Source organism: Peromyscus leucopus, chromosome 2 (genome assembly GCF_004664715.2).
Source record: "Peromyscus leucopus breed LL Stock chromosome 2, UCI_PerLeu_2.1, whole genome shotgun sequence".
NCBI lineage: Eukaryota > Metazoa > Chordata > Mammalia > Rodentia > Cricetidae > Peromyscus > Peromyscus leucopus.
This window is the reverse complement of record NC_051064.1, coordinates 134,618,095-134,688,135: the sequence shown is the minus strand read 5'-3', so window position 1 is coordinate 134,688,135 and position 70,041 is coordinate 134,618,095. Positions and strand designations below refer to the sequence as shown.

At 51.7% G+C, this 70,041-nt stretch overlaps 1 protein-coding gene across 3 annotated transcripts; it reads left to right on the top strand.

The window, feature by feature from the left end:
* Positions 1–14,200: 14,200 nt before the first annotated feature.
* Rps6ka1 (ribosomal protein S6 kinase A1) lies at positions 14,201–54,068 on the top strand. 3 transcript variants are annotated; one of them, XM_028888175.2, is made up of 22 exons: positions 14,201–14,423; positions 20,765–20,809; positions 29,853–29,969; positions 30,319–30,400; positions 32,642–32,722; positions 32,874–32,953; positions 34,588–34,694; positions 35,977–36,014; positions 36,521–36,663; positions 37,034–37,104; positions 37,351–37,439; positions 38,590–38,654; positions 38,972–39,074; positions 41,591–41,721; positions 43,361–43,486; positions 43,685–43,774; positions 44,034–44,192; positions 50,216–50,377; positions 50,578–50,654; positions 50,769–50,886; positions 52,675–52,812; positions 53,138–54,068. In XM_028888175.2, exons 1-22 carry the CDS (start codon positions 14,361–14,363, stop codon positions 53,258–53,260), a joined length of 2,208 nt encoding a protein of 735 aa, XP_028744008.1. In that variant the 5' UTR covers positions 14,201–14,360; the 3' UTR covers positions 53,261–54,068. The 3 variants fall into 3 exon arrangements, with proteins under 3 accessions (XP_028744008.1, XP_028744009.1, XP_028744007.1); XM_028888176.2 differs by lacking the exons at positions 14,201–14,423; positions 20,765–20,809 and adding an exon at positions 27,184–27,381; XM_028888174.2 differs by lacking the exons at positions 14,201–14,423; positions 20,765–20,809 and adding an exon at positions 28,816–29,048.
* Positions 54,069–70,041: the final 15,973 nt, after the last annotated feature.

The following is a 70,041-nucleotide window of genomic DNA, read 5'->3' as shown; positions in this document are numbered from 1 at the left end:
AGCCTACCCAGTGTCATCAAAATGTCTTAAAATTCTTTTTTTTTTCCTTTTTTTTTTTTTTTTTTTTGGTTTTTCGAGACAGGGTTTTTCTGTGTAGCTTTGCGCCTTTCCTGGAACTCACTTGGTAGCCCAGGCTAGCCTCGAACTCACAAAGATCCACCTGCCTCTGCCTCCCGAGTGCTGGGATTAAAGGCGTGCGCCGCCCGGCCCTTAAAATTCTTGTAGATAATACACGTCTTGGTTCTTGAACACAGCTGACTGACTAGTCTTAGCGGATTAGTTTCTGCCCGAGGCCATCAGTTCCTAAACTCTGGCTAGGGTGAGCCCAAAAGGGCACCTCCCACAGCTAACTTTCCAGTTCTGACACCGTAGGGATGGAGGCTCGTCAGCGCTGATTTATTTTCCCTAGAGACAAATCTATAATCCATACCTACCCTATCAGGCAGATAACTGGACACTGCCCAGAAGACAGGTAGGCAGACGGCGGGCCTTAAAGGTACCACAGAGGCGACAGGCTGGATGTGGTGGCTCATCCTTGCAGTCCTATCATCTGAAAGGCTGAGGCAACAGGGCTGTTGTTTGGAACCATCCGGGACTACATAGTTCTAGACTGACATGGGTTAGACAGCGAGACCCGGTCTCAAAAACAACAACAACCCCTCCCCCCAGGAAAAGGTGATGGGTACCTCCAAAGTCCCCCAAAAGTTGCTCCCGAATCCAAATTCTGGGAGGGGGGAGTTGAGAATCTGAGTGGATCCCATTGGCCCAGAGGATCAGGGTGGGGGGTGGGGGGGGTTGGTCACAATGACCTGGGATGCTGAGCTGTTGAGTGACAGCCTAGAGGGTGGAGCATTTCCCTTCCCTAGAGTGGGGGCTCCAGAGAAGCAGCCTGTGAGGAAATCCTGCAGCCCCTGACAGAGCTGACCTGTTCCTCTGACTGTCTGCTCCGCTAAGAATGTACGTTCCTAGAGCCCGCCATACACTGTTTCCCTAGAGTCTGCTCGTAAATATTTCAGACTTTGCAGGCCATATGGTCTCTGTTGCAACTACTTAACGCAGTGAGAAAGAAGCATAGAGGATCCACAAATGGAGCATGGCCGTGTTCCAATAAAACTTTATTTACGGGTGCCCAAATCTGAATTTTTGTTTTTTAAGACAGGGTTTCTCTGTGTCACAGCTCTGGCTGTCCTGGAACTCACTCTGTAGCCCAGGCTGGCCTCTAACTTAGAGACCCACCTGCCTCTGCCTTTTGAAGGCTGGGATTGAAGGCATGTGTCACCACTGCCCAGCCAAAAATGAATTTTATACAACTGTCACACATCATGAAATTTTTTTCACTTAAAATTATTTTAATATATAAAAACTCTCAGACTTGGTGGCCCATACTTATACTCTCAGCACTCAGGAAGCAGAGGCAGGTGGATCTCTGCAATGAGGCCACCCTGGTCTACATAGTCAGTGAGTTCCTAGTTAACAGATGCAAAAACTAAGGCTCAGGGTGGTTAGTTGAAGTACTCAAAGTCACATGGCTAAGAGATGAGCTGAGAACTCGGGTGTGCAGAGCTGTACTCACAAATATGATTTGTGGCCTACGTGTATCCTGTGTCTGCATGCACACAGCAGTAAACAAGAGGCAGGTCTGACTTTGGTCCAGGTTTGATTTTAATTATTATTTATTTATTTATTTTGAGATAAGAGTCTCAGTGTGGGCTGGAACTCACAATCCTGCCTCATCCTAAGAGCTAGGGTCGCAGGAGTGCATCCCGTCCCCTCCTGGAGCTTGCTGCTCATGGGGAAGACGGACAGGTGTGCGGACACCACAGCATTGGGTTACAGTTGTTAGGCGCTGTGTTAGTGTCAACAAAGTCCTCTCTGAAGTGGTGTCGTCACAGTGGAGACATGGATGGTGTGAAGGCGTGAGAACTGGAGAAAGAGTGTTCCAGACAGAGGGCGCATCCAGCAGGAGCAAGCCCAGGGAGAGCGGACGGGCATGTGCGGTGGGCCACAGGGATGATGTGGCAGGAAGGCAGAACAAAGGCACCAGGGGGGTGCAGAGGGGGCAGGCACCTGTCCTGGGGCTCTGCAGGTGTGGCAAAGGCTTGGGTTTCCTTTGAAGTGTTATGGAGGAAATGCAATCAAGTCTCAGAATGGGGAGCGACACCAACCACTGCTTCAGACCTACAGGAGTCTGAACCCCTCACCCGAGCTGGTCCCCACCCTCCTGCCCCAAAACTGGGCTGTGGGCGATTACTGATGCCGATGCCGGTCTTCAGGTCTGAGATACGTACGTGAGTCTCCAGTCCAGCTACAATACTTGCTGTCTGACTGTGGGCAATCCTGTCCCTCTCTGAGCCTCAGTTTTCTTACCTAGGAAATGGGAGCAGTGATTTCTGTCTTGTGGCCTTGTTGGGAAACATATGATGAGATCTTGGCCTGCAAAATTCTCAGTTCCAGGGCTGGAGAGATGGCTCAGAGGTTAAGAGCACTGACTGCTCTTCCAGAGGTCTTGAGTTCAATTCCCAGCACCCACATGGTGGCTCACAACCATCTGTAATGAGATCTGGCACCCTCTTCTATATAGATAATAAATAAATAAATAAATAAATAAATAAATAAATAAATAAATCTTAAAAAAAATTCTCAGTTCCAGGCAGGAAACATAGTTGTTTGTTGGGCCCTCGTGGGGCTGGAGATGTGTCTTAATGACAGGGCATTTGCCTCGTATGCTGGGGGTTGTGGGGAGGCTGGGTTCTGTTTCTAGTATAGGGAGGGAGGCGTGGAGGGAGGGAAGGAAGGAGAGAGGCAGGCAGGGAGGAAGGAAAGAAGGAAGAAAGGGAGGGAGGGAGGCAGGCAGGCCACAAGCGCTCCCGCTGTGGTGGTTATGATTTAAGTGCTCGGTCCAGTTCTGACACATTGTGATCGCTAGTCAGTCCCTGCCTCACGCTGGTCCACCTGCTGCCAGCAGACGTCTGTGCCAAGACCCTCCTCTACTGAGAGGCCAAGAGAGAATTCTAACAGAGTAGCCCCCTGGGGCAGGCCCCGTCTAGACAAGGAGCTCTTCCATGCCACAGGCAGCAGAGCTCAGGCTAGAGCAGAGATCCATCCCTAGGCCTCAGCCCCACTCCCGGCTAGAGTTAGCTCTGTGACAAGGCACAGAATGACGATCTCACTGTGCCCAGTGTGGCCTCACGCTCATGAGTCAGTCAGTTAGCAAACACCTCAACCACCCACCCAGAACAGTCTGTTCTAACTCGGTTTTATTACTATTATTAATACCCAACAGCACTGGCCGTGGAACATCTCAGAATATGGAGGCAGACATGGTGTTTGGATCACAAGAGAACCATGGCTATTTCGTAGCTGGGCCACATTGGGCATTGCACTTTGCCTCTTTTTTTTTTTTCTTCTTTTGAGGAGAAATTGCTGTGCTGATACAATGGTTTGAATGAGAAATGTCCTCCACAGTCTCTGGCATTTGAATGCTTGGCTCCCACTTGGTGGTCCTGTTTGGGAAGGCTTAGGAGGCGTGGCCTAGCTGGAGGATGTATGTCACTGAGGGGTGGGTTTTTTGAGTTTTCTCTTTGTTCCTGCTTTTGAGACTTAAGCTCTCTGTGACTTCAGTTACCTGCTGCCCTGCTGCCTTCCCATGGCGGTGATGGGCTCCGGAACCATAAACCCCAAATAAACTCTCTTTTCCAGTTCACCTTGGTTACAGTGTTTTATCACAGCAACCGAAAAATAACTAACGCGTAGACTAGGCTAGCCTTGAACTCACAAAGACTTGCCTCTGCCTCCCTAGTGCTCAGATTAAAAGCGTCTGAGAAGCGGAACCACGTTTACAGCTGCCCTGTAACACTGGCTCTGGAGAACTGCACCTTCCTGGCTATACCTCTCTCCTGAATGGCTGCTGTTCCCACGCCAGGAATAGGGGGCAAACTGACCCGCCCGAGTGCCCCATGGAGAGCCCATCTGTTCTCTGGGTTGCCATAGTGACACCTGGGTCTCCAACATCTCCAAGGAAAGGAAACATGGAAGGTGGAATGTATTCATCAAAGGTCAAAGCATCCTGCACTGGTAGGTAGCTCACGCCATAACTCCCAGCATGAAGGAGGCAGAGGCAGGTGGATCTCTGTGAGTTTGAGGAGGCCAGTCTGGTCTGCAGAGTGAGTTACAGGACAGCCAGGGCTCACAGAGAAGCCCTGTCTTGAAAAAAAAGTTCAGAGCAACCAGACGGTGGTAGTGTATGCCTTTAATCCCAGCACTCAGGAGGCAGAGGCAGGTAGATCTCTGAGTTCAAGGCCAGCCTGGTCTACAGAGTGAGTTCCAGGACAGCCAAGAATACACAAAGAAACTGTCTTTTTGTTTGTTTTTTGTTTTTCGAGACAGGGTTTCTCTGTGTAGCTTTGGAGACTGTCCTGGAACTTGCTCTGTAGACCAGTGCTGGGATTAAAGGCATGTGTCACCACTGCCCAACTGAGAAACCCTGTCTTAAAGAACACAAACAAACAAAAGTTCAAGGCTGGGGGCCTGGAGAGATGGTTTAGTTAAGAGCACCTGTTCCTTTGCAGGTGGTGACTCACAACCATCTGTAACTCCAGTTCCAGGGAATCTAATGCCCTCTCCTGGTCTTCAAGGGCACCAGGCATGCACATGGTATATACATCCATGCATATGGGCAAAGTTGTGTGGTAAAATTTCCTGGGGAAACAAAACACACTCAGCTACTCACCCTAGATAAGGAGCCCAGGACAGACCAACGTACGGATATCACTAAAGTTCAACTTAGTGAACCAGTAAGTTTTATTGGGTCACTTACAGGAGCAGAAATGGCTCTGTCACCAAGGTCACCAGCACAGGTGACAGCTCACATAGCTGGGAACATGGAGCCCAGTGCACAGCCTGCAGGCAGCTCCGCAGATTGGAGAGGGTCCTTTCCAGGTGCCTCAGTTGGTCTACACCTCTCAGGCAGCTTGGCGGGTTTCTGCTTCTCCCAGACAGCTAGTCTGGTCTATGTCTTCTTTGCCCCTTTTCCCCTCTGAGATTCTTCTTTTTTCTGAGAGGGAGCTCAGCTTTTATAGTTTACTCTGGCAAGGAGAGCTTCGTGAATCTGCTCAGTTTCCAGGTCCTTCTAGCTTCAAGAGCTCCTCTGCGGGATGGAATGTTTTGATCTCGGAGGAAACTGTTACACAGCACACCACCCCTGCTCTTACATTCTTTCGGCCCCCTCTTCCGCAATGATTCCTGAGTCTTGCGGTGGGGGGGGGGCGTCACTACAGATGCCCACTGGCGGCTAAGAACTGGACCACCACGTCACACACGGTAACAGTCACCTGTTCATAGGAGCTTCCCTGGTGGTTATGAGTTGAAGGTGACAACCATGATCTGTGGGCATAAACACGCATGTTTAAAGGCAGTTCGACATCTAGAGAAACCATAGATGTTGCTTCCCCATTGGGAACCCCTGACCTCCCCGGCTACAGGTGTTTGTCCTGGCTTACAGTGCCAGATGGGAGCTCCCTCCTGTGCAGTGGGCTTTAAATCCAGCTGGAAAGCTGTTGGTCTTCCCCATGACAGCCGAGTCACTGTTGCACAAGCAGGCACATCCTGCCTAGCGTGTTGGTATTTTAGCACTCAGGGTCCATAGCCAAGCAGTAACGTGGATGACCGTTTTCTGTTTTCTACAAGCAGCCTGCATGGCCACCTCTGGCGTCATGAAAGCCAGCCAGCGGGGTGGGAGTTTCCAGTTCGGTCACAGCTTAATTTCTCCATGGCCTACAACCAAAACATGCACATGCTGTGTCCGCAGCAGTAGGGGCTTACCATCTAGTTCTGGCGTACAACCAACAGCAGTACCTTTATGGTTACGGCCTCAGGCGCTTCCCCAGCCAACAAATCACAAGAGTGTAGCCCACCCCTGGCACTGGGGTGTTCATTCAACAACCTTATGGCCTCTGGGAGCGTCCTTTTGGATTTTTTCCCTTTCAGTTAATTAACCGAATCCGAGTAGGGTTGTAAGAAAGGTAAAAGTAACGTTGTACTCGGTTATGTCTCTAATGGCTTTCCAAATTTGCAAACACTTAGCATTATGTCATCTATATAACAAAACCCTTCCCAAAGAAGGGACAAGACAAAGTAACATCCGGAACCACCATTCCAGAATAAATACAAAGATAGCCTTGGTGAAGCACTCTGGAAGTCTCTTGTCACCTGCTCTCAAGAGTGACAGCTGCTCCTCGAAGCTCACAACTAAGAAGATCAAATGGACAGGGTCAAGGTCTAAACCAGCATGGACGGGTTCCATCCATTTGTATCAATTGCTTCCTCCACAGATTAAGGCTGGGTATAAAGCACGGAGAGGAGACACTAACTTAATTAGCTCCCTGCTGTCCTTAGTCATTCCCTCCAGCTGTTACGTTTCCATATCCTGGAGCTGGTCTATGGAGCCTCCCTACATTTCTTCACACTGAATAACCTCAGTGGCCTGCTGTGGAATAATCCTATCGTACGTTGTGAAGATGTGTTGCTCTCATTGTTAATGAAGAGCTGAAGGACCAATAGCTAGGCAGGAAGAGGTTAGGTGGGACTTGTGAACAGGGAGAGAGCTCTGTGAAGAAGGGGAGCAGAGTCACCAGCCAGACACAGAGAAAGCAAAAGATGAATGTGCCATGTTGGAAAAAAAAAAAAAGGTACCACCACGTGGTAGAGGGTAGACAAGAAATATGGGTTAAATAAAGATGTAAGAGCTAGTTTGTAACAAGCCTAAGCTATCAGCCAAGCATTTGTAATTAATAAGTCTCCATGTGGTTATTTGGGAGCCAGCTGGCGGGACAGAGTTGACTGGTGGTCCTGATGGAAAAACTCATCTTACAGTGAGCCTCACTTAACTTGCTCAGACCTACTCAGGGCTGAGGGGAAACAAGCCCTGCTCTGCCCAGATTACACCCACTGACTCCCTAGGTCAGAGTTGCCACGGGTTGGCACTATGGATATATCTGTAGCTGTTGCCTCTCCATCCACCAAAACTGGTAATGTTGGGGAAACTCCTAGCTAGGCAAACCATCCTTACCCCTAGTACAACCTTTTCCTGGGGAGAAATGTACCCTACTTAGTCTGGGGGATATTACCCACCCCTAGGAAGGATTTGGCCATCTTCACTTGTATTATTCCATCATAGGTGTCTTCTATGCACTGTTCCTCAGGCTTTAAAGCCTTCCAGAGCTCCTAGGCAGACAATTTGGCTTTCTACCAATTTTTTCCTCAGGAACTCCAGCTCAACAAAAGTCTTGCTATATTTGTCTTCGAGTAACCCAGACAAACCTCTTCTTCTGCTTTGCCTTTTTCTGATTTCCTTCAGGTGGCTTTCTTGAACCTCACAGGACTCTCTTTGCATGTTTAGTCACTGAGATCTGCCAAAGCCTTCCCTACTTTATAAAGATACGGACCCAGCAAAGACACTCAAGGTCCACACTGGCCCCGAGCTCTCTGCTGGGTCAACCTTGTCTTTAACTCCTCCGTGAATATGGTTCTATCTGGCCCAGGGAACTAGGGTTCAAATACAGCTTCTCTGTATTTTTTTTTGGGGGGGGGGGTTGTTCAAGACAAGGTTTCTCTATGTAGCCCTGGCTGCCCTGTAGACCAGGCTGGCCTCGAACTCAGAGATTCGCCTGCCTCTGCCTCCTGAGTGCTGGAATTAAAGGCATGCGCCATCACTGCCCAGCCTAAACACAGCTTCTCTTATTCCTAGTTCCTTCAGTAGCATCCACCTCCCCTCCTCTACAGACCTCCAACTCCTGATGTTTATGGGGACCTCAGATGGAGATAGCCAAGTGTTCCTAATGGCTTTGATAAACCAGTCTGTCAGGGACTGATTTCCCTCACACTGCCTCAGGTTACACAGTCTAGGCCTTAAGGAGAGAGGAGTAGTTTCATGACTTGGGTTTTCCTGCCTCCAACCTCAGTCAGACTGGTCCCGTTCACTCACGTGTCTCACAGCTTCACAGGCCATGCTGTGACAGGGACAGGCTCTTTCACAGCTTGGTTAAGTCTTCCTAACTCCAGCAGCTTAAATGCTGAATATTTCATGATCACACTAGTTCTTGCCTGGGACCACGGCTAATGTCCCCATCTGCATGCTGGATTACAGACGTCCTCCTTTTTTCTCTAAAGGTTGGACTTGAGGGGTAACTTTATTGCTTTTTCCACCTCTCTCTCATCCTCTCGTTTATCTAAATCAGTTGCCAAACCCGAGGCTAACAGGGAGGATGCGGCCCCATCTCCCTTTCTTGTTGCAATTGCTACTTTACACAAACAAGCTCCTGCTTGGCCAGCATCTCAGACTCAGACACATTTCTAACTACACACAGCACAGGCCAGCAACCTCCACTGCTATTCATTACCAATGATCTCAACCCTTGTGCTAATCTCAATGACAACAAAACTCCTTCTAAACCTCTAACAATTTTCAGGGCACCTCTGCATCCACGTGGCATGGTGGACTCATCAAGGAGGAGGCATGCCACCCCCCCCCACACAAAGACTGCCATCCTGGAACTCCTCCTATAGACACTCCTAATCCCGATGGCTCAGCCTTCATTTCTTGTCTCCTATAGCAAGAACCACCCAACCTGCTGTCATTGCACACAGGCACACTAACACATGCCATACAGGAAGGGAAACTATTGGGATTTCCTCTTCCATACTCCTCCTGCCCCATCAAGCTTTGAAGTGTGATCCTAATTAATCTTAACAATAAAAACCAGGAGTCAGATACTGGGGTGAAAGGTGAAAGATCAGAGAAGCAGAACAGCAGCCACTGGTGATTCCTTACCTCTCTGGATCCTCTAACTGAATAGGGGCCGAGATCTTGTCTCCACCTGCCTTATATTCCTGTCTCCACCTCCCAAGTGCTGGGATTAAAGGTATGAGCCATCGCCTGACCTCTATGGTTAACTAGTGGCTAGCTCTGCCCTCTGATCTCCAGGCTGCTGTGTGGATATGTTCTGTATGCTGTGAATGTGTTGCTCTGATTGATTGATAAATAAAATGCTGATTGGCCAGTAGCCAGGCAGGAAGTATAGGCAGGACGAACAGAGAAGAGAATTCTTAGAACGGGAAGGTTGAGTCAGGAGTCGCCAGTCAGACACAGAGGAAGCGAGATGTAAAAGTACCAGTAAGCCACAAGCCACGTGGCAACTTATAGAAATGGGTTAATTTAAGATATAAGAACAGATAGCAAGAAGAAGCCTGCCACGGCCATACAGTGTATAAGTAATATAAGTCTCTGTGTGTTTATGTGGGTCCAAGCGGCCGGCTGCAGGGCCACAGGAGCTGAACAGAACCAGGAAAACTTTAGCTACACCAGGCAAGCTTCATTTGTCAGAAAACAAACATAATATCATACAACAAGGCTTCTGGCCTCAGTTGCGAGCCTTGCTACCTACAGCCAGGACCATGCACTTGCTCCTCCCCAACTCATCTCTGGTTTGTCGGGTCCCTATTTGGGGCCCATCCTGTCCTGGGACAAAACTTTTCCTGGGGAAAGGAAACATACTGTCTACTCACCCCCAACAGGGAACCCACAATGGACCAAAGTATAGATACACCAGCAAAGCCCAAATCTGTGAACCCCGAGTTTTATTGGGGTTACTCACAGGAGCAGAAATGACTCAAAAACAGCTGCATCACCAAGGCCCACCCCAGCATGGAGGACAGTGGCACACGGCACAGCCTGCAGGCAGCTCAACAGGTTGGCGAGCATCCTTTCCAGGTGCCTCAGTTGGTCTAAATCTCTCCTGGCAGCTCCGCCTGTTTCTGCTTCTTTCTGGCGGCTGGTCTGGTCTCTTTTTTGCAGCTCAGCATTTTTTTTTTTTTTCCTCTCCGCTTTTGCTGTTTCCTCCGGCAGGGAGGGGCCTAGTGAATCTGGTCAGTTTCAGGGAATTCTCGAAACTCCTTTTCAGTCGTTCAACTCTTGCCTGAGGAGCTCCTCTGCAGGGTGGAAGGTTTTGATCTCACAGAAACCGGTCCATTATAAACAGGGGATGCTCGTGCACGTAACAGACCAGGAAATAAATCTTTATATGTTCAAAGTACGGGCTGATGCGATGATAACTCAAGGGGTATGGGGCTTGCTGCCCAGGCTGAGACCTGAGTCGATCCCCAGGATCCACATCAAAGAGAGAGAGAACTGACTCCCAAAATTACCCTTTAATCTCCGTGTGTGCTGTGGCATGTCCCCTTCCCCATAAAATAAGCAAATGTAATGATGTTGTTATTGTTGCTATTTTGGGGTGTTTTGTTTGTTTGTCTGTTTTTTTTTGTTTGTTTGTTTTGAGACAGGGCCTTACCATGTAGCTCTGACTGGCCTTGAACTTGCTATGTAGACCAGATAAATTTTAAACTGAAAAGGTAACCACTGACTCCATCTCCTTTACTGTGCTCCAGTTGCCCCCTCAACTCTTTGCCCAGTCCTCCACCAGCATGCTGGGGTCCTCAGTGTGTCTTCCCAAGTGTCCCTTAACCCTGTGTGACATTTGTCACCTGTGTGCAATCTCTTCTGAGCCCTGAGGAGGATTACAAGATTGAGCAAGTCAAAACCCAGGATCTCTACTTCAATTTGGGTATCAGATAAATGACAGGTAATGATTTAATCAAGTGTGCCCTAGTATTCGAATTCTGGCCCTGAGCAGCCAGGGCTGGAGCATCACAACCTGCTCCCAGGCAGGCGACTTGGACCATGCTGACACTGATGTTCATAATTGCTGCCATCTGGCACCCAGCTGTCCCCAGTGTCCTCATCCGCTACATTGGATAGAATAGCTGGTCTCGTCAGGTCGATGTGAGTTACCAGGGTCCAGAATACAGGAAGACTGCTTAGAAAGAGCGCTTCAGTGCTGGGGTAGCGTTAGCTGCGTGTGTTCAGTGTATATAGTGTCATGTGTGCAGGAACACGTTTGTGTTCCGGTGTGTGTGCCCACTTGACTGAGGTAGGGTCTCTCACTGAACCTGGAGCTCACCAGTTATGGCTGGTCTGGTTAGCCAGCTTGCCCTGGGAGACCTTTGTCTCTGCTTCTCCGGTACCGTGATTGCATGGGGCCACCAGGACTGCCCGGCTTTCCATGGCTTTTGGAGATCCAAACTCCCATCCTCATCCTGGTACTGCTGCTTTATCAACCGAGCCATATTTCCAAACTTATTTATTAGTTTATTTATTTATTGATTGATTGATTGAGACAGGGTCTCACTGTGTTGCCCTGGCAGTCCTGGAACTCACTATGTAGACCAGGCTGGCCTTGAACTCACTGTGATCTGTCTGCTTACTGACTTCAGAGTGCTGAGATTAAAGGGGGCGGGAATAGCATGCTGGGTTCCATTCCATTTTTCCTTTTCCTTTACATTTTATTCCCCCTGCCCCCTCCCATGTGCGTGTGTTTCCAAGTGCACAGGGTACATGTGGAAGTCAGAGGACAATTTTGGGAGTTAATTCTCCCCTTCTACTATGTGGATCTTGGAGACCGTACTCACATCATCAGGCTTGGTGGCAGGCGACTTTACCAGGTGCTTTGAGACAGGGTCTCCTGTAGTTCAGGCTAGCCTAGAATTCACTATGAAGCTGAGGATGAACTTGAACTCCAGATCCTCCTGCCTTGCATCTCCCAAGAGCTGAGATTACAGGCATACATCGTCACACCTGGATGCATTTACTTTTATTTTTTTATTTTGAAATAGTCTCACCATATAATCTGGGCTGATCTGCTTCAAATTCAAGATCCCCTTGCCTTAGCCTGCTGAACGCTAGAATGACAGACTTGTGCCACCGTGCTAGAGGGTCTGGTGTGTTATTCACACCTATAAAGTGTATACAGGCTTATGAGTTTAGTCCTAACACAGACCTGAAAGATTGGAGTTCTAATTCCCATTTTTCAGATAAAAAAGCTGAACTTGCTGGGCGGTGGTGGCGCATGCCTTTAATCCCAGCACTCAGGAGGCAGAGCCAGGCGGATCTCTGTGAATTCGAGGCCAGCCTGGGCTACCAAGTGAGTTCCAGGAAAGGTGCAAAGCTACACAGAGAAACCCTGTCTCGAAAAACCAAAAAACCAAAAAAAAAAAAAAAAAAAAAAAAGCTGAACTTAAAAGACAGAAGTTTCCCGATGCTGAAAGGGGTGGCAGATCTGGGATTCAAATAAATGTGTTTTTGGTTCCAATGTCCTTTCCACTCACAACACAGCTCAAGTCCACAGTGCTCCGACTAAGGAAGACATGGGATAAGGGGAGCATGCAGATTTGGGAGAAATCAGTGTCTATTTTTTTTTTTTTTGGTTTTTTCGAGACAGGGTTTCTCTGTGTAGCTTTGTGCCTTTCCTGGGACTCACTTGGTAGCCCAGGCTGGCCTCGAACTCACAGAGATCTTCCCGCCTCTGCCTCCTGAGTGCTGGGATTAAAGGCGTGCGCCGCCACCGCCCGGCCAGTGTCTACTTTGTATATGCATGTGTGTGCCCATCTATGTGCAGGCCACAGGTTGACAACCCATGTCTTTATCTTTTTGTTTGTTTGTTTATTGTGTGGGTCTCTCACTGACCCTGGACACTTATTTGGCTAAGCTGGCTGATCAGCGGGCTTCAGCGACCCTGTCTCAGCCACCTCAGCGGTGAGCTTACAAAAGCTTAGGGCATGAGCAGCATCTGTTTCTATTTCTTTTTCAATTTAACTTTTCTTTTTTAAGATAAGGTCATCATTATGCAGCCCAAGCTGGCCTCAGAGTCACAATCATCTGGTTCCAGTCTCTTGAACTAAATTTATTTCTATTTATTCATTTATTTACTCACTTTTTTTCTTTTTCTTTTCTTTCTTTCTTTTTTTTTTTTTTTTCTTCTTTTTTGAGACAGGGTATCACTATATAGCCCAGGCTGGCCTGGAACTCAGAGATCCTCCTGCCTCTGCCTCCCTAGTGCTAGGATTAAAGGTGTGCACCACTACCCCCCCACTTAGAAATGTTAAATGTTATTGCATTTACTTTTACTGGGGGAAGTTGTCGCTGTGCACAGCACGTCTGTGGAGTCAGGAGACAACTGTGGGTGCTGGTTCTCTTTCCACCGTCTGGGGCCTGGGACTCACACTCAGGGCATCCAGTCCTGCAGGCAAGCTCATTTACCTCACAAGCCCACCCCGCACTCTTTTAAACGCTGGTGTGCTCCCGATCTGCTGTGTGACTTTGGATAAGTCACTTCATCTTTCTGAGTGTCTAGTAGGAGGTGTTGAGTTCTCAAGAGAATCACAAGCCGCCTGGAGATATAGGTCTATGGTACCAAACGCAATTTAGCGTGTAAAGCCTGGGACCCTTACCCAGAACAAAGCAAGCAAACACACACACACACACACACACACACACACACACACACACACACCATGTATCCGCAGGAGGCTTTTAATAAACTAACCAGCTTGTCCTTGGGCTCTCTCACCTGAGAATAAGTCTCACCACACCTGGGCTCTACGACCTCTTTTAGGCCCAGGCCAAATCCTGCCTGAGGGAATCCTGATCCCACCAGGGCTAGACTTTGCCCTCTTCACAAGGCTTCAAGCTCAAACCAGACCACCATCCGGCCTGCCACGGAAGAGACGCGGGACCTGGCCTGAAACCAGCGCCCTCAAGTGATAGGGCACAACGCACACTGGGAGGGAAAAAAAAATGCGTATTAGGAAATCACCCTGGGGGCGCTGTGGGTCCTGGCTCTGGCCGGCTTGGGACACCGGAATCACATAAGAGAGCCCAGTGTGGGCTCCCGAGAGGGGGGTGATCCTAGAGCTCGGCGAGCTGAGAGCCTGAGGACACACGGCCCAGGATCCTTCCAAGCCTCTGTCTGGATCAGGCCCAGGACATCCCATGTAGGGTGGCAGTCCCTCCCCCTGGAGGGAGAAGGCACATCTGGGTTAAGATTCCAAATGCTGCTAGGACAGGACAACGGTGGCCCGGGCGGGGTCTGCACCGGGACGCACAGCCCGGGAAGAAGAAACCCGCAGAGTCTGCGGCGGGCAGGGCCGAGCGTGGGCCAGGGGCTCCTTTGGAGGCGGGGCCGACTCCCAGCGCGTCGGGGGCGGGGGTCCGCGCCGGGAATGCCGCGCCGTGGGGACTGGGCGGGGCGACCCAGGCCCCGCCCCCGCGCAGGTAGCCAATGGGCGCGGCGGCGCCGGGTGACGGAGGGAGCCGAAGTGCGAGTGCCGCGGCGGCGGCGGCGGACGGCCCAGCCAGAGCGCGAGGGCTCGGGGGCGCGCGGGGTCTCAGGGCAGCGGCAGGGACCCCGGGGCCCGGAGGCGGCGCAGCCCGGGGCCGCCGGGAGGAGCGCGGGCGGTTCGGCGGCGGCGCGATGCCGCTCGCCCAGCTCAAGGAGCCCTGGCCGCTCATGGAGCTGGTGCCGCTGGACCCGGAGGTGAGTGAGAGGGGCGGGGGACAGGCGCCGGCCGCCGGCCAGCCCGGATCCGCACAGGGGCGGGGCGGCCCGCGGCGTCTTTGCAGCCCCGCGAGGACGCTAGTGCCCTCTGGTCTCTAGCCCACTGTCCGGCTCCACCCCCCTGTGGTCCGGGTGTGCGTGTGCAGGGGACGGTTCGGCTGGGCGCTCAGTACCTCCCTGCGGTAGCCAGGAGAGGGAACCCCACGGGGTGTTGAGGTTTGACACCCTAAGCACCCCTAGGACCCGTCCCGCTTACCATCTTTTGGGAGCTGTGGGAGGTGCCCCAATCAGTGCAGAAGGGAAAGGCTTGGGTCAGATGTCTGGGGTTCTACTAGAGACAAGGATCATGGGAATCCGGTTTCTCCCCGTTCCTTCTCCCCGAGAGCTCTCTTGGTTCCTCCACCTCTGACCTTAGGAAGGTAGCCCTTGTGGACCCGTGGCAGTGATGGAATGTGGGATGATACCACCTCTGGAGTGGGGACCTCCTGGTTTCCTTTGCTAATGACCCCCGGGTCTCCTACTTCAGGTTATGCTGAAGAGTGAGGAAAAGCCCTTAGACCTTGTGAACCTTTGCCGTAGAAAAGGCTGGGCCCTTGGGCAGTGTGGCTTCCACCACCTATAGCTCACCCAGAAGCTGCTCCTCTTTCGAGGGCTTTGTGGTCCAACCCTGAGCATGCAGGAGGCCACTTTTGGTGGTGTCCTGTGACGCTGGGATCAAGGTCAAGTCTTGAACCAGCAAGTTTCAAACTTTGCCCTGCTCTCATGCTGGGAAGGCGGCGGGTGAAACTCTGCCTTACCTGGAGCTGTTAAGGGGTACAGAAGACGGGTGGAGACCTCACCTGACCCCAGAACCTAGATTGTTTTTCTCCTGGCTTGAACCCTTCCCTAGGTTTTGGACCTCAGGGCAGTCACCATATGCCCTACCTCTCAGGACCACATGTAGAAGGCTCTACAGTGAAGACACCAGGTCTTCAGGCACCCAGAGCATGCTGCCCCTTTAAAGGGGTGGCCTAAACTGGCTATGGGAGGGTGGGCGCGGCTGGATTAGGTAACCAACCTGAAGGCGCAATTTGGAGTAAATTGTTCTGGGATCCCTGCCATGGGGTTTTTACAGGCCCTACACAGCCCTCGGAGGTTCTCTCGCTGACTCACCCCGGTAGGTGAGGAGCACTGCCCTGTGCGGCCCCTGCTGACTCCCCCCTACCTCAGGACTGGGCACAAGGCCTGCGGGAAGGCTCAGAGGTGTATTCCTCTGCCTGGGCACGCCCCTGCCACCTGGGCCTCCGGAGGAAGGTAGAGCTGAGCTGGGCATGGCTGGGGAGGACTTAGCCTAGAGCTTCCCAGGGTTACACTAGCAAGGGGGGGGGGTAGGGAGCTAGGAGCTCTGGCCTCCTCCAGGGCAGCACTTCCTGCTTCCCTTTGGGAAATCCTGAGGCCAGGGCCAGCTTCATAAGGGGCCAGGTTAAACCGGAAACATCTTAGTTTGCATACTGTTGCACCTGAATGCAGGGAGAGGAGACTGTCGGATTTCCTGGGATGGGGAGAGGATTTCCCAATGAGCTTTACTTCAGAAACGCTGTGTGGCCCTTAGTCCACGTTCCAGCCGGGTGGGCTTCTCTTTCCAGTGCCACAGATGAGCTTCGCACTCTGCTTCCTGGGCCTGACAAGGTGCAAACGCCTGGGTGCTGCTGCCCGCATCCCCTCCCCCAGGCCATGGAGGTGCCAGTGAACTGGGCGTTATTGTTTGGGTAACAGGAGCCATGGGGCAGTGAGGGTGTGCATTCTTACTTGAGAACAGGGCCTTGCTGTTCTTTGTGCAGATGACATGTAAGCGATCCATGTGCCTGGCCTGCAGGTACTGGCGCCATTGTGGGCAGGCAGCTTCTAGCCAGGAAGGAGGCAGGTGAGGGGGCTGGCAGGGGCATTTGGCAAAATGAGGTCTGGGATCTGAATTACCCTGTCTTCCGACTGTTGTCACCAAAAATGGGCTGCTGGGCCCAGGTGGAATAACCCAATTGGAAATATGGGTGAGGGTGCTACCTGGGTTTTTTCTTGGTTTGGGCAAAACCAGAGCCTTGTCTCCAAACCCTATCCTGCCAGGGCTTGCTCTCTGCTGTCCATGGATGTCATGTCACTTTAATTTTCACAACTTCTCAAGATAGAAATTATGACACCCATTTTCAGAGGGGACGGCTGAGCTTGCAAAGGCTAGCATGTGCGTTCATATCCCGGCCGGGATTGGAACTCAGCACTCTCACTGTTTCCCACCAAGCAAAGGAGGCTCGAAGATGAGCGTGGGTTGGGTTTAAACTGGCACAGGTGGCAGGTACTCCCAGAGCAGCTCCGGATGTTGGCACACACTTCTTCGGCCGCAGGGCCCTTGTCCAGCCTTGGCTTGGCCTAGCAGTGTCCTGGCACGTGGCCCCCAGGCTCCAGCAGGGCGCAGGGCTGCCAGTGCCGGGCTCAGACCCCAGTTCCTGGGGCTGCTTCCTGCCTGCGGGGCACGTGCTGTCTTTCTCCATCTGTTCCGCTCCCAGCCTTGCAGGAGCTGCTCTGGACCCTTAGGTGGAGAGAAGCATGCCTGCTGGGACCCAGCTCCTAGGACCCAGGACCCTCGACTACGGGAAGGGGTGCGGTGCTCCAGGGGTTCTGAGCAGGTGCCTGTCCTCACAAGTGGTGCTCCTGAAGAAGAGAGTGCTCCAAGAAGCCAAGGGGCCTTCCCTGCCCCAGGCTTTTTGCTCTGGTCCAGGGTCTGATCTGTCATTTTCTTCCCCTTCCTTCCCTTCTCCTTCCTCCCTTCCTTCCTCCCTCCCTCCCTCCCTCCCTTCCTTCCAGGGCCTTGTTTGTGCTAGACAGTACTCTACCTCTGAGCTAAACCTCCTCCCCCTAGGCCTTTTTTGAAAAATCATTATTAAAGATTTATTTGTTTTATTCTCGCGAGTGTACGTGTGTGTGTGTGTGTGTGTGTGTGTGTGTGTGTGTGTGTGTGTGTGTGTGTGTGTGTTGGTGTCAGCAGGGGCCAGAACAGGGCATTGGATCCCCTGAAGGTGGAGGAACAGGCAGTGGTGAGCTGCTCCACATGTACGCTAGGATTGGAATTCATACAGCTGTGTTCTTCCCACTGTCCCACCTGGCAGACCAAAAGGGCTGCTGTCCTCTCGGTGGCACCTTTCCATCCTTTTTTGAGGACCAATCACTTCTCTAGAGACCTTGGGTACCAGCTCTTAGAGAAGGATTATTGGGAAGGGGGGAGTCCCTGAACTATGCTAATATATATATATATATATAATAAAAATAAAAACCTTGGCCCCCCTGCTGTGTCCTCTGTCCTTCATCAGGGTTTAGGCTTGCAGACGCACTGATGTGAGTTATGGTCCCATGGCTGCCACCTGCCAGCTGTGGTAAGTCCCTGAGTGCTGAGATTCAGCTGAAAGGCAGGGTAGCAGGAACCTCCTCTGGCCTTCTGGCTGTCCTGCTGGGCTGACCCTTCATCTTTCATTTGGCAGACTCTATGTTGGACCCTGGCTCAGCACTGAGGAGCCGATGAAGGACAGGCCATGGCCCCCTCCTGATTAACCTGTGTGCTCAGTGCTGTGGGTGCAGAGGAGGGGAGAGTTAGAGGCTGTGTGGGCAGAGGAGGGAGAGTTTGGATCCAGCCCCATGAGAAGAGCAGGAAGGGTTTTCTTGGTAGGTAAGTCACAGTGCAAATGCTCGGTCGTATTCAGGGTCTCGGGTCATTCAGTGGAAGCCCCAAAGAGGGCCCAATAGCGCTTGCTTTGACAGGACGTGTACCGAAAACTGGAATGAGCTGGGCAGTGGTGGGGCATGCAGAGGCAGGCAGATCTCTATGAGTTCAAGGCCAGCCTGCTCTACAGAGCGAGTTCTGGGACAGCCAGGGCCACACAGAGAAACCCTGTCTCAAAAAAACCAACCGACCAAACAAACAAACAAAAAAACAAACAAACAAAAAAACTGGAATGATACACAGAGGTTAGCATGGTCTCTGGGTAAGGATGGCACACACGTTTATGAAGTGGTCCGTCTTTAAGATGTTTTAGTAGTTAACATTGTGTGTATGTGTACATGGTGTGCATACATGGGCACTCATGCAGCTGCATGTATGTGGGAGCTCTAGGACTCTAGAACTTTGTGGAGTGATTTCTCTCCTTCCACCCTTCCCTGCATTGAGGGATCAAACTCAGGTCTTCAGGCTTGGTAGCAAGTACCTTAAACTGATGAGCCATCTTCTTACCAGCCCAGCAGTCCATATGTTTAAAGCTTGAGAAAGAAGGTTCTTTTTGGCTGCCCTAAAATGCTGTGAGGTGGATGAAAACGTCAAAATTCATCACCATTGTCAAGAGTGCTTTTCAGGTGAATGTAGTGTGAGTTTTCGTGGCCGGCCACCTGGACAGACATTCTTGTGGTAAATGTTGTCTGACTTACTACTTTAGCAGACCAGAAGACAAATAATTGTGTATTAGTTAAAGACAGGAACCAGGCAGTCAGGGTGGCAATAATAATAATAATGGCCGCAGTGGCTCCTGCTTGTGGGCCATTCACATGCCAGGTGTGTGTATTTGTGGGATTCACTGACTGTAGCAGCTGCCCGTGAAATATATTGTTTTCATCCCCCCATTTTACAGGTGAGGAGACTGAGCTGTGAGAAGTAAAATGACCTCCTCAGGGTCATGCAAATGTAGAAGCCAGAATCTGACCTCACTTCCTAACCCTTGGGCTGGGTAGTTGGAGACAGTGGCTGTGGGTTTCGTGCTGAGGAACTGGGACTTGATTCTAGCTTCGTCTCGGTCACAGAGGATGTGCGGTTTTCAGTGACGGTGACCGAATGGATGGATGTGGAGGAAGATGAGGGTTTGAGTGCCTCCGCGGGGCAGGGGCAGGGGCTGGTGGGCAGGCTGTTTGTGATGCTCGGTGGGACAGTTCCTCTGTGACAGCTAGTCTGCTGGGTACACGACTCAGCCAGTGCGGCTGTCTAGCCCTGCCCTTGGGCCCTGACCATCCCGTCCCTTCTCCTCAGTGTGTGTGTGTGTGTGTGGTGTGTGTGTGTCCATATGACACTTGGCTCTTGGGGAGTATTAGGGGCATTAAGGGGGCTCAGGGCAGGAAGGACAACCTGGCAGGCGTGGGGGGGGGGCAGCCACTCCAGGAGCAAAGGAATTACAGGTAATAGGTAGAACATAGCTGTACCTGCCGCCGCCAAGCAAGGCCAGAGCTGCCCTGTGGACCTGGCTCTCGGCTCCAAAGTCCCGGTCTTAGGGAGGGAGCCTCCTGTCTGTCACACCGTTCTCGATCCAGGCCAGGAGGGGTGGGGACAGCTTCTTCAGTTGGGTTTCTGACCTCATCGCACGTAGGAACAGAGAGACCAGGATGTGTAGTTTTCTTCTGGGGTGAAGTCCAGAAGAAACGGCGTAGCTCTTTTGAGGTGGGTCTCGCACCTGCCTCTCCCTGCAGGTTGCTCCCTGGCCGTGGTACAGGCCGCTCTGCACAGGCCTTTGCTTAGCAGTCCCTAGGTTTGGGGCCACATTTCAAATCGCTACTTTTCAATTGTGCCAGGGCTCCGTCATTAGTCCCCTCTGAGCCCCGGGGCCCTCCTCCACCTCTTAAGCCAGGGCCTAACCCCCGGGGCTGTCAGAAAGACTAAACGGTGCCGCAGGTGTGTAGCGAGCCTGGCCTTCGTATATGGCGGGCACTCATATCTGCTCTCCTGAGACTCCCCGTTTATTGGGGAGGGCGAGTCCGTATGTGACCAGTGGTACTGTGGGGAAATGCAAAGGTGTGGTGGACACAGCCATCACTCTACCTGCGAGGGTTCTCAAAGTGTAGGGCAGGGCTCAGGGAAGCCACCGGGAGGGACACCGGCCCCAACTTTGTCCTCTTCCATCCTTACAGCAATTTGTGGAAGTTAGGGTACCTATCCCAGTGGTCCAGATTGGGAAACTGAGGCCTCTCATGGTTGGTTAGTTTGCAAATGGTTGCACGATCTGCCCTGGCAGAACGTGGCCGTGTGTGCCTTCTCCCTAGGAAGGGGTGCTGTTTGAGCTGAGACTTTGTAAATGATGCGGTGTTTGGTAGGCAGAGGGAGGTTGGGTATTCTGAGTCCCGGGAATATTCTGCCTGTGTTGGGAGGGCCTGTTGCTAGAGGACTTGATTCTTGCACAGTGAAGTAGAGATGAAGAGGACCCATGTAGATATAACTGGTCTCTGCGGCCTCCCTGGCTATTGGGAACAGCCAAGGATGGAGAGTCCCAGGATGCATCTGTCTCCCTGAAGGTGAATTGTGACATTCTGTTTCTCTTTTCCAGAATGGACAGGCCTCAGGGGAAGAAGCTGGACTTCAGCCATCCAAGGTGAGGACCAGGGACGGCGGGTGAAGTCGTGATCACGAAGGAGAGAACATTGCTCTCGCATCAGCTGGATGGGAAGGCCCTGGCTTCTCATCCCTTTGTGTAGCTTGGCCCTCTTCCTCCGACCCTGTCTTTATGCTCAGGGCAGACTGGTTTCAGCGTTCCTTTCTCAAAGATGAGGAAGGACACTGTGCCCGGAAAGGGTCGGGAACAGGTACAGGATCCAGGAGTTCTGGTTGTCTGTCACCCAGGCCACTTCCTGGCCTTATGTACTTGTAGTTTGGGAGAGGTCTGTGTACTGTGCTGATCTCCTTGGTGGGTAGGACCGGGGCAGCATGGGCCTGGGAACATTTGGGCCTGGGAACTGGAATGGTAGGACTGGGAGCCTGGTGACTCTTCGATCCTGGCCACGCCCAGTGCCTCCCAGATGGTTTCTTGGGACTCCCAGCTCCCAAACTGAGGCAACCCCCTTCTCCCAGCTGTCCCTGCCTCCTCTGGATGCTTACCCCTTGCTGGCTTTTTATTTAAAAAAAAATTACTGTTTTTATTTTTTAAACAGGATCATACCATGTAACTGGCTAGCCTGGAATTCACTATTTAGACCAGGCTGGCCTCAAACTCAGAAGTCCACCTGCCTTGGCCTCCCAAGTGCTGGGAAAGGTGTATGCCACCATGCCCAGCCCCAAAAAATGTATGACACTTTTTTGTTTGTTTGTTTTTGTTTTTCTAGTCAGGGTTTCTCTGTGTAGCCCTGGCTGTCCTGGAACTCACTCTGTAGACCAGGCTGGCCTCAAACTCAGAGATGCACCTGTCTCTGCCTCCCAAGTGCTGGGATTAAAGGCGTGTGCCACCACCGCCCAGCAGCACTTTTATTTGATAATTTCGTGTGTGCCCCTGTGTGTATGCATGTGCGTATGTGTGTCCCTGGATGTGTGGAGGTCAGAGGACAACCTGCTGATGTCAGTTCTCTCCTTCTATCATGTACCTCAGTTTGTCAAGCGGGCAGCAGCCATCTTTACCTACTGAGTTACCTCACCAGTCCCCCATGGCTAAAAAGCTCCTGTGTGATCTTAGTTGGGTACCTTGACCTCTCTGAGCCCGGGCTTCCTCATATCTGTAGTAGGAGGAACCATACCTCAGTCACAGAGAGCTCTGATGTCACAGAGATAGCGGATGTTGAGGGGCTTTGGAAGCCCTCTGGGCAGGGTCTGCAAACCCTGGTTCCAGGTACTCTTCCCACCCAGAAGCTCTTCTTCTGCTCACTGAGTCTCTGTCCTCATCTACAAGTTGGGGACTTGGCCTTTCGCCCTGGACTGAGTGAAGGACAGACGAGGTGGTAACTGCCAGGCACACGGTGGGACTGCCTAGGGACATTACTCGGTCCTCCTTCCTGCCCACGGCCCCACCCGCGGCCTGGGTCAGCCCTGCTGTAGGCACGACCTTTGATTTGGAGTCAGGGTTGGTACTGGTGTTTACATTGACTTAGCTCCCTAAGATAAGGTAACTGAGCTGGGTGTGGTGGAGCCCTGTGAGAGAAGTAGGCCGCTACCCCCTCCTGCTGTGGGTTACTATAACAACAGGGCCTTGGGGGCCAGTAAGCCTGTAGCTTGGACCTTGGTTATCTCTGACCATGTCTAGAGATTCCATGCACAAAGGAGCTCCCTCTGGTTCCCTTGTAGTAAGATGAAGGCGCCGTGGTGTCCCCAGGGGAGAACTGGGTCTTCAGAGCTTGGGTTTGGAGGTCCAGGGGGCTCGGAGTAAAGGTTTTGGGGAACTGGTAGCGGGCTCAGTTTGTTATCTCAAGAGTCCCAGAGTCGGCCTGGTGCTGCAGGCTGTGATCCCCGTACTTGGGAGGTGGAAGCGGGAGACTCAGGAGAAAGTCATCCTCTGGTACGTAGTCAGTTTTAGACTAGTCTGGGCTACATGAGACCCTGTCTCAAAACCAGCCCAGAAGATTGGCTAACCTGGGGAGGGAGCGTGTCCAGGCAGGAACCTTGGTTCATTCCACAGCCTAAGGAGCACTGAGGTGGAAGGTCCTGATACAGGAAGCGGGTCAAGGCTCGCAGTAGTGAGGCAGCGGGGCTCTCAGATGCCACATGCTGGAAAATCCCGTGCCTGGCATCAAACTAGAAGCTTTATTTATTGTTTGTTTGTTTGCTTAAGACAGGGTTTTTCTGCGGGGCAGTGGTGGCGCACGCCTTTAATCCCAGCACTCGGGAGGCAGAGCCAGGCGGATCTCTGTGAGTTCGAGGCCAGCCGGGACTACCAAGTGAGTTCCAGGAAAGGTGCAAAGCTACACAGAGAAACCCTGTCTCGTAAAACCAAAAATAAAATAAAATAAAAAAAAAGACAGGGTTTCTCTGTATAGCCCTGGCTGTCCAGGAATTTGCTATATATCAGGCTGGCCTCGAACCTGCAAAGACCCACCTGCCTCTGCCTCCGGAGTGCTAGAATTAAAAGTGCAAACCACCACCTGGCTTTGTGCTCAGTTCGCATGTATTCTTTATTAGATTTTTTCTTTTTTATTTATTTATTTATTTATTTTGGTTTTTCGGGACAGGGTTTCTCTGCGTAGCTTTGCGCCTTTCCTGGAGCTCACTTGGTAGCCCAGGCTGGCCTTGAACTCACAGAGATCCGCCTGCCTCTGCCTCCCAAGTGCTGGGATTAAAGGCATGCGCCACCACTGCCTGGCGATTTTTTTCTTTTTTAATATGTGTGTGGGTGTCTTGCCTTTATGTATGTCTATGCCTCACAGTTGTGTAGTACCAGAGGAGGCCAGAAGAGGGCGTCAGATCCTCTGGAATTGGAATTAGAGATGATTGTTAGCGGCCATGTAGATGCAGGGAATCAAACCTGGGTCCTCTGGAAGAGCAGTCTTGTTGCCGATAAGTCTCTTAAACAGTAAGTCATCTCTCCAGCCCTGTTTACGGTTTTCAGAGGTAGAACTACATTTTCCAGATGAGAAAAATGAAGTCTTACATCACACAGAGCTGGGGGGGGGTCAAGCCTTGTTTGACCAGAGCCACATTCCTCCCCGGCTGGTGAATACTGTGTGCTGAAGAGGAAGCACACTGGATATCTACTACCCCGGGGGGCTAGCACTGAGTGCGAGCTCATCAGCGACGCCTTGAAGATCCTCAGTGGCCACGGCTGGGCTGAGCACACTAGGGGGGGTGTGGCCTGCGGCCAGGACCTCATCGTTGTGTAGTGGATGGACGGGCAGATTGTCCTTCATCACGTATTTGTTTCACTGAAAAAGATCCCTTGCCCAAACTGCCGGATGTCCCCAGCCTCAGCACCCAGGTGCGGAGAGAGGTGGAGGCAACACTGTGGTTGGGGCTAAGATGGGGAAATAACACGGTTATGGGCACATAGAACCTTCGTATAACACTTCCTCCCCCACCCCCATTCCTCTCAGAGTGATTAGTGATGTGAGCGTGTCCTAGCCAGCGTCTCTGAGCTCTTGGCTGAGTGTGAAGCAGAGGTGTGGCCTCCTGTGTGTGGCAGGTGAGGGGAGGCTGGGTGGGCTCTGGGGGACCCGACTACCTTCCCTGCAGAGTTAGCATTTGGCTGGGCTTTGGGTAGCAGGCTGCATGCCTTCCAGGTGGAGGGGAGACGGGTGGAGACTTGGGAGCCAGGCGGCCAGAATTCTGTTCCTGTGGCTTGTTTGCCTTGCCTGGGGCAAGTTGCCCTTCCAAAGGGCAGAATAGAGCCTAACTGTGAGCGCAGAAGAGCCTGTCTCGCTGGGCGTGATGGCACAGGTGCATAATCACAGAGGCAGGTGGGTCTCTTGAGTTCAAGGCCAGCCTGGTCTACATGCTGAGTTCCAGGTCCAAGGCTGTATATCAAGACCTTGTCACAAAACAAGAAAAGGAACCTAGCGCTTAGGGCCACCTGGAAGAGAGCTTGTGCTGTATACAAAGTAAAGCATCCAGGGTCTGTGCACAGTGCTGGTGTCTAATGCTGGCTTCTGTATCTATTACTGCTGGAAGGAGGGCTGGGGCTTAGCATTGATGGGGAAGGGCGAGCACCCCTTGGATCCCTTCACCTTCTGTCCACTCTCGGTATTCTCAGGGCCCCCCTTACTCTCCCTCTCCTCTCCTGGGAGTGGACTGGGCACCCCAGGCCCCCTCCCCGGGCTGTCTCCGGAGCTGGACCCCTTTGAAGCGCCTGCAGGTCTATTTTGAGAGCTGATTTCTCCCGCCTCCCTTCCTCTCTTCCTGTTTATGAAACCCTGATCCCTCCCGGATCCCTTATGCTCCCCTGGCCCTGGAGCTTAGGCAGGATGTGACTCGGGGCTTTAGGGAGCCTCGGGCAGCCTCAGGTATTGAGAGAGACTTCTCTTGGATGCCGGGAACTAACCAAATTACCTGCTTCGCACCTGGGACGCATGCCTGGGCTCTCTTCCTTTTGCCTACCCTGGGGAGAGCCTGTGGTCCAGTAGAGAGAGGTTTTGTTTACAATGTCTCCTTTCTCCATGGCCCGTTTGGCTTCTAGAGAACCTTCATTTGAACAGAGGAGGGCTGATCCCGAGATAACGATTTTTCGCCTGGGAGCACCTGGCTCACATCATTGCTCCACTTTCTAAACGCCTTGCTCACAGTACTTTCTCAGCATGGACTCTTTTCTTAGTCCCTTTCTGTCCAGCAAATACCTGTTCTTCCTCAAGAGCCAGCTGGACTGTATCATTCGGAAAGGGCTCCTGGACCTCACCGCCCTGACAGTCTCTCTACCTCAGGGCAGCTGTAGCACCTTAACCGCAGCTCTGTGCCAGGACAGTTGTGTTTTGTCACCAGGTATTTCTTTTTGGAGCTACCTGAGGATCAGACCCACGCCAGCCTTAGCTGTGTGTGCTTCCTAGTGTCTGTCTCCCACCTGGGCAAAGCAGGGGCCGGGAGCTGTCAGTCACGTCCAGAGGAGAGGCACGAGTCTCTAGTGCTTACGGGAAAGCCTTGATGGAGATGTCGGGGTGGGAGGGGATGGGGGGCAGCGATGAAGTATGGGGAAGTTTTGGCTGGCTCGGGAGCAGGCTTTTTAGTTTAACTCTTGGCTGTCCCCAGGGTCATCCACGTGGGTTCGGGCTTGTCATTTTCTGTCTGAGTCCTATTTGCTTATCCCTGAAATTGGAAGAGGATCCTTCCTTGGGAACTGTGCCAAGCCCAGGCCTGGTGGATCTGCCTCAGCAAAGGCTGAAGGAAGGAGTGACCATGTGGTTAAATGACCATGTGACAACAGGCTCAGGTCTCATTGCTCCTTGCCCGGCCTGACCAGGGACCTGGGACCAGCCCCTCCCCTGGGATGCCTAGGCACAGTCAGCCTGCCAGGAGGCATGCTGGGAGTCATACCTGGAAGGCCCTGCAGATTTCGCCTGCTGGAGAAGGGATGGTTGGTAGCCATTGGAGCCAGCAGCTGAGAAGCGTTGGCCATAGTGGGCAGGACACCCAGAGTAGAGCTCCTAGGGGACCAGGTTCAGATGCTGTGGCTCTGGGCTTTTCTTCCTGCTGCTCTGTGGAGGAACAGGGCCAGGACTCAGGAATGTAAGCTGATGTCTGTCCTCCCCCCCATACCCATCCGAGGCTTCAGGTCTTCACAGTTCAGCAAAGGCAGTTTTGAGGCCATTTCCTTCCTCTGCCCCTTCTGGTACCCTGCTCACCACAGGGCTTCTTTCCTGGTTTATGGGGACTAGTGGGTTGAGGGAAGCCTGGCATAGGTGTTTGTGGCCAGTCTTCGAGCAAGCTGCCTTCCTGAATCAGCAGCAGGCACTTCGGTCTTGGGGAGGAATCTTTCACAACTCCACAGGCCATCTACCACAGACTTATCAGAGCCCTGTGAGGAAGGGAAGGGGAAGTACATGTGCGTGAGGGGGCATGTGTTTCTCCACTGCGCTGTCTAGAAAGGGTTTCCGATTACCAGCCTGAGTGTATCTGCTGGTTCCTGTGGGTGTTGATGAGGGGCGGTGAAGCCCTGTAGAAGGGGATGGGCCTGGTCCACTCTTGCCCTCAGGAGCCCATTCCTCTTCTTGGGTCTTCTGACTTATTATCCATCCCGGGTCTTAAAATTAGTATGTCTGAACAGAAACAGGATGAGGCAGGGTGCTGCCTGCTCTGTGGGGTAAGAGGTGTCTCAACTCCGGGCTGGGCTAGCCAGACTGGCCTTGCTGACGTCTGTCCTATATGTTCCTGGGGAGCCCCTAGTGTGTATATTTTCAAGTGCTGAATACATACTGTGTGGGCATCTCATCGCCATGTGACTTATATCTACATTTCTGTCTTCCCTCCTTGGGGGTCAGGAGACAAAAAGTGAGGTACCTTTGGGCTCTCCCTGGGTCACAGCTTGGGGTCTGCAGTTCCCTCTCCTTATCAGGGGAGCCTAGCCCATCTTGAGTTCCTCCTTCCTGTGAAGAGGGAAGTGAGAAGGAGGGGAGCCAGAGACCCTGCCTTCTGGGCGAGGAAGGCTAAAAAAAGCAGAAGTCGTAGGAGTAACGGGCCCCTCCAGCCAACAGCTTGAGTCCCACCATGCAAACCCCAGCAGATTTCCCCAGGGTTGAGAGAGACTCCGGCTTCTGTCCCAGGAAGGTGAGGAGATGGGTAATTTGTCTCCACAAGTGCCTGCCATCCTGACTCTGGGCACGGAATAGGTTTGGGGAAAGCTCTCTGTCCCCAGTGGGTCTTCTCAGGCAGACAGTGGACTTGAGCAGCTGATTCCGGGGTGGGGTGAGCTGAATTGCTGTGTGGCCTCGGCCTAACTGCAGTCAAGTCTTCTGCCTGTTCCCCCAGATGACTCTGGAGGGACTGATTCGCCTACAGTGTTCTTGGGTTTGATGGTGCCGTTGAGACCCTTGGAGTCCCTGAGAGTGACACCTTGGAAGTCCCAGGCTGGCTTTAGGACTGAGAGAGGGCAGGCTCGGGTGGGCAGGAAGTGGGCTCTGACTTACCTGCCCACCCTTTCCTGGTACTTGACGCTGCTGACTGAGGAGGGACTTGGCTCAGGACAGCTCTGCCATTGGTCTGTCTTGAACCTGGACCACAGTTCCCGGTTCCCTGAGAGGGGCCAGAGGTTTTAGAGATATTTAGGTCAGAGTTCACTTAAGAGATGTCTCTCTCGGCCTCTCCTTCAATCCCGGGGCCACCTAGGAAGTCCCTGGGGAAGTTTTGGAAGACCCCACAGAGATGGGATTGCGCACAGACTCGGTCCTGGGGCCGGCAGCTTGTTTCCTCTTGTTTCTTCCCACCCTGAGCACTTGGGGAAGAGCCTACAGCTCTGCCCGGGGTCCTTCCCTGGGGATCCCCACCCTGCCACCTGGCTGGGTTTGCCCTGGATGCCTGTCAGTCTGTGGAGGTTTTGAGCTCTGCCCGGCTCTATCTCTCTTGTTGGGTTCCAGGACCTGTCTCTAATTGATAAGTGCCTGTCTTCATGAATTGGGTGCACGATAAATGTTGAGTGGCTCCTTTTGTCTCTGCATGTTCCCATGAGTCTCTGTCTCTCATGGGCTCCCTCCTGTGTAGTGGCTGTGTGTGTTCTTGCCTTTGCCTCTTGGTACAGATCTCCCACCCACCTCGGTGTTGAACATGTGTGCCTGGCTGCCTCTGTCTGTCGGGTAATGGTCCCAGTCCATCTCTTGCTGCCTGGGGATATGTCCGGATAGCATGCCTCCCTGTCCGATGACTGTGTATGTACTATGTACATGTACACAGTGTATGTATGTCTTCCGGCCCCTGCCTGATGGGCGTCTGTCCTTGTCTGCTGCTACATACTAGATGCCTATCTGTGCCTACCAGGTACCTTGTCAGGTCCCTGTTCTAGGACCGATCTGCTCAGCAGCTGGGCTGGGCTGGGGCTTTCTCTTCGTAGACCTACAGGGAGGATGAAGGGGAGGGCCAGAGGGCCGACCTCAGGCACCGGGGAGTAGGGGGAGAGAGAAGAAGGGAGCAGAGTGAGGGTGGAAGCCGGGAGCTGGGAAACCACAGGCCCTGTGTGATTGGCTGTCTTGGGCCTGGCCCAGCCCCCCACGCCCTCACCCTGCACATCCGCCTTGGGCCCAGCCACCTCCCCGGCAGTCCCGGTGGGTTGTTGCCTACCCTTGCCATGGTGCCGTGGCCCTGCTGGGCGGATGGAGCAGGACCCCAAGCTGCCCCGTCTGCGGCTCAGGGCCCTGCTCCCCTGGCTGCTCAGGAAGCAGCGGTCCAGGATCAGCCAGACTCTGCCTGGCCCTGGCCCTGGCCCTGGGCCCCAGCAGGACTCGGTAAGTGTACCCGGATATCTGGTCCTGGCTTGGCGGTAGCCCTGGAACAGGTGTTAGGCAGCGAGTGTAGCCTAAGTTAGCTTTTGACTCTCCTGGCCCTGCTGGATGACCGGACCTTGCCTGGACTTACTTCCTGGGGAAGTAAGGAGGCATCTCGGTGCCTCAGGGCAAGACTGGCAGATTAGAAGGCCAGAGCGGTCCCAGAACAGCAGTGACCAGATAAGGGCTTCTAGGTGCTTCTCAAGGGAAGTTTGGTGGGACATAGGGTCTTTAGCCTTAACCCTCAGCTGCTCCACATGGGCACTGAGTAGGCTGAGAGGGATGTCTGAGTGACTCTTGGGTCTCTGTGTACCTCAGTCTTATCCATACAACCAGGAGGTGTGCCCCATCTCATCCTGACTAGCAAGAAAGGCCCAGCTCTACCTCCCCATTATGAGCTCAAACCTGACTTCCTATTGTGGCAAAACCCAAACAGTTGGGGGGAGGGGAGCCTCAAGGGCGGGCCTAAGAAGGTCCCTACACCAGACCCAAGGCTTGAGTCTACTCATCCTGGCCATGTCTTTAGCTTCCTTTGGGTCTGAGCAGGCCCATGCATCCATGCCACAGGAACAGGGCCTCACCTGAGTTGGCACTCTGGTAGTTGGCCTTCTTGGCCTTTGAGACGCTGTTGGTACCCATGAGCCTGAAGGCTGTGGGGGGAGTGGTCTGTTGGGCCTGTTTTTATCTGGTGGGATGCCTTGGATAAGCTGTATGCCATGTTGCCCGGGAAGGGCCCCACGACTACTACCTCTGTCCACCTGTCAGGATGAGGGCGTCCTCAAGGAGATCTCCATCACACACCACGTCAAGGCTGGCTCCGAGAAGGCTGATCCATCCCATTTTGAGCTCCTTAAGGTTCTGGGACAGGGATCCTTTGGCAAAGTAAGTCAGGGGGTTCCTTATTGGGAGGGCATTGCAGGTCATGTCTGAGGTGGGGGGACACCACAGGTCATGTCTGAGGTGGGGGGGCACCACAGGTCATGTCTGAGGTGGGGGACACCACAGGTCATGTCTGAGGTGGAGGGGCACCACAGGTCATGTCTGAGGTGGAGTGTCGGGTTACCTGGGAGTCCACCAGAGGATCAGAGGACAAGGGTAAGAGGTCACCTTGATAACCCAGGGAGAGCAGAAGGTCAGCTTAGGATCCCAGGGTCAATGTGGAGGCTGCGAACTAGTTGGAGCAGCCACCTCTCACCTCCTCCCTGGTTTTTCCTGCCCTCTCCCTTCTCAGGTCTTCCTAGTTCGCAAGGTCACCCGGCCTGACAGTGGGCACTTGTATGCCATGAAGGTGTTAAAGAAGGCCACGTTGAAAGGTGAGTAAGAGAGCTTCCCTGGGCAGAACTGAAGCTGGGCTGAGGAGGAGGAGGAGGAGGAGGAAGGCCAGGCCGCAGGGCTGTGGAGCTGATGGAGGAGGAGCCTGTTGTCAGGAGCCTCTAGGATGGAGGTGGAAAGCAAGCCGACACTCAGCTGCCCCTGCCCCCCCTTTCCCTCCTCCAAAACCACGTGAAGGCTTAGTGGGGTGCAGAACACTTGGGGTGGGAGACTCTGAGCTATCACATTATTGGGCCAAAGTGTTGTGTTGGCAGACTTGCTTCATGATGCCCGGAAGCCTAAGGGGGACCTCTCTGGCCCTGGGAGGTTCAGGGCATGAGAGAAGCAGCAGGGAGCCTGAGGGGGTAGAAGGTGGGGACCCCTAAGAGAAGATGAGTTGGGGGCCAGGCCGCAGAGCTGAATGATGGAGAGGTTCAGACAGGAGCCCCAAGCCAAAACCCAGAACTCTGGAGACTTAGAAAGTGTATGCAGATGGTTAGTGGTTGGCTATGGGTCAGTTGTTGATTCTGATTGGTCTGGGAGCCAGTGTGGCCAGAAATCAGGTGGAGACCAGGGGGTGTAACATGGAGAAAGGGAGGGGTCATCCATAAGGACAGAGCTGTCCTTGGCCTGCCAAGGGCTGTCTGCTAGATGGTAGTGGCTTTAGTGTAGGCTGGCAGTGGATCATCCCTCAGGAGAAATCATGGGAACTGCAGGGCAGGAGAAAGACAAAAAGATGCGCTCCCTACTGTAAGGGGCTCGTGGACTGGGTGGGAGAGTCTTGCCATGGCCTGGCAGTGAGGTAGACCAATGCCAGGCTTGTGTGCATGGATGCCCAGGCCAAGGAGTTGAGGGATGGGCATAGATTCATAGAAGTCAGGTGAGAGGTCTGGGAACTCTGGGAGTTGGGGAGTGTAGGACCTGTGCCTTGAAGGATGCTGGGAATTTACTAGAACAAGATGGTAAGGTTTGGACCCCTGGGAAGGAGGAACCATGTCCCTGAGGTGGCTGGAAATGTGAGGTGTGGTTGAAAGAGGCAGCCCTAGTTAACTGCAGCCTGGCCCCTGCCACATCTGGATTAAAACAATAAGAAATGGTGTAATGGGAGGCACCAGCACCATGGAAGCCCAGAGCGCCCGGCCTGGCCTGCAGATGCTTCCTGGAAGTGGTAGGGTCTGAACCCAGTCAACCAAAACCCTGTTGGTGGTCAGAATTGGCCTGGCAACTTCTGTTTTTTATCCCCACCCCCACCTGACATTCATAAGAAGCACGTTGGAGGTAGAGGCAGAAGGATCCAAAGTTCAAGGCCAGTGGTGGCTGCATAGTGACTTTGAGGCAAGCCTGGACTGCGTGGGAGCTTGTCTCAAATAATCCTCTGTGGTGATATACTGTGTACCCTAATAAAATTTGCCTGAAGATCAGAGAACAGAACAAGCCACTAGATTAAACATAGAGGCCAGGTAGTGGTGGCATTGGCCTTTAATCCTAGCACTCGGGAGGCAGAGATCCATCTGGATCTCTGTGAGTTCAAAGCCACCATGGACTGCATGAGATTGACTCAGTCTAGGAGAGAAACAGAGCCAGGCAGTGGTGGCACACAGCTTTAATCCCAGCATTAGGAAGGTTGAGACAGGAAGTGATGGCTGGGTGGAGAAAGGTAAATAAGGCCTGAGGAGACAGGAACTGAGACTTTTTCAGGAGTCCTAGAGGTGAGACATGGCAGTGGCTTGTTCCTTTGTCTCTCTGATCTTCAGTCAAATTTTATTAGGGTACACAATATATCAGCACAATCCTCCCCAGCAACAAAACAAAGAAGAAGAAAAGAAAAACATTAATAAACAATGCTTGTGAAGAATGTCTGCTTAGCCCCACCCAAGAATCACACTTTACTGTTGCCTTTAATTCTTGTGGAGATGGGAAGGGAATTAATAAAGGTGTGCTTTATTATTTATTTATTAATAAAGGAGGTACACAGTCAAAGTCTGGGGACCTCAGGACCCTAGGGTGCAGGATGCTCAGTGGCTATAGAACATGGTGGAAGACTAGACACCAGGACTCTGCCTGGACTTCATGAGGAAGGGAGCCAGAGCAGTGTCGGCAGGAAAGAGCAACTGAATGCCCCAAGGGTCAGAGAGTCTCGGAGTGCAGACTCGGAAGGATGGGTGGGAACTGGCACGTGGAGTTGGGCTTGGGGAGGCTGTGTGGCGTGTGTAGACTTTCAGTGACCTCCTTTCTCTGGCCAGTGCGTGACCGTGTTCGGACCAAGATGGAAAGAGACATCCTGGCTGATGTGAACCACCCATTCGTGGTGAAGCTGCACTATGGTGAGATCACAGACCCTGTCCGGGGCCACCCCTGCCTGTGACGTTCCTTGTCCCTTGTCCCGCCTCTCATGGGCCAGCCCACAGGAGCCAGGCACAGTGGCACTGGTCACAAGGCCCAGCTGACTCCACACTGGCTTCTGTCCTCTCTTAGCCTTCCAGACTGAGGGCAAGCTCTACCTTATTCTGGACTTCCTGCGTGGTGGTGACCTGTTCACACGACTCTCAAAGGAGGTAAGCAGACATCCCGCTGCTGGGGATGTGATGCAGGGACCCATCCCGGGCCGGGCCTTGTGAAGAACTCTCAGTGTGGCCTGGGCCTGTAACTTCCCCGTTTGACAGTCCCCGAACTCAAGAAATGTCACCTGACCTGAAAGAGAGGCCGCCCCTGGCAAAACCTCTGTGAGTTTCTCTAAGGATAGGCTGACGAATGGGTAAATGTGACTGTTCTCTCTAGGTGCTAAGGGAATCTCTCAACACTTGAGGTAGAGTGCCGAGGGCTGTGCTGGTCCAGAGAAAGAAGCGTGTGCGCATGCGCACGCACACACACGCGCACACACGCACACACACACACACACACACACACAGAAACTAGATGTAAAGTTCTTGCCAGGCGGATCTCTGTGAGTTCGAGGCCAGCCTGGTCTACAGAGTGAGTTCCAGGACAACCAGGGCTACACAGAGAAACCCTGTCTCGAAAAACAAAACAAAACAAAAACCCCCAAAGACTTAAGTTTCTTGTCCTGTCATTTGCATAAAAGGATATAATATAAAGAACCCAATATAAAACTATCTGCCTCATCTTTTAAAAACTGGGACCATGGAGCTGGAGAGATAGCTCAGCGGTTAAGAACACGTGATGGCTCTTCCAGAGGTCCTGAGTTCATTTCCCAGCACCTACATGGTAGATCACAACCATCTGTAATGGGATCAGATTCCTCCTGGTGTTCAAGACAGAGCACTCATATACATGAATGAATAAATCTTTAAAAAAAAAATGGGCCAGGCAGTGGTGGAGCATGCCTTTAATCCCAGCACCCAGGAGGCAGAGCCAGGCAGATCTCTGTTAGTTTGAGGCCAGCTTGGTCTACCGAGTGAAATCCAGGACAGGCACCAAAACTACACAGAGAAACCCTGTCTTGAGAAGCCCAAAAATAAATAAACAAATTAATTAATTAATAATAATAATAATAGTAAAGTCTCGTTACTACAGTTCCCTCTAGCCCCCTGTAGGTGAACATTTTTTGTTTTGTTTTATTTTTCCAGTCAGGGTTTCTCTGTGTAGCCCTGGCTGTCCTGGAACTAGTTCTGTAGACCAAGCTGGCCTTGAACTCACAGAAATCCTTCTGCCTCTGCCTCCTGAGTGCTGGGTGGGATTAAAGGCATGGGCCACCACTGCCTGGCTAGGTAAACATTTTTGTTGGTTTCTTATTTAACCTTCTCAGGTTCCTTTTGTAAATACATTCTGTACATATGCATCCCTACCCCCACTTTCTTACCTGAGAAGTATTAGTTTCGGTATACTGTTCTGTGCTTGGCCTCTCCAGTCAGCGTATCTCGGATTGTTCTGTATCAGGGTGTGGAAAAACTCCTTGTTCTACATTTTGGCTGCATAGCTCTTCATTTTGCCTGGGAGAGACGATTTAATCTAGTCTTTGACTCCTGGGTACTTGGATTATTGGATTATTTTACTCTTTACTATTTCCAAACTCTAGCACAGAGAGTGGCTTTTGTATTAGAGAAAGGCATGTGGCATCACACTGTCCCCAGGGTAGACCCTCAACCCCGAAAGGCTGTGACCGGCTCCGAGGCCCGGCTCTTGGGGAACAGGATGTCCTGGCCGCAGCCTATCTCTTTCTCTGTGACAGGTTATGTTTACAGAGGAGGATGTGAAGTTTTACCTGGCTGAACTGGCCCTGGGCCTGGACCACCTACACAGCTTGGGCATCATTTACAGAGACCTCAAGCCTGAGAAGTGAGTAAAGCTACTGCCCTGTTCCTGGACTCTGCAGGGTGCAGAGACCTGGGCCTCTTCTAGAGCAGGGCCACTCCGAGGGAGATGGTGTGGCTCTCCCCAGGAACTCAGCCTTTTGTGGGCTATCGGGAGGTGTTGAGATGGGCCTATGGACCTTAGCAGCAAATGGACCTTAGGTAATTAGAGACCGCCTGGTCAGTAGTGGTCAGCAGACCACCAGGCAGCTGTGTCCTGTGTCCTGTCCTGTCCTCCCCGCCAATGCAATGTGGCATTGGAGGTGCTGCTGTTAAAGATGCATCCCTCGGCCAGGCGGTGGTGGCGCACACCTTTAATCCCAGCACTCAGGAGGCAGAGGCAGGTGGATTTCTGTGAGTTTGAGGCCAGCCTGGGCTACAGAGTGAGTTCCAGGACAGGCACAAAGCTACACAGAGAAACCCTGCCTAGGGAAAAAAAAAAAAAAAGATGCACCCTCCTGGGGTTTTCCTTCCAGTGCTGCCTTAAGAGCTGGGACAGGTCTGGTGGTAGAGTTAGACACACCTCCAGTCAGGCATTGGTGCACAGCTGTGGAACCAGCTGCTAAAGAGGCTAAGACCGTGCCGGGCGTGGTGGCGCACGCCTTTAATCCCAGCACTTGGGAGGCAGAGGCAGGCGGATCTTTGTGAGTTCGAGGCCAGTCTGGGCTACCAAGTGAGCTCCAGGAAAGGCGCAAAGCTACACAGAGAAACCCTGTCTCGAAAAAACCAAAAAAAAAAAAAAAAAAAAGAGGCTAAAACCGAGAGTCTGAAGCCAGCCTGTACACTATGGTAGACGCTGTGCTTCAAAGAAGGACAAGTTCCAACCGGGCGCCTGTGGTGCGCGCCTTTAACCCCAGCACTTGGGAGGCAGAGGCAGACGGATCTCTGTGAGTTCAAGGCCAGCCTGGTCTACAGAGCAAGATCCAGGACAGGCACCAAAACTACTCGGAGAAACTCTGTCTTGAAAAAAGAGAGAGAGAGAGAGAGAGAGAGAGAGAGAGAGAGAGAGAGAGAGAGAGAGAGAGAAAGACAAGTTCCACAGACATTCCCGTCTTGTGGAAGGGAGTTACTTTCCTGAGATGTAGTTTCCCCTCTAGTAAGATGGGGCCCTAATGTCGCTGCCAGGCCTCCGGTCTGCCGCCTTTCATTGCGTAGATCTGGGCCGAGCCCTTCTTCTGGGCAGGCCCAAGTTCCTCCATCTAGTGGTACCACGAGAGCCCACATAGCGCCTGCTGCTAAGGCTCCTGACTCCTGTCTCTCTGTTCCAGCATCCTTTTGGATGAGGAGGGCCATATCAAACTCACTGGTAAGTGGAGTGTATCTGCTCCTTTGGACTCCGGGGAAGCGGGAGAGGGGCTCCTGATAGGTATCAGCTGAGGCCTGGGAGTTCCCTACGCTTCCTGAGAGGTGGTGCCAATTATCTCCACGCATCCAAAGCCCAGGCCCGGTTATGGTGTTTATTTTTATTTTATGTGTGTGTGTTCCGGGGGTGGGGGAGCTACCTGTGAACCTCATGCATGCATTGCCCACAGAAGCCAGAGTCCCCTGGAACTGGTTATTAGCCATCATGTGGGAGCTGGGAATCGAACCTGGGTTCTCTGGAAGAACAGCCAGTGCTCTTAACTGCTGGGCCACCTCTCAAGGCCCCCAGGTCCCAATTCAGAATCAAGCTCCCCGCTACAACCTTTGGCAAATCCCCTTGGGTCTCAGATTTCTCCTGGCGTGGAGGGGGATCCCCTGCTCTGGCCAGGGGAGCTAAGTGTGGTGGCACTGAGAGTCCTGAAGATGGCTTCTCTGCCCTCCATGCCGCAGACTTTGGCCTGAGCAAGGAGGCCATTGACCATGAGAAGAAGGCCTATTCATTCTGTGGGACAGTGGAGTACATGGCCCCTGAGGTTGTCAACCGCCAGGGCCACACCCACAGTGCAGATTGGTGGTCCTATGGGGTATTGATGGTGAGTGTCTCAGCAAGGGTAAGTGATCCAGCCCCAGGTTCAGGACTCAGTTTCCCCATGTGTCATCTCACCCTCCCCTTGTCTCAGGACCAAGCTTGCCCCACCCTGCCCACTGTTCTCCTTCTTTCCTTGGAAGATTCATGGGTTTCAGTCCAGCTGAAGTACCCTTCACCTGACTTGGGATTCTCCGGGGGCTCCCAGCTGCTTCTGGAATCTAGGGTTGGGAAGGGGCCAGAGGCAGGCACAGTCCTTGCTCCAGATAGACTCTAAAGTCCAACAGGCCAGCAGAAATCCCAGGGCTGGATCAGGGTAGCCTGGGAAGGAGGAAGAGGAAGGACAGATGAAAATTGCACGTTTTTTCCCCCTGCAGTTTGAGATGCTGACGGGCTCCCTGCCCTTCCAGGGGAAGGACCGGAAGGAGACCATGACCCTGATTTTGAAGTAAGCACCAATGCTGCCCTGGTACTAGTACAGTCTTCCTAATCCCACCCCAGTTTCGGGGCCAGAGAGTGGCCTTTCCCCTGCCTCCACAGACCCTTGTCATCTACCGGGGCCAGCGGGAGGTGTGGGAGGTGAGTTCGTGGCTGGCTTCTCTGCACTGAGCTGGGAAAGAGACCTGGACAAAGGAAGGGGCTCTGGAGCTTCTGGGGTGGGGCTTGTCCCTGATGAGACCTACCACTGTTCCAGGGCGAAGCTAGGCATGCCCCAGTTTCTGAGCACGGAAGCCCAGAGCCTCCTGCGGGCCCTGTTTAAGAGGAATCCTGCCAATCGGCTTGGTAAGCAGCCCCAGCTTGGGAGGAGACATGGCCGTGGAGGGACAGGGTACAGCTGCAGCCTAGGCCGCAGGGCCACATCTGGGACTGAAAGGCGCTGTTGTCCTTTGTGTGAGCAGACAATGCCGCTGGCCACCCTATTTTCTGGCTCCATGTATGGTGTTGGGAGGGTGACCTGTGTGTAGGGGGAGGCAGGAACTGAGTCATCCCTGCCCCCTCAGGGACAAGGACAGAGAGAGGCCCCCCACACAGCTTCTCTGCCAAGGTTGCTGGCTCAAGAGGAGGCACATGGGCTCAGGAGTAAGAAAGGCCCCAGTACTGGCCCTGTCTGCCCCCACTGCCTGGCACCTAGCAGTCACTGTAAATATTTGTTGAGTGATTGGGTACCGTTTATGAGCTACGTGATTGGGCAGGTGACTTTACCACTCCGAGCCCCAAGTTCCTTGTGTCGGTGGAGACAGTGTTCCCAAGCCCGCTCCCAGGGTTCTTTGAGTCAGAGAGGGACCAGCCTGTCCTCTCCACAGTGTTTGCTGACTTTTTAATTGCTGGCTTCAGCTGGACTTCGGCCAGCTTCGTAAAGTCCTTTCCAAGTCCCTGGGCTGACTTGAACAAGAGTCCGTCTCAGGGATGAAGAGGGCAGTAGGAGAAGGAGGGCGGAGATGGGCCTGTGGTGAAGCAGATGAAGGACCTTGTTGGATCTCAGAAGTCCAGCTTCTGTCCTGACTGTCGCTTGGACAAGTCACCTGTCCTGCCGGCCCTTCCTTCTGTCGGTACACTGGCGCTCGATCGTAAAGTAGAAATGCCGAGTGGGCTGCGGGCTTCAGGGTGATGGATGCTGATGCAGGGCAGGGTGAGCCCATGCTGTCCTCTGCTGCAGCAGATGGTCCAGAACACCTGGGGACAGGGTCGGTCCAGAGCACCTGGGGACAGGCTCGGTCCAGACCACCGGGGGACAGGCTCGGTCCAGACCACCAAGGGACAGGGTCAGTCCAGACCACCGGGGGACAGGCTCAGTCCAGACCACCGGGGAACAGGCTCAGTCCAGACCACTGGGGGACAGGGTCGGTCCAGACCCCCGGGGGACAGGCTCAGTCCAGACCCCCGGGGGACAGGCTCAGTGCCTGAGGCTGGACCTTCACTTGGTTTATTGCAGGCTCAGGCCCTGACGGGGCAGAGGAGATTAAGAGGCATGTCTTCTACTCCACCATTGACTGGAATGTGAGTGAATGTCACACTGTGGCTCTCTGATGGGCACGGGAAAGGTGGGGAACGGGGCCTCTGCCACCACACCGTGGCTCTGTGATAGACACGGGAAGGTTGGGAACAGGACCACCTAGGACCTCCGGTGGGGGAGACAGAAGGTGAGCAGCCCTTAAAATGCCCTTGGAGGGCAATGCCGTGCCCTTGAAGCCCGGTCTCCCAAGGCTTCAGACTTGCTGTTATCTACTGGGTGGTATAGCCTCCACTCTTCCTGCTGGGGCTGCTTGCAGGCTGTGGGGTTGCCATGGTGATCAGAGCATGTCCTCACCTTGCAGAAGCTCTACCGTCGTGAGATCAAGCCACCGTTCAAGCCAGCTGTGGCCCAGCCCGATGACACCTTCTACTTTGACACTGAGTTCACATCCCGCACACCCAGGGGTATGTCCCTGATCTGGTTTGTCTGTCCAGGGCTGGGCCCAGGGAAGCAGATCTTTGGGGGAATCCTGGGATACAGAGGTAGTATCAAGGACCAAGGACTCTGGGAGCTCAGGTGTGTGGGTAGATAGGCAGTATCTGGCTCCGTGGGATTCATACTCAGTCCTGGCCTCACACTACCTGGCTGCCTCTCTGGGGCTCTGAGGGCCTCTTTGTCTCTGGGTGAGGGAATGAGATGTGGGGGTGGTTTAGGCTACAACAGCAAAGTCAGGACCCCTGCCCCAGGCATCTTCCTTCCCGTTGGGAAGACTAACCAGGTCAGGCCTCCACTCGCATCAGGCATGAGGAATCCAACTTGGCAAACCTGTGATGGAGAGTCTGGCGGAGCGGAGGTGACACTATATGCCCACAGGTTGGATGAATGTAGGAATGGGCTCCGGCTTCTGATGCTGGGCTCCTTTGCTCTTCTGGAACATTTGACAGTCACACACACACACACACACACACACACACACACACACACACACACACACTCTTCTGGAACATTTGACAGACAGACACACACACACACACACACACTCTTCTGGAACATTTGACAGACACACACACACACACACACACACACACACACACACACACACACACACACACCGCTTCCTTGGTGGCTACAAAAAGCCAGTGAGGATGATCCCAGTGTTCTGGCCAGATGCTGCCAGTGGATGGAGAGATGCATGTCAGTTCTGTGATGCCTTCTTGGTGATTTTTTTCTCTCTGGAGTTTGCACACCACCGATGACAGGAAGCTCATCACTTCTGAGCTGTTTATCTTCTCTTTATCTGCCAAGTCCAGACCAGGTCCCCACTGTCCCTCAGCCATAGGAGAGAAGGGTGGTGAAGACAACCTAGAACTGTGGTGAATGAGACAGAACCGTGTAGCTCAGGCTGTGGGGAGGAGGCTTTAGACCGTCAGGGCATCAGCAGCAGACGGCTTTCTCGGGGAGGGCGGACGAGCTAAGCCTGGAATGACGGACAGTCAGTGGATTATCTAATCCAGGGGACAGCATGTGTGGCCGCTCTGAGACTCTCCTGAGGATGTGATACTCCAGTGGGGCTAAGGCCACATGGATCTCACTTGCCAGGCTCGGGGCAGTGGTGAGCATTCCCCTGCCAGGCGCAGAGGCCAAGTGGCCAGTGCTTTGTGGTTGGAACTGTCCCTCCAGCTGTGCCGACGATAGGCTTAGACAGGTGGGCCTGAGATCGAGGAGGCATCCTGCACCTGGCCTGAGCTGGAGGCTCTGCATCGGGGTCTCACGTTCCTCATGTGACATGCTGGGACGGTCTAAGCACGTGTTCATTTGTTTATATTGTGTGAATTAGTTATTTGGAGTGTTTTGAGACAGGGTTTCTTTCTGTAGCTCAGGCTAGCTTGGAACTAACTGTGGAACCCAGATTGGCCTCTAACTAGCGGCAATGCTCCTGACTCTGCCTTCTGGGTGCTGAAGTTACAGGTGTGTGCCACTGCGCCAGACTTGTTTATGTGTTCATTTAGTGTGTAAATGAAGGAAACAGTAAAAGGAGGAGGACACACTACTCCTGAAGTGTGAGGGACACACTACTCCTAAAGTGTGGAGGACACACTACTCCTGAAGTGTGAGGGACACACTACTCCTGAAGTGTGAGGGACACACTACTCCTAAAGTGTGGAGGACACACTACTCCTGAAGTGTGAGGGACACACTACTCCTAAAGTGTGGAGGACACACTACTCCTGAAGTGTGGGGGACACACTACTCCTGAAGTGTGGAGGAGGTCTTTACTGTAGATAGGAGGGAGGGGTCCAGGCTGAACATGGCCGGCAGACTAAACCAGACCATGAGCGGAGAGATGGGGAGGGAGAGCAAGAGAGGAGATGCTGACCAAGAGGAGTGGCCCGGGCAAGAGGTCAAGACTGAGCTAGCCAAAATGACTGAATTATCTAGGAATCAGGCTGGGGGGAGGAAAGCGCAAGCCAAGCCCCTGGGAGGAAGAGGTTTAGGGTAGGGGGTGTGGTGAGGAATGCTGGGAGAACCCACAGGTACTAAAGGATGCTGGGGGGGGGCACAGGTACTAAAGGATGCTGGGATGGGGGGGCACAGGTACTAAAGGATGCTGGGAGGGCTGGGAGAACCCACAGGTACTAAAGGATGCTGGGGGGCAGAGGGGAGGCACCCACAGGTACTAAAGGATGCTGGGAGGGCCAGGGTTGGGGGGGACCCACAGGTACTGAAAATTGTCCCAGGTTTCTTTGAGACCTAACAGTGTATATGTGTGTATTTCTTTTGTGGTGCTGGGAATCAAACCCAGGACATCGTGCATTCTAGGCAAGTACTATACCACTGAGTCTCACATGTGAACAGATAGGCAAAGGCCTGGCATGGCTGCCTGCTAGGGCAGGCCAGGATCCCTGTAGTCTCCCTTTGCTGGACTGCCTTGGGATCAAGGGCACCCCCTCACCCTCATGTCTCCTCCTCTCCTCGACAGACTCTCCAGGCATCCCCCCCAGTGCTGGTGCCCATCAGCTGTTCCGTGGATTCAGCTTCGTGGCCACTGGCCTGATGGAGGATGATGGCAAGTCCCGGACCACTCAGGCTCCCCTGCACTCAGTGGTCCAGGTGAGGGAGATGGGGGACTGTGCCTCAGTCGCCCTTTTCTACCCAGAAGCAGAAGAGCCGAGAACACAGGCTCCGGAGCGGGACAGATCAAACTGCTCTGGGATCCAGACAGCCTCCAGGCTTCTGGATCTCACGGTCCTCATGTGTAAACCGATCCGTGAAACACAGTTGTTGACACCTGTGGCCTCGATTATCTGCCAGCAACAGAGATAGAAAGTTCTTAGGAGGAATGCCAGAGATTGCCCTGAGGGTGGCATGGGGGAGTGGCTCAGGTGTCCCTGATAAGAACAGGGGCCAGGGACCTGTGTGTTCACACTCGCTCCTCTGTACATGGACTGCTCCATGGAAAGTGGACAGCTAAGAGGCGGTAATGTAGACGTCAGAGCTCGTGGCCTGGGCCTAAAGCTTACAAGGTGACCAGATTCCAGAGGAGACACTGGCCCCTGGGCCTCAGTTTTCTCGTCTGCAACTGGGGTAATGATGGAACCTTCCTACACGGCCATAAGGCTTTCCAGAGCTGATGTGTGAAGTTAAGATCACCATGTAATCCTTTGTTTGTTTGAGACAGTCTCTCTAAATAGGTTAAATACTTTGTCTGCCCTGGAACTCTTTATTGTAGACCAGGATAGCCTTGAATTCACAGAGATCTAGCCTCTTCCTCTGGAATGCTAGAATTAAAGGCATGTGCCACCATGCCCTGTCCACTAAGTAATTTCTTACCTAAATTGGGATGTCCTTATCCAGGACAAACATTAAACCAGGCTAGACGTGAGGCTAGCAGGCCTAAGCCAGGGTTGTCCATAAGGTATGTTGAAACACAGGGCTGGAGGGATGGCTCAGTGGTTAAGAGCACCAGTTGCTCTTCTAGAGGTCCTGAGTTCTATTCCCAGCAACCACATGGTGGCTCACAGCCATCCATAACTGTAATCCCATGATATCTGATACCCTCTTTTAGTGTGCAGACAAAACACCCATATACATTATGTACATAAATAAATCTTTTTTTTTTTTCCTCTTCTTTTTTGGTTTTTTGAGACAGGGTTTCTCTAATGTAGTTTTGGTGCCTGTCCTGGATCTTGTTCTGTAGCCCAGGCTGGCCTCGAACTCACAGAGATCCACCTGCCTCTACCTCCCGAGTGCTGGGATTAAAGGTGTGCGCCGCTGCTGCCTGGCTCAGTATATATTTTTATGTAAAGTATATACCAACCTTGAGACATGATGGTATAGACCCATATACCCCAAGAAGCAGAGACCCTTAGTCAAAGCTGCATTAAATGGCAGGCTTAAGATAGAGTTGCTTTTTGTACCCAGCTTAGGTCTGCCCAGGCTTCTGAAACCATAAACTGTCAGTGTCTGGTTCTCCTGGTCTGCCCCATCTTGCTGTGTCCTGTATTGTCATGTCCCCCGCCCCCACGCCCCCTTGGGCTACCCTGTGACTACACCACAGTGAGCGTGCCCATTGCAGAGAATAGAAACTGAGGCTCACAAAGGGGCAGGTTCTTGACTGAGGTCACACAGATAACACTCGGGCCCTGTGACTCTCCTTTCTCCATGCCCTCTTCACTGAGCCAAGGCATGATGTTAGGGATGACCCCTGGACCGCAGCGCCTGGGGTCAAGCTGACTCTTGTCTTCCACAGCAACTCCACGGGAAGAACCTAGTTTTCAGTGATGGCTACGTGGTAAAGGAGACGATCGGCGTGGGCTCCTACTCCGTGTGTAAGCGCTGTGTGCACAAGGCCACCAACATGGAGTACGCTGTCAAGGTCGGCGTCCCAACCATATCCTGACTAAGGCTGCTGGGTTGGGGGTGAGGCCAGTGCCCCTGTGGCACTCTGATAGGAGGGTCTGTGGATTACGACGGCGCGTGCTGATTCTCCCTGGCCCTGTGATATGGGCTTCATGGCGGAGAGAATCGGACTGTGGGGTCTGGGCCCCTGACATGTGTTCCCCCCGCTCTTCAGGTCATCGACAAGAGCAAACGCGATCCCTCAGAGGAAATTGAGATTCTTCTGCGGTATGGACAGCACCCCAACATCATCACCCTGAAGGATGTGAGTGGGGAGGGGTCCTTGTTTTTTACTTCAGGGCCTCTTCCCAGTGCTCATGAGAAGAGGTAGGGGTTCCTGAGCGCTCCCCCGCAGACTCGGGCATTCTCTGAGCCCTCTTGAACCATCAGGGATGAGGCCAGCGCCCACTCTCCAGCGGGATGGCAGCCCAGAAGGGGGGCGGCCCAGCACCCCAGCCCTAAGGTTTCCTTGTCGGGAGATCTGGTGGTTGAGGGTCCCAGCCCGATGACGAGGTCTCTGGCAGGTGTATGATGATGGCAAACACGTGTACCTGGTGACAGAGCTGATGAGGGGCGGGGAACTGCTGGATAAGATCCTCCGGCAGAAGTTCTTCTCGGAGCGGGAGGCCAGCTTCGTCCTGCATACCATCAGCAAGACTGTGGAATACTTGCATTCCCAGGGGGTAAGTCTCGATTAGTCATGATGTGGGCAGAGAGCGAGAGCTGGCTGCCTCAGGAGTGGCAGTCTCCAGTCAGAGGAGCCTAGGAATGGGTAGGTGGGTTAGTCTAAGAGGAAGGAATAGGTAAAGCCAGACTCAGGGATTTGTCCAGGACCTACTGTGTGCCCTACACCATGCTAAGGTTTAACTTAAGGGATGTGTCCTTTGTTATTCCAATTGGATCTCCATGAAGTCCTGAGTTAGATGTTGTCACTGGCCCCTGGCAGGTCAGAAGTCTGAGGCTCAGAGTGTAAGGTCTTTTTCCTGGGTTCCCACAGCCGGGGCCGGGGCCGGGGAGACTAGAAGTTGGCAGGAGGAGTAGATTTTGTTTGGAAGGTGCAGGGGTCCCTATGGGGAGCCCTGCGGCTTCCCAGGAGGAGAGGGTGGCCCAGGTGCTAAGAAAGAGGGGGTGAGCAGGGTCAAAGGGCAGGGTGTGGCCTTCTGTGTTGATTGCTGTTGGCCCGGGTGAATAAATCACGTGGGAGGGTAAAGCTCCTCATGGTTGTGAGTTCCCCTGCGGTTCTCTCTGGGTGATGTGATGTTTTGACGTGCTTCTGACCAGGCAGCGAGAGGGTTAGGAATGTAGTCAGCCTGGGGTCACGTGCCTTTAATCCCAGCACTCAGGAGGCAGAGGCAGGTGAGCTCTATGAGCCTGGTTTACCTATGGAGACCTTGTCTCCAAAGAGGAAAAAATAAAGACCACTAAGTCAAACATGTTAATCCACCCGTAATCCCAGTTTGTGAGGATCATCACAAGCTGGCAGACAGCCTAGGGTGTGTGCCACATTGCCTCACATGTATGTGTGTGTGAGATCGAATTGTATGTGGGCAGGTATGCATACACATATGTGCCTGAGTGTGGAGGTCAGAGGTCACACTACACTGTATGTATTGAGGTAGGGTCTCTCACTGATCCAGGATCGTGCCGACTAGCTAAGCAGCTTACTTCAGGATCCCTGTCTCCACTTCTAAGCATTGCGATTACAAGTAGCCTGTCATATCTGCCCAGCGTTCACACGGGTGCCAAAGATCAGAACTCTGGTCCCCGGGTTCACATGGGGTCCTGTTTAGCTTTCTGTTGCTGTGATTATGACCAAAAGCAACTTGGGGAGGAAAAGATTTATTTGAATTTATACTTTCCAGGTCATTGACCAACACTGAGGGAAGTCAAGGCAGGGCTGAGGCAGAGACCGTGAGGAGCACTGCTTACTGATTTGCGGCTTGTTCGGCTTGCCTTTTTTATTATTATTGATAATTTGTGTATATTTTATATGTGTGGATGTTTTGCCTACAAGCATGTCTGTGTACCACAGTGCATTCCCCCAGTGCCTGCAGAGGCCAGAAGAGGGCACTGGATCCTGTGGAACTAGAGTCACAGACAGTTGTGATCTCCCGTGTGGGTGCTGGGGATCAAACCTGGGTCCTCTGGAAGAGCAGCCAGTGCTCTTAACCACTGAGCCCTCTCTCCAGCCCAGGCTTGCTTTTTTTATATAACCCAGGACTACCTGCCCAGAGGTAGTGCTTCCTGCAAGGGATTCAGGCCCCCACATTCAAATCAGTCCCAATCAAGAAAACACCCTGCAGATTTGCTACAAGCCAGTCTGGAGGAGGCATTTTCTCATTTTCCAAGGTAGCTTGTGTCATGAGGACAACAAAGTAGCCAGCACACGTGGCGAGAACTTTCCTCGAGATTTGTACGTGCAGGGGGTGGGGCGGGGCGGGGCGGGGCATGCACGCCTTTATTTGCATTGAATGTACAGCGATGTCTACAGTGTGAGACTTTCCTATTGGTAAGTCACGTGTATGTAAAAGAGTTCAGTACTTCCTTGGAGCATGGGGGTTCAAAAGAGATCAGTACTTCCTCGAAACATTGTGGTTCCGGCTCTGAAGCCATTGTTTCCCCGGCAGCATTAATTATGCTACTTTGTAATTCCCATCATGCCTGTAGCTCTTGTAAACTGAAATGTGTGGCAACTCTCTCGCCCTTTGCAGTACCACGCCTCACCATTGGCCTCCATCCTGGGCTCTGAGTGGGAGAACGGGTCTTTTTTAAGTCCTCGTGTGTGTGCTAGGTGCACACTGCCCAGAAGTATTAAGTCTGTTTCACTTTCTTGCCGGGAGAGTGGGAATAAGGTTCAGAAGGCCAACTGAGGTCTTAGATCTAATCATATAGAAGACTTAACTAGTTTTTGTTTATTATTATTGTTGTTGCTGTTAGTTTGTATTTTAAGGTAGGGTTTCTCTATGTAGCCCCAGCTGTCCTAGAACTTACTCTCTAGGTCAAGCTGGCCTTGAACTCAGATATTACCTGCCCCTGCCTCCCTAGCACTGGGATCAAAAGTGTGCACTACCTTGCCCTGCTTTTGTTTATTATTTTTGAGACAAGGTCTTGTAATATAACCTAGGCTAGCCTGAAACTTGCTATATAGCCCAGGCTGATCCTGAATTCACTATTCAACCTTGCCAGGCTGGCCTAGAACTCACAGAGATCAACCTGCCTCATCCTCCCCAGGGCTGGGATTATAGACATGAGATATTTAATGCCTAGCAAGAATATTTAACTATTACAGGCCACTGGCCTTCAAGGACTTCCAGTTTTCTTTGTCCTTAGTGGACTATATATAGAGGAAGACTGGAAAGGGGACTTACTGTGACCATGTCCAACCGTTGGCATCCAGGTCCATGTTTTAGTGACTGGGGTGGAAGTAGGGGTCATGATGTCCGCACGGGTCCACAGGCTCAGGATCTCCTCTCCTCGTAGCTGGGGGCCAATCACAGGACCTGAGCTAGTTATGGAGTCTTTGGATCAATTATTTTGCTAGACTCAAAAACATGGCAGTGTTTGATTACATATAACTCACTAGGAGAATTCTTTTACATTTGTTCACTTCATTTATTATGCGTGTGTGTGGGTGTGCCACAGCGCATGTGTGGAGGTCAGAGGATAACCTGTGGGAGTCGGTTATCCCCTTTCAACATGTAGGGATCGAACTCAGGTCATCAGACTTGGCTGCAAGTGCCTTAACCAACGGAGCCATCTCAGAGGCCCAGAATTCTTTCATAGGGGACTTTACCTTATAACCAAAGCTTTGGTTTGGTTACCACGTGTGTTTTTAATGGTCATGTTTGAAGTGGCTTTGGTTTCTTAAATGGCCAATATAAGCAGACTAATGATAAAATATGTCAGACCTGAGAGTAAATATTTCCTTTTCCTGTTTCATTCGCAAGTTAATACTGGTTAACAGTCCCCCTAAGGGCTTTGGTTCAGTGGTAGAGTGCTTGGTAGTGTACTAGAGGCCCTGAGTTCCATGCACAGTACTGGGGGGTGGGGGGGGCACACATAGTGTGCCTTGTAACTCTAGCAGATACTCTGAGGCAAGAGTATCATGAATTTGAGGCTAGGCTGGGACGCTATCTAACAAGCTATAGGTTAGCCTGGGCTACATAACAAGACCTTGTCTCCCAAAACAAAGTCACACCAGGGCAGTGGTGGCACACACCTTTAATCTCAGCACTCAATCCCAGGAGGCAGAGGCAGGTAGTTCTCTGTGAGTTCTGTGAGTTCAAGGCCAGCCTGGTCTACAGAGTGAGTTCCAGGACAGCCTAGGCTACACAGAGAAACCCTGTCTTAGAAAGAGAGAGAGAGAGAGAGAGAGAGAGAGAGAGAGGAGAGAGAGAGGAAGAAGAAGAAGAAGAAGAAGAAGAAGAAGAAGAAGAAGAAGAAGAAGAAGAAGAAGAAGAAGAAGAAGAAGAAGAAGAAAAGAGAAGGGAAGGGAAGGGAAGGAGGGAAGAAGGGAAGAAGAAGGGAAGAGGAAAGGAAAGGAAAACCACTGGGCCTGAGTAGCTATGGTGACTGTCACCTAGGCCCCAGGAGCAGTGTTTTGTTGAATTGCTGTCTTTCCCACTCTGGCTTCTCTCACGCCTGCCCAGACTGCTGTGACTTTCTGTGATGATGTACACACCTGATGGCCAGTAGATAACTCTGGAGCTTTTCCGAGCTGTGCCCGCCCCTCCCCCGCCACACCCCGCCCCCTTCTGTTCCAGCCATGGTGAGGCACAGTTCCTGTCAGAGTTACTCATCTCTTTATGTTGCTAGGGCAGGTAAGATCACAAACTTCCCTATCCCTGTTCCCCAAAAGTATTCCTTGTGCCCCACTAAACTGAAAAGATCCTGCGACCATGGTCAGGGCTGAGTTCAAGTTCTGCCCTTGTCTCTTACAAGTCAGTTCTTCTCTCAGGGTCTCAGTTTCCTCTTGTAAAGTGTCACCTGCCTATATGCTGAGGTGTGGTGAGTAGCCCCAGGGAGACCGTGATTGTGAAGTGACTTTTTTAAAAGACTTATTTATGTATGTGTCACACACAAGCACCTACGGGGGCCAGCAGAGGGTGACGCATGTACTGTTACTCTCCACCTGTTCCTTTGAGGCAGGGTCTCTCTCTCACCCTGGGGCTCACGTTTTCTTGACTAGGTTGAAAGCCAGTGAGCCCATCACCCATCACCCATCAGTCTGCCCGCCCCACCTGGAGGTGGGGTTTCAGGCACAGCACACCACTTTGTTCTGTAGGTTCTGGGACCCAAAGGCTTCTCTGGTCCTCAAGACTGCTCTGCCAGGGTTCTTTTTTTTTTTTTTTTTAAGATTTATTATTTGTTTGTTTGTTTATTGCGCATGCAGTGTCCTGCTGCTGTATACGCCTGCAGGCCAGAAGAGGGCGCCAGATCTCATTACTGATGGTTGTGAGCCACCATGTGGGTGCTGGGAATTGAACTCAGGACCTCTGGAGGAGCAGTCAGTGCTCTTAACCCCTGAGCCATCTCTCCAGCCCGGTTCTTTTTTCTTTTGGGGGGCGGAATGGGGTTCAAGGCAGGGTTTCTCTGTGTAGTCCTGGCTGTCCTGGAACTCGCCCTGTAGACCAGGCTAGCCTCAAACTCACAGAGATCCACCTGTCTCTGCCTCCTAAGTGCTGGGAATTAAAGGCGTGCGCCAGCCCCCCACCCCCCACCTCCCGGCTCAGCCAGGGTTCTTACCGCCAAGCCATCTTTCTAGCCCTGCTTTTGTTGGTTGGGTGGTTGGTTGTTTCCGAGGACTGTATCGCAGGTCAGCCTCTACCCTACTGTGTAGTCAAGGATGAACTTGAACTTCTGATCCTTCTGCAGGGTGCTATAACACTGAGCTACATACCCAGTCCTCCATTTTTTTCTTTACATTTTTATTATATATTTTGTTTGTGTGTGTGTGGACACATGCATGCATGTACTCATGCTGTGGCACATGCATGTGGCAGTCAGAGGACGATGTATGGGAGTAGGTTCTCTGCTCCCACCAAATGGATTCCACTGATCACACTCGGGGGTCAGACTCGACTGTGAGCATTTTCCCCACTCCGCCTTCTCGCTGACCCCTTGACTTACGTTTAAGGGACTCACTGGCAGCAGCAGTCTCCAGGCGGGTGATGGTGTTGGGGACAGGATCCTGACAGGACAGAGACAGAGTGCCTGGGCAGAGCCTGCAGAGTTTGTTGGTGAAATGGTACAGGGATAAAAAATGTTTTAAAAAGGAAGAGGAAAAGGAAGAAGGACCCATACTGTAGGAAGGAGGGAGCTGCCCTAGAAGAGAGTAGGTGGTGAGGAGATTGGGGAGACATTAGGGAGGGCCACGGGCATCTTCACGGAGGTTCCAGAAGACAATGTGAAGCCGGTAGGATGGTTCAGCTTGTGACAGTGCTTGCTGCCACCGCTGTCAGCCCGAGTGTGATCCCCAGGACCCCCCGGGTGGAGCGAGAGAACTGACTCCCTCAAGCTGTGCGCCCTGGCACACCACCCCACAATTTTCTTTTTAGGCAATACCATCATAGGGCCCCCATTTCAACATGTCCTCCCTCTCGGGGTCTGGCCCTTTTCCTGTCTGCATGACTTTGCCACATCTGACAGTTGGCATGGGTCACTGGTACCTTCTGCACCATGTGCTGACCCAGCCCTCGGCCCCTAGGTCGTCCACAGAGACCTCAAACCCAGTAACATCCTGTATGTGGACGAGTCCGGGAACCCCGAGTGCCTGCGCATCTGCGACTTTGGCTTTGCCAAGCAGCTGCGGGCTGAGAACGGACTTCTCATGACGCCTTGCTACACAGCCAACTTCGTGGCACCTGAGGTAAGTGGAGGCAACAGAATTTCTGTGTCTGCTCTCCAAGGCCCCATGCTGCCTAGAACGGAAGTGGTCATGACCTTGACCCAGGTTTCAAGGGAAGACCTATAGCCCATGCCCTTGACTGCTTCCCACCTTTCTGGGAACTGATCCTTTCCGAATGCCCCTGAGCCCGACCACTTTCCCTGCCACCCCCCTCCTGCCAGGTGCTGAAGCGTCAAGGCTATGATGAAGGCTGTGACATTTGGAGCTTGGGTGTCCTGCTGTACACCATGCTGGCGGGGTGAGTGTGAAGTCTGGGCCCGTGGCCCTGCCCCTGGGAGCTGCCAACCTCCTAGCCTCCCCCTGTGCCAGGATGGAGGCCAAAGGCTAAAGCTGGGCTCGGGGACTTCTCTAGATACACTCCGTTTGCCAATGGACCCAGCGACACCCCGGAGGAGATCCTCACCCGGATCGGCAGTGGGAAGTTCACCCTCAGCGGGGGAAACTGGAACACGGTCTCTGAGATGGCCAAGGTGAGTCTGTGAGGCCTGGAGGCCGGGGCCAGGCTGCTGCCGACCGCAGTTCAGGGACAGGTTTCCCGCAGCCTTCCCCTAAGTGGAATGTTCCACAATCCCCGCTGCAGAATTGCCCCAAGTAGAAAATTCCTAGACGTACACCCTTCGCCGTTTGTCTGGATAACTTCACTGGCCCTTCCATGTTCTGGGGCCGAAGGGATGCAGAGGGCTGCCTAACCCCTGTCCCTCTCTGTGGAAAGTTGGTGTGGTAGACAATACAGGCCTACACGTAGAGGCTGGTCTCTATGGCAAGGCATGTGGGCACCTGTCCATGCCCTGTGGAATGCCTTCCCAAAGGAGGCTACACTTCACCTTTCAGTATTGGGAAGTTTCTTTTTTTATATATATAAAACTTTTTATTTAAAAAAATTTTTTTTCTTTCCTTTTACATACCCCCTGTTCCCCCTCCCTCCTCTTCTCCTGCTCCCCCCCACATACCCCCGTCCCCTCCTCATAGAGGGTAAGGCCTCCCTTGGGTAGTCAACACAGGCTGTCCTACCATGTTGGGGACAGACTAGCCCCTCCCCCTGCATCAAGGCTGAATAAGGCATCGCACCATAGGGAATGGGGTCCTGGTGTAGGGAGTGGGGTCTGGTGTAGGGAGTGGGGTCTGGTATAGGGAATGGGGTCTGGTATAGGGAGTGGGGTCTGGTAATCACCAGAACCTCCGTGGAACACCAGGTTGAACCTCTCACAAACAGCACAGCCTACACCAGTGTTTGAGGCGGATATTGTTAGCTCTATTTCTCAGAGGGAAACTGAGGCTCAGAGTTAAGTAACTGTCCGGGACAGTCAGGCTAGTGAGTAGAAGAGCTTGAATAGAAATAGAAACCAAGTTTGGGGTTTTTATTTGTTTAAGGTTTTGTTGCTGTTTCAGGGTTTGGTTTGGTCTCACTATATAGTCTAGGCTAGCCTACAACTAGGTCTGTAGACCAGGCTGGTTTTTTCATCCAGATCTGCCTCCCCACTGCTGGGTTCAAAGGTGTGCACCGCCACCCCCAGTCTTAATTTTATTTTTAATGAATGTGTATGTGAGTACAGGTGCCGCAGAGGCCAAAAGGCACAGGGCCCCCTGGAGCTGGGCCTGCATCCCTTGAGAGCCTCCCAACAAGAATGCTGGGAACTGAACTCCAGGTCTTGGGAGAGCGCTAAGCACTGAGCTTGTCTGCTTTGATTTTTTTCCATTGAAGACAGTCTCTCCCAGCCCTTGCTGGCCTATAAGCCTATGTAGCTGAGGCTGATTTTGAACTCTTGATCCCCCTGCCTCTGCCCCCCAAGTGCTGGGATTAAATACCTAGCATGTTTTTTCATGGATTTTTCTCTTTGTTTTCGTTCTTCATCGTACTGGGGATGGAACCCAGCACCTCGTGCATGCCAGGCAAATCTCTCAACCTCTCAGCTACATCCTCCCCCCAGGAAGAGTCCAGTTTGAATCTGTGTCTCCTCGATCCCCAAGGCTTTAGGCAATTCCCACCTTTTCACGTGGCTTTTCTGAAGGAGAGGAGGGAAAAGATGTCCCTCCCAATGCCTGAGTAGCAGAGATGGAAGGGAAAGACGCCCGAGCTGTCGTTAGGGGGAGGCTTTGACTGTCTGAAGAATGGACTACAGGGCCTTCTGTAAGGGCCCACGTCAGAGACGGCTGGACACGATTGCCTCGGGTCATCGCCATCGGCGAGGCACTCGGTGGGCACGGCTGTGTGCTGCCTCCCTGCCCCACTCACCACCCCGTGCCCACTGTGCCTCCAGGACCTGGTATCCAAGATGCTGCACGTGGACCCCCACCAGCGCCTCACGGCCAAGCAGGTCCTGCAGCACCCGTGGATCACACAGAAAGAGAAGCTTCCCCAGAGCCAGCTGTCACACCAAGACCTGCAGCTCGTGAAGGTGGCCCTCAGTGCCTGGGCGGCTGAGGGGGCGGGGCCGGGGGCGGGGACGCCGCAGTGCCGGAGCCAGACCGTTCTGTGTCTCGGCCCGAAACCAGATGTGGCAAAAGACATAGCCCTGCCCCCAAGGGAGTCCTGGACTTCCACGCCACAGTGTCATTGTATTCTCGTGTCCCAGGGAAACCCCGTGGCCGTGAAGCACCACCAAGGCTAAGAGGGTGGGCTGGGTGGGCTGGGGGACCCTGGGAGGGGTGGGCCAGACCCTGCGGTGTGTGTCTTGTCTGTCTGCCCTCCCTCATGGTTCGATCTCCTACCCTCTCTCTTAGGGAGCCATGGCAGCTACGTATTCTGCGCTCAATAGCTCCAAGCCCACCCCGCAGCTGAAGCCAATCGAGTCTTCTATCCTGGCCCAGCGGCGGGTGAGGAAGCTGCCCTCCACCACCCTGTGAGCCCCAGTGCGGACAAACCAACTCCTTGGAGGCCGAGTCCCTCCCAGAGGGAGCAAGCCTGCGTCACAGGACCAAGTGAAGCGGAGTCCTTCCCGAAGGGCCTGGGGAGTAGCCGGCCCCGATCACCCAGTCAGGGTGTGAAGTGCCTTCTCCCCCAGGACGGGCTCTCCTGGGCTCGGGCTCCGTGGGTGAAATCCACTCACTGTACGAACTATTTTTTAAGGGAGAGAAAAAAAAAAAAAAAACCGGCATCATCTACCATGGATTTTTACGAGATCCATTTGCCTTTCTGGCCCTTGCAGTCCCAGGAGGAGGAGCAGCGAGTCGCATGGAGACTGGGTGGCCAAGACTGACTTGATCGGCTTTGGGGCCCTCCCCTCGGCACCCCTCTGTCGGCCATGGAGCCATCCGCACATGCCTCCAAGCAGCCCCTTGTTGCCTCTCAGAGTCACCCACTGGCTGTCCAGCAGAGCCTGGTCCCCAGCCGGCTCCCTCCTGTCCTGGGGTTCCAGAACTACTTTCTGCTAAAGCCAAGAACGCACGCAGCCCTGTCGGCTCTTGGCTCCAGGCACCAGCATCCACATTGCCCATCCGCAGCGGGCCCCTGCAGTCGGGTCGGACGGCCCCGTGGAGGGGAGGCAGAGAGCACTTTTTGGCAGACTTCCTGTCTGTCGCTGGACAGAGTTCACAGGAGACCAGGGAGTGGGGCCACGGGGGCGTCGAGGGCTTTTTCATTTCCTCCTCAGCTGGTAACTCAGGGTTCATCTGTCCAAGGCCTTTCTAATAAACTTACAATCCAGTCGAAGCATATGCTCTTCCGCTCTTTGCCCTCCTTGAGGACTTGGGAAGGGACAGGAAGTAGGCTAGAGACAGCTTAGCCCACCTGCTTGGAGCACAAGTCATTTGAGGAGCTCGTGAGAATCCCTCTGGTTTCCTCCCTGTGCTCCTACCGGAGGATTCCACACAGAATGGATGAGCAGTAAGGACACCAGCAGTGACAAATGCTGACCCCGGTGGCTGGCCCTGAGGTCCATGTCGCTCCCTTTGAGCTGAGAGTCCACCCCAGGGCCTTACGCCCGAGACAAGTGCTTTGCCACTGTTCTCCTCCTTCCTTTACTCCGGGGCTGGGGATTGAACTCGGAGCCCCTCACAGTTCTCTGTCACTGAAGTAGATCCACCCTTGCACCTGTATCACCTAATCTTAATCCTGTCAGGCTGCCGGGTGGTGGTGGCGGCAGCGGCAGCGCACGCCTTTAATCCCAGCACTCAGGAGGCAGAGGCAGGCGGATCTTTGAATTCAAGGCCAGCCTGGTCTACAGAGTGAGTTCCAGGACAGCCTGGGCTCCACAGAGAAACCCTGTCTATAAAAACCAAACACAGCCCTGTTGGGGAGATGCTCCATTTTACAGAGGGTAGACAGGCTCAGAGGGGCTGGCGTTTCTCATGAAGCCAGGTAGAGAACAAGGTCCTGGATGGTACTCCCTGGGAGGGGACAGTTCACAGCCAAGGTCGCCTGCTGATGTCACGTGCAGAGTTAGATCAGGTCAGGGAGGGAGGCCCCTGTAGAGAGGCCCCCAAGCTGAGGTCTGTAAGAAGGATCGTCGAGGACACGGGAGTTCGGACAGACCCAAAGAGGGATGCAGGCTAGTTGGAGGCCAGAGCTAGGGAAACGGCTCGGTCTGGAGGGAGAGGGCTGACGTCACTGTCTTCGGTTTGTGTAAGGTGAGGCTGGCCAGGAGGTAGGGCTTTGCAGGCCCGACCGGAGCGGCTGAACAGTGCAAGCTCTTGAGAGGACTTAGGCCAGTGGTTCTCAACCTCCCCAAGGCTGTGACCCTTTAAGACTGTTCCTCAGGTGGTGACCCCCAACCATGAAATTATTTTTGTTGCCACTTCATAACTGTAATCTTGCTACTGTTATGAACTGTAGTGTAAGTCTTTATATTTTCCAATGGTCTTAGGTGACTCCCATGAAAGGGTCATTTAACCCAAGGGGTCGCGACCCACAGGTCGAGAACCACTGATTTAGAGGCTGGTAGTGAGCTGAGAGGTATAGGTTAAGTTTAATTCCTGACACCGTATAAATAAGACATGATAACATGGCCTGTCTCTCTCCCCAGCACCTTCCTATATCTATAGCCCAGGCTGGTCTCAAACACCGTTTTCCTTTTTTTTTTTTTTTTTTTTTTTTGGTATGAGTGCTTTATCTGCATCTGTGACTGATTGCAGACCAGAAGAGGGCATCAGATCCCATTATAGACAGCTGTGAGCCACCATGTGGTTGCTAGGAATTGAACTCAGGTCCTCTGGAAGAGCAGCCAGTGCTCTTAACCACTGAGCCATCTCTCCAGCCCCAAACACCGTATTTCTGCCTCAGCCTCCTAAGAGGAAGTGGAGAGTCACTGGCCTGTTTCTATGGTACTGTAGATTAAGCCACCTGGAAAATGAGAAGCATGGACACTATCCCTGGGCGATCCACCTGCCTCTGCCTCCCGAGTGCTGGGATTAAAGGTGTGCATCACCGCTGCCTGGCATACATTGGCAAGTTTGCTCACATACCTGGCCCAGCATTTACCCTCAAGCGACCTATCACCTGCAGAGTGCTGGGAGCCAAATGGTTGTCATGCTTTCTTCCGTTAGGTCCTGTGTGAGCAAGATACAATCAACCCTATTTCACACAGGATAAAGTTGTAGCCCCGAGACTGATGTGCCCAAGGACACAATAGGTAGCAGAATCAAATCTACAGAGGGGTCTTCCTGCTTCTGAGAATACCATGAGCTACTTCCGCATAGCACAGATCCATCCAGCTCCCTCCCTCCGCCTCAGCCAGCCACACTGTCACAAAATTCTTACATTATGGAGTCTGCTGTCAAAGGTTGTAATTGTGGGAAATTTCCTTTCTACTGGGTGGTGGTGACACATGCCTTTAATGCTAGCTCTCAGGAGGCAGAGGTAGACAGATCCCTGTAAGTTTGAGGCCAGCCTGGTCTACAGAGCGAGCTCCAGGACAGTCAGGGCTACACAGAGAAACCCTGTCTCGAAGAAAAAAAAAAAGTTCCTTTCCTTGGCAAATAGTGGAAGATATTGGAAATTTATCTTCCTGATGATCAGAAAATAGAAAGTTGCCCATTGCCTGGGCTGCACACATTATTGGCAAGGTGTGGGAGATTCCTGTTCTCACAGAGGGATGTTGAGACACACTGACATGTTCCCTCTGGATCAGAGACTCATTCTCATCTTTATATGCACCACATGTGCACAGGTTCCTCTGGAGACCGGAAGAGGGCGTGGACTCCCTGGAACTGGAGTTGGACAGTTTCAGGCCACCTGATGTGGATCCTGAAAACCGAACTCGGGCCCTGAAAGAGCAGTACATGCTCTTCACTGCTGAGACGTCTCCCCTGCCCCATGGATCCTGTGTTCCATGCTTTCTATGAATACCTCAAAAATAGTCACACACACACACACACACACACACACACACACACACACACACGCCCCCGCCCCCAGAGGAAGGGCTGGCTTCCTGCCCGTGTTAAACATCCAAACACATAAGACCTAACATAGAAGTTCAAACCCTTCACTCAGCTCGGTCATGACAGGTCAGCAAAGGACCTGTCGACCTGTGGCTTGGCTGCTGGTTGAACTGTCAGCCGTATGATTCACTGAGCCCACTTCCCCCCGGGGCAGGGTACTGACGTCACACCCGTACCTAAAGCCATCTCCAAGGGCTGAGGTGGTTCAGCTGGTAGAGCGCTTGCCTCGAAGGCGCAAAGCTCTGGGTTCCATCCCTAACTCTGTGTAAAACCAATCGTGTGGCCACTTCACCTACAAACCCCACACTCTGGAAGTAAAGGTAGGGAGGGCCAGGGGTTCAAGGTCATCCTCAGCCACATAGCACATTTGAGGCCAGCCTGATTCAAAGAAAAAAAACCAGCCGGGCGGTGGTGGCCCATGCCTGTAATCCCAGCACTCGGGAGGCAGAGGCAGGTGGATCTCTGTGAGTTCGAGGCCAGCCTGGACTACCAAGTGAGTTCCAGGAAAGGTGCAAAGCTACACAGAGAAACCCTGTCTCGAAAAAACAAAAAAAGAAGAAGGGAATTGACATCAAATGAAGAAGTGTGCCCACAGTGTCCAGGCAAGGAAGTGGCTGTGCCCCCCTTTTTAAAAACATTTATTATTGTGTGTGCACATTTATGTGTGTGGGCACACATGCCCCAGCAAGTGAGTGGAGGTCAGGGGACATCGTGCAAAAGTTGGCGCTCTCCTAGCATGGGCTTCAGGGGACTGAACTCAGGCCTTTAGGCTTGGTGGCAAGTACCTTTGTTTGCTGAACCATCTCCCCAGCCCCGTGCATTTTTTTGTTTGTTTTTGAGAAGGAGAACTTCCTACTGCCAGGCAGGCCTCTATGTCGCCCAGTCTTGCCTTGAACTCCTGGGTTCAAAAATCCTCCTGTCTCAGCACACTGTACTGTGCCAGTGAGGTAGGAGCCTAAGTCTATCTTGTCTCAAAGTTCATAGGTGTCCTATATTTGATCCTCATTCAGAAGCTACATTTCAACTCATAATGACTCATAAAAGCCTATAGTTAAAGAGCCTTAAAGGCCTCGACCTAACCCCTGCCTCCTAAAGGAAGCTCCTTCAGCTCATCAACCAGCCCTCAATCAAATATCACAGCAGTGGAGAATCCACCACACCACAAGGTGGTCCCCAACCCATGGAAAGTTCCTCCACCCTGAGCTGAGATTTTCTGAGTAAATTTACTTTTTTTCTTGAAATGGAGAGAGAGGTTCCCCACTAAGTCTGGGGGAGTCAGGGAAAAATGACTCACTACAAAGGAGAGAAACCTCACTGGGTGCTGCACAAGCCACAGGCAAAGGGGCGACACGACACTAAGACTGTGCAAGGGAAGACTCCCTGAGAGGTGAGGGTGAGGGCTCAGCCCCCGGACCCCAGGATTCCAGCAGTGGCCCTTCCTTTCTCCTCCTGCCCAGTTCATCTGAGAAAGCGTCAATGGGTGGACACACCCCAGACCCCAAGTCAGTCAGATCTGTGATGTCCTCAAATGCCAAACAAAAATATACTTTATTTATACTCCCGTGTGTGTGTGTGTGTGTGTGTGTGTGTGTGTGTGTGTGTGTGTGTGCGCGCGCGCGCGCATGCGCGCACGCGCGCGCATGTTCGTTCGCACCAGGGAATGACCATCAGTGTCATCTTCAGAAATGCAGTCCACACCCTTTGAGACAGGTCTCATGGCCCAGAGCTCACTAGGCTACACTAGCTGGCCCCAGAGTCAGAACCTCCTGTCTCTGTCCCTGAGCACCAAGCTTTTCATGTAAATTCTAGGATTTGAACTCAGGTTCAGATTTGCAAAGAGAAGTTCTACCAAACCCTTCCCCATCCCCAAACACAGTTGTGAGCATGGATGAAGACTTTTTTTTCTTTTTCCGAGACAGGGTTTCTCTGTGTAGCTTTGCGCCTTTCCTGGAACTTACTTTGTAGTCCAGGCTGGCCTGGAACTCACAGAGATCCGCCTGCCTCTGCCTCCCAAGTGCTGGGATTAAAGGTGTGCGCCACCACCTCCCATCCTGTTTTTTGTTGTTGTTGTTGTTGATTTGGTGAAACAAGATGGCTGAGGAATGGCTAACACACGTTCACTGCTCCCTCCTTCCTCCCAGATCACATACTTCGGCCTCCTAGCTCAGGTTCTTTCCTCATTCCAAACTGGGGGAGCAAAGCCATACCCGAGATCTGGAGGGAAGTCGGCTTCTCTGAGGAGCCCTACCCAGGGAGAAAAGAACCTTCCAGGAGGCCTTCGCTCTCTCCCTTCCTGCCCAGAACCGCTCTCTGAACTATAACTCGTGTGTGACTCAATCTGAGAGTACTTTTTATAAGTCATTTCCTCTGTCTCTTCTCTTCTGGGGCTCCACACCTGCCCCAGAGGCTGTGGGCTGAATTGAGAAATCAAGAGGCAGATGACACACGTCTGACCTGGGCTTGAAGCTTGCCCCTGGGACAGGCCCAGGGTCACTCATCCATGGCAAACATTCCTCCCTGGGGCTGGATTTAGCTGGGCCAGTCCCTCCCACAGTTGCTATGGAGCTTTAATTACAGGACCTTCAGGGGGCAGCCAACTAGAAACTAACTTTGAGGAATGAGTCGGGGTTTAGGAAGGCACAAATGAGTCTCACGCCAGCCATCACTAGTTGTAAATTCTTAAGCAGTCACCTGGCCTGTAAATCTCAGTTCTTACAGGTAGCTCAAAGGCTCCTCAGAGTGAGTGGGGGCACTTCAGAAAGAATTAATAATGCAGCCAGATCTGGTGGCTCAGGACTGCAGTTCCAGCTACCTGGGAGGCTGAGACAGCAGGCTCCAAGTTCAAGGTTATCTTGAGCAACTTAGTGTGACTATCTCAAGTTAGAAAGTAAAAATAGGACTGGGGACATAGCTCAGCAGTAGAGCACTCGCCTAGCATGCGTAAGGACCTGGGTTCAATCCCTAGGACTGGGAAACAAGTGAAGGAGAGTCAAGGCCCTAGCTGTAACCATGAGCAGGAGAAATGGGAACAAGGATGCCTCCTGGCCTGGTGTGGAATTGGTATTGTAGTCTTAGAGGCAGAGGAAGGAGGCTCCCGAGTTCAAGGCTGTCCTTGGCTACATAGCTGAGCTGGAGATCAGTCTATACTGAATGAGGTTCTGTTTCTAAACAACAGAAACAAATAAGCACACAAAAAAGATGTCTGTCGGGAGTGGGGCAGGCATTGTGAGTTTGAGGCTAGCCAAACTAATTTGCTAGTAGACTAGGCTTGCCTTGAACTCATAGAGATCCACCTACCTTTGCCTCCTAAGTGCAGGATTAAAAGTGTGTCATATGATGCTTGGTGAGATAAAATTTTCATCAATTTCTATATAGACCTGGCCAACCTTGACCTGCTGTGTAGGTCTGCCTAGCCTCAAACTCACAATTCTCCTGCCTCGGCCTCCTGAGTGCTGGAATCACAGGCATGTGCCTCTATGTCCAGGTAAGATCACAGTTTTTGTTTTGTTTTGTTTTTCGAGACAGGGTTTCTTTGTGTAGTTTTTGGAGCCTGTCCTGGAACTCACAAAGATTCACCTGCCTCTGCCTCCCGAGGGCTGGGATTAAAGGCATGGGCCAACACCACCTGGCCATTTTGCTTTTCTTTGTCCTAGCCCTCTGATGAGGTGCACGGACCTGTGGTCCTGGGAGTCTGGTGAAGGTGGAAAGGATTATTTCAGGATGGTGTATCCAAGTGTGCCACATCACTAAGCCTGTCCAAGAAAGTGGTTTTTTGGTTTTTGTTTGTTTGTTTGTTTGTTTTAGTGCTTTGAGACAGGGTTTCTCTATGTAGCTCTGGCTTTCCTAGAACTCACTTTATAAACCAGGTTGACCTTGAACTCATAGAGATCGATTTACAGAGATGGACTTACTTCCACCTCCCAAGTGCTAGGATTAAAGGCCTGCACCACTATACCCAGAAAGTGGTTATTGAAAAGGCTACTTAGCCGGGCGGTGGTGGCGCATGCCTTTAATCCCAGCACTCGGGAGGCAGAGGCAGGCGGATCTCTGTGAGTTCGAGGCCAGCCTGAGCTACCAAGTGAGTTCCAGGAAAGGCGCAAAACTACATAGAGAAACCCTGTCTCAAAAAACCAAAAAAAAAAAAAGAAAGAAAGAAAGAAAGAAAGAAAGAAAAGGCTACTTAGAGGGGCTGGAGAGATGGCTCAGAGGTTAAGAGCACTGGCTGTTCTTCCAGAGGTCATGAGTTCAATTCCCAGCACCCACTTGGTGGCTCACAACCATCTGTAATGAGATCTGGTGCCCTCTTCTGACCTGCAGGTGTATATGCAGACAGAACACTGTATACATAATAAATAAATAAATCTTTAAAAAAAAAAAAAAAAAGAAAAGAAAAGGCTACTTAGAGCCGGGCGGTGGTGGCTCACGCCTTTAGTCCCAGCACTCTGGACACAGAAGCAGGAGGATCTCTGTGAGTTCCAGGCCAGCCAAGGACATCTAAAGCTACACAACAAAATCTTGTCTCAAAAAAATGGGGGGTTGGGAGTGGGACTACTTAGGGCTGGAGAGGTGGCTCAGCAGTTAAAGCACACGGTCCTCTAGGACCCAGGTTCAAGTCCCAGCACCCGCCTCAGATGAGTCCCAACACCCAGTAAGTCCAGCGCCAGATGATCTAACACTGCTCGCCTGTGCACATATACAAATCCACACTCACATATGATCATAAAAAGATTTCAAAGAAACCAGGCAGTGGTGGCACACACCATTAATCCCAACACTCGGGAGGCAGAGGCAGGTGGATCTCTGTGAGTTTGAGGCCAGCCTGGTCTACAGAGCAAGATTCAGGAAAAGGCACCAAAGCTACACAGAGAAACCCTGTCTCGAAAAAACCAAAAAAAAAAAAAAAAAGATTTCAAAGAGGAAAGAAAGGCTACTTAAAGAACAGTCAGCCGGGCGGTGGTGGCACACACCTTTAATCTCACACTCGGGAGGTAGAGCCAAGCAGATCTCTATGAGTTCGAGGCCAGCCTGGTCTACAGAGTGAGTTCCAGGAAAAGGCACAAAGCTACACAGAGAAACCCTATCTTGAAAAAAAAAAAAAAAAGAGCAGTCTTGACAGCCTAGCATGGTGGTCCATACCTGTAATCCCAGTAATCCCAGCACTTCAAAGACAGAGCCAGGAGGATTGACATGAGCTTGAGCTTCAAAGTGTGTCCCCCGAACAACAAAGAAGCAAAAACTACAGCCAAGTGTGGTGGCACATGCGTGTGGTGGCACATGCGTGTGGTCACAGTCTGTGGAAGGGAGAAGGAACACTTGGTGTGGGGCTGGAGTCACGGCTCGGTGGTTAAGAGCACGGGCTGCCCTGCAGAGGAGTGTGGTTCAATTCCCAGCACCCACATGGCAGCTCACCAATCCAACACTCTCTTCAGACCTCGGCTGGCACCAGGCACACATGTGGTACATATACATACATGCAGGCAAAAGGCACATATAAAATAAACAAATATGGGAAAAAAAAAAAACAGGAGTGTATGTGATGGGTATGGCTAGGGGTGATGACTCACCATTAATCCCAGCCCGCAGGAGGCAGAGGCAGGTGGATCTCTGTGAGTCTGAGGCCAGCCTGGTCTACAGAGTGAGTTCTAGGACAGCCAGGGCTATTCTGTTTCAAACCAATAAATAAATAATAAAAAGTACTGTAAGTGTGAGGCTACCCTAGGCTACAGAGCAAAACTCTGTCTTGAAACACACACACACACACACACACACACACACACACACACACGGTATTAAATGTTGTTGAAAGTGGTTATACTACATAACAAACTTCCCTTCCAGGTTTGTCCTGACCTTCGGCCGAAGGGCTACGTGGGTCCCAGGATGAACCTGGATGCAGCCCGGCACACTTGTGGCGAAATGTCAAAAGGCTGGCCACCTGTGCTTCGATTGTGATACCGGTTGTTTTAAATTGAGTCATGCTGGTGGGCGTGGGGTGGTTTCTCTTTGTGAGTTTAGTCTGCGTTTCCTGATGACTAACATTAGTGAGCGTTGTTTTTTTCTTCCACAAACTCGATATTTCTATATGCTTCTGCTCGTGGGAACCTTTTGTGGAATCTTTCAATTGAGTTGTTTCTCTTACAGATTGTAGAGAACTCCATGTATGTACATACTAGATGCAAGACTTTTATCCTATATATAGTATATCAACATAATGTATGTATGTTAATATGTTATATATATTATGAATATGTTCTCCCAATCTGTGACTCACTGTTTTATTTGAAGAATGGAAGTTTTTGTTGAAGAATTTTTTATATATAATTTATTTTTATTTTATGTGCATTGGTGTTTTGCCTGCATGTATGTCTGTGTGAGGGTGTCAGAAGCCCTGGAACCGGAGTTACAGACAATTGTGAGCTGCCATGTGGGTGCTGGGGATTGAACCTGGGTCCTCTGGAAGAGCAGCCAGTGCTCTTATACACCGAGCCATCTCTCCAGGACTGTTGAAGAACAATTTACAAATTAAAAATTATTTTTAATTTAGCTGGACATGGTGACCCACATCCTTAATCCCAGCATTCAGGAGGCAGAGGCAGGTGGATCTCTGAATTTGAGGCCAGTCTGGTCTACAGAGTGAGTTCCAGGACAGCCAGAGCTACATAAAAGAGAGACCCTGTTTCAGAAGACAAAAAACAGAGGCTAGAGAGATGGCTGGGTGTGGTTCTTTTTTGAGACAAGGTCTTGGCTGGCCTTGAACTTGCTATGTAGAGCAAGCTTGCCATGAACCTTTGGCAATCCTCTTCCCTCTGCCTTCTGAGTGCGCATATATTGATACTGTAAGAGCCACCACTCTGTAGACCAGGCTGGCCTTGAACTCACAAAGATTTGCCTGCCTCTGTAGGTGTGTGCCACCACCGCCCCACAACTGTGCTTGATTTTTCAAACCTACTTTTTCCTCTCTCCCTCTCTGTCTCTGTCTCTCGTTTCTTTTTCTTTTAGGAAAAATTCTAACTTTGCTGTTTGTCAAAAGATCAAGTCTGATCCTTATTGTGGAATACTAGTTAAAGATGTGTTACATTCATTTATGCTGTGGATTATTTGTTTAATTATGCAAAGATGTGTTGCATTCTTTTACGTTGCATTTGTTTAACTCTGTGAAACTATGTTACTTTGCCTGTCTAAATAACTGATTGGTCTAATAAAGAGCTGAATGGCCAATAGCTAGGCAGGAGAGGGATAGGTGGGGCTGCCAGGCAGAGAGGAGAATTTCTCCCTGAGGAGAAATTTAAGCTAGAAAGGAGGGAGAAAAGGAGAGAAGGACTCAAGGGACCAGCCACCCAGCAACACAGCAAGACACTGAATAAGAAAAAGGTAGCCAGGCAGTGGTGGCACACACCTTTAATCCCAGCACTTGGGAGGCATAGGCAGGAGGATCTTTGTGAGTTTGAGGCCAGCCTGGTCTACAGAGTGAGATCCAGGAAAGGCACAAAGCTACACAGAGAAACCCTGTCTCGAAACCCTCCCCCCCCAAAAAAAAAAAAGAAAAGAAAAAGAAAAAGGTAGATGGGATAACTTAAGAAAAGCTGGCCGGGTGGTGATGGTGCAGGTCTTTAATCCCAGCACTTGGGAGGCAGAGGCAGGCAGATCTCTGTGAATTCTAGGTTAGCCTGGGCTACAGGCTCCAAAGCTACATAGAGAAATCCTGTCTTGAAAAACCAAAAAAAAAAAAAAAAAAAAAAAAAAAAAAAGGAAGAAAGAAAAGAAAAAGAAAGAAAGAAAGAAAAGAAAAGCTGGCTAGAAACAAGCCAAGCTAAGGCCGGGCATTTATAAATAAGTCTCTGTATGATTATTTGGGAGCTGGGCAGTGGGCCTCCAAAGAACAAACAGCAAAAAGTAAAGAGTAAAAGCAACCAATTACAGTTCCTTCCTCCTTTTTACCACACACACTTCCCTAGGGTGGGTAATGCAGGGCAGCTGCAGCCCTAAAGTGACCTTCTGAACCTCAAGTTTTTCTCTTCATCTCTATATAATGTTCTTATTATAAGCAATGGTGTGGGAGACCGAATGAATGCAGTTAATGAAATATATAGCCCCATTTGGGACACCAAGCAGATGAGCAAGGTCCCTTTGGACAGGCAGAACACTTTTCCCTGTGTCTTTGCTTGAAGTGTGTGGGTGAATGAGTGAGCTGTAGTCAAGGAGCCGAGGCAATCTGTCAGCAGTACCGTGAAAATGGAATTCCAGGTATTTTCTCTTTCCTCTCCTGAGTTCAAGACCAGCCTGAGCAACTTAGTGCAATGCTGTCTCAAAAATAAAGTTAGGCTGGGTGGCGGCGGCGGCGGCGGTGGCGGCGGTGGCGGCAGCGCACACCTTTAATCCCAGCACTCGGGAGGCAGAGGCAGGTGAATCTACGTGAGTTTGAGGCCAGCCTGGTCTACAGAGCGAGATCCAGGACAGGCTCCAAAGCTACACAGAGAAACCCTGTCTCGGAGGGATGTAGCACAGTGGTAGAGCTCTTGCTGAGGTTGCAGAGCGCCGTCATGACGTCATCATAGGACCAATCCTAGGAAGGCAGAGAGGGAGCGGAAAGGGGAGGGCTTTTCATCCTCTGGAGCAGTGGCCTTTGTTCAGCACCTCACCAGGTACTAACCAGTCCATTCAAGCTGTTTGACTGTTGTTTTCGGTGTTTTGCTCATTCTCTGCTCTGCTCCCTTCCCAGGGCTAACCCCTAGTCTTTGTGTCTGCTTCAGAGAGCTCATTGTGGTTTTCATTTGCATTTCGCTGCTGACTCAGGACGGGACTTCGTAGACTTTTATGTGTATCTTTTTTGGAGAAGAATCTATACTAACCTTTTGCCTGTTCCTTGTTGGGTTGTCTAACTCTTGAGCAGATTCATTCTTTATTTTCAAGATTCATTTATTTTATGTATGAGTGCTCTATCTGCATGTACACCTTTATGCCAGAAGAGGGCACCAGATCTCATTACAGATGGTTGTGAGCCACCATGTTCTGGGAATTGAACTCGGGACCTCTGGAAGAGCAGCCAGCGCTCTTAAACCCTGAGCAGATTCTTTTTTTTTTTTTTTTGAGACAGGGTTTCTCTGTGTAGCTTTGGAGCCTTTCCTGGAACTCACTCTGTAGACCAGGCTGCCCTTGAACTCACAGAGATCTACCTACCTCTGCCTCCAGAGTGCTGGGACTAAAGGCATGTGCCACCGCCAGGCTCAGATTCATTCTTAACATCGTCTGGATATAGGGCACTTGCCAAAAAACGTATTGGCCGGACACAGTGACACACACACCTGTCACCTCAGCTCTCGGGAGTAGAGGAGTAAGACCTACTCAAGTTCTCGGCCAACCTGGCTTAGACAGTGAAACTGTGTCTCACTGTATCTCAAACAAACAATCAAAAGATCCTTTCTTCTTAAAGGCTCCGGAAGAGCAGAAAATTCAGTTTTGATTAAGTTCAATCAGCCAGGTGTCCTGATATGATATTGGGCCCGAGAGCATGAGAGGAATCGGGGATTTAAGACTGACCTCAGTTACATAGCGAGTTTGAGGCTAGCCTGGGCTACATGAGATGAAGAGCTTGCTTTCTTAGCCCCTGCATTGTAAACCTCAACAGCTTCCCCTCATCCCTTCTGCAGAAAGCCTCATGACATTAGTTCTCCGTTCTTGGTATTTTACTTCATAGTTGTATTGTATTTTTTGAACTATTTGTTAAATTTTTTTCTGACTAACAAAAAAAAAAATTCAACTACATCTGTGTGTGTATGTGCCAACAGAAGGCAGAGGACAACCTGTGGGAGTCAGTGCACTCTGCCCCTTGTGGGTCGGGTTCCAGGGATTGAACTTAGTTCTTCAGTCTTGGCCGCAAGTGCCTTTATGCACCAAGTCATCTCACTGGCCCATGTTCCATGAGTATGTCTGTTCATATAATGAACCAGCAAACTGTCAAAAGAAAGACAGACAGGAAGGAAAGAAAAGGAGGAAGGGAGGGAGAGAGGCAGGCGGGCAGACAGAGAGGGAGGGAGAAAAAGGCTTTGAGTACATCAAAACCCTTCACTACATGAGTTTCCCTTCATTTCCCCGCAGTTCTTCTTTTGAACAGCAGGTGGCAGGCTAATCCCACAACAAGTAGCCAGGACTTGCTTGTAATTGCAATGAGAAGAAAACTGCTTCTTTTCCCACACGTATTTCTTTCCCCAGATAAACAGCGCAGTAAGTATCTGCTGCTTATCAAGGAAGTGAGCCACATAAGAAGTTGCTTCTCGGGTGAGGGACATGAGGGTAGCCAACTCTGAGCTTCAGGTCACAACACTGCAGACAAGTTCCTCAGAAAGCAGCCAACATTGCTGAAAAGTCAACTGTTAAAATTCCACATAATCTACATCTCCCCAGTTAATAATCATAAAAAAGTTTATAGCCAGAAATGACGGAGGCCCTTCTGTCGTAATTGTTAGGGTTTCGGAGTCAGTGGAACGCTTCCCACACAGGGGACGTTTTCAAAGCCAGACCCTTCCCGGCACCCTCTCCCCCCAGCTCTCACTTCCCAGCCCTTCACAAAATTGCCAGGGTAATTGACTCTTCATGGGACGGGTCTGACTTCCCACCCTGATTTGGTAACAGACGTTCTTTTGGTGCGGCTCTTTGTTTGCAAATGCACAATAAAAATGGCTTTTGAGTGACTTCAGAGGACTCTTTTTCTGGTGCCAATAACAGATTCCAAAGCAGCTATTATCCCCGAAGTGGGGGATCAGGTCCCTTGAGACTGTTTAAGTATCGGTTTTCAAAGCGCCTGGAACCTGAAATGTCTTGTACGGTATATTTGCAGGTGCATAATTGGCCCAGTGCTCTCAGGCTATAAAGGCTGCCTTCCTGGGGTCGCAGGAGACAGATTGAGCCTCTTGCTAAAACTGAAGGCTGCGACGTTGATGACAAACCTGATTCTGACTCTCCCCTGTCACTTCAACCCAAAGGTGCTTTTGTCTCCGGAGAGAAAGAGGGTTGGAGGCAAGTGAATGGCCCTTCACGGGGGCCATGTGGAAAACATTGCTGAGGGACACTTTTGTCCTGAGGGTGGAGGTTTAGGACTGATATGTGTGAAGTGAGTTTTCTTTGTTCACAGCCAACCTGCCTGAATGCGTGTGATGCCCAGGTGACGGCAAAGTGCTTTAAAAGCGGCCTGCAGTGGGAAACTCGGAGCACACAATGGCGTTATTTTTGTTAGTCACAGCTCTCCCACCTCGCCTTTTTATTGCACGAACCAAAATAAGTCTGGATAAGCTTAAAAGGCTGCCTTGATGTTGGAAGGAAAATGGATATTGTCTCTCCCCGAGGTGTTTGAATGATAGTACATAATCCTAGCTATATCCAGATAAGAACACGCCCCACCCAGAGAAAGGTTTCCTAGGACAGCTGGAGGGTTCCAGACTGTCTTACCCTAACTTCTAAAACCTAAAGAGACACCTCAACAGCTCTTTACACTTCCATTTGCAGTTAACACTTCTGTGTATTAGTGACATTCCGACCCCTTTACTCCTCAAAGCACACACACACACACACACACACACACGTCCGGCATTTGAGCTCTTGACCCCCATGAAGCGCAGCTTTCTTCATCACCCTCCGAGTTGTTGACTAGGGAGAGGAAAGAGCCTCACTCTCTTCCTAAATTGCTAATCTTAGGAGAGCAGGAGTCAGGAACCTCCTTCTGGACTGTGTCTTTTTATTTGTCTGTTTGTATTTGTTTGGAGACAGGTTTTCTTTGTGTAGCTCTGGCTGTCCTGGAACTCGCTTGGTAGCCCAGGCTGGCCTCCAACTCACAGAGATCTGCCTGCCTCTGCCTCCCAAGTGTTGGGACTAAAGGCATGAGACACTGCCTGGTTTAAGTGTATCTTTTACACATGAAGACCTTGGTCTGGGTGAAACTTCTTCCCTCCCCCAGGTAAACTGGAGGTGGGGGGATGTGGGTGCCACATTCAATTCAAAAGGTACTTCTCAACAGGAAAGATCTAATCAGCTCGCCATCCAGGCACCAGCACCAGGTTTGAACATTTGCTTTTTGTGTTCCAGGCAGGAGATGCTGCTAATTATGGGAGCAATTCCCATGGATACAGAGAAGAATGAGCCTGAGCAAGCCAAGCCCTGATCAGGAGGGGGCTGAGGGTGGGAGTTTGCTCAATGGTTAACATTGGTTGATCTTGCAGAGGACCAGAGTTCAATTCCCAGCACCCACAAGGTGACTCACAACTAATCAGGAAATCTGACACGCTCTTCTGACCTCTGTGGGCATCAGCATGCATTTGGTACACATACATACCTGCAGACAAAACACTCAAACTAGCTGGCCATGGTGGCGCACACCTGTAACTCCAATGCTTGGGAGGCAGAGAGAGGCAGGTGGATCTCTGAGTTCAAGGCCAGCCTTGACTGCAGGGCGAGTTCCAGGACAGCCAAGGTTATGTAGAGAGATTCTGTCTCAAAAAACAAAAACAAAATTTAAAAAGCTACTCATACACATAAAAGAATTAAATACGTAAATCTTTTTATTTTTTAAATTGTACCAGGCGGTGGCGGCACATGCCTTTAATCCCAGCACTTGGAAGGCAGAGGTAGGCAGATCTCTGTAAGTTTGAGGCCAGCCTGGTCTACAGAGTTCCAGGACAGCCAGGATTGTTACACAGAGAAACCCTGTCTTGGGAACAAAAAAAAAAAAGAGGAGGAGGAGAAATGGCCCAGCACTGTCCATGTCCTCCGGGACATGGCTTCTCGCTAGGAAGTGTCACTCTCCGCATTTGAAGATCTAGCAACATCCTAACTCAGGACTTACACATTCCTGCCTTTGAGAAACAGAACTTTAAAGACCTATTTATTTATTTATTTTATTTTGGTTTTTTGAGACAGGGTTTCTCTGTATAGCTTTGGAGCCTATCCTGGAACTCACTCTGTAGCCCAGGCTGGCCTCGAACTCACAGAGATCCACCTGCCTCTGCCTCCTGAGTGCTGGGATTAAAGGCGTGCACTGCCACCACCGGTTTCCTTTTTTTTTTTTTTTTTTTAAGATTTATTTATTTATTATGTATACAGCATGTATGACTGCAGGCCAGAAGAGGGCACCAGATCTCATTACAGATGATTGTGAGCCATCATGTGGTTGCTGGGAATTGAACTCAGGACCTCTGGAAGAGCAGTCAGTGCTCTTAACCTCTGAGCCATCTCTCCAGCCCTCCTTTTTATTTTTTTAT

Excerpts from the sequence above, each read along its gene's own strand:
- Rps6ka1 (XM_028888174.2), top strand. The coding sequence starts at position 28,917 with ATGGAGCAGGACCCCAAGCTGCCCCGTCTGCGGCTCAGGGCCCTGCTC. Across the intron at positions 34,695-35,976 it reads AGAGACCTCAAGCCTGAGAA|CATCCTTTTGGATGAGGAGG; the intron begins GTGAGTAAAGCT and ends TCTCTGTTCCAG. Across the intron at positions 37,440-38,589 it reads GAATCCTGCCAATCGGCTTG|GCTCAGGCCCTGACGGGGCA; the intron begins GTAAGCAGCCCC and ends GGTTTATTGCAG.